General features: G+C 42.7%; 3 protein-coding genes across 4 annotated transcripts; all 3 read right to left on the minus strand.

Moving 5' to 3' along the window:
• Positions 1–20,741: 20,741 nt before the first annotated feature.
• On the minus strand, positions 20,742–24,425 carry LOC121967366. Of its 2 annotated transcripts, none has more exons than XM_042517532.1 (7): positions 24,238–24,425; positions 21,753–21,830; positions 21,572–21,634; positions 21,422–21,469; positions 21,265–21,321; positions 21,088–21,148; positions 20,742–20,997 (listed from the first exon to the last, which is right to left on the minus strand). In XM_042517532.1, exons 2-7 carry the CDS (start codon positions 21,822–21,824, stop codon positions 20,945–20,947), a joined length of 354 nt encoding a protein of 117 aa, XP_042373466.1. In that variant the 5' UTR covers positions 21,825–21,830; positions 24,238–24,425; the 3' UTR covers positions 20,742–20,944. The 2 variants fall into 2 exon arrangements, with proteins under 2 accessions (XP_042373466.1, XP_042373465.1); XM_042517531.1 differs by having other exon boundaries at positions 21,265–21,324; positions 24,238–24,393.
• Positions 24,426–24,734: 309 nt separating this feature from the next.
• LOC121967365 (cold-regulated 413 inner membrane protein 1, chloroplastic-like) lies at positions 24,735–39,173 on the minus strand. The gene is made up of 6 exons (XM_042517530.1): positions 38,928–39,173; positions 38,709–38,846; positions 25,972–26,067; positions 25,818–25,882; positions 25,559–25,628; positions 24,735–25,118 (listed from the first exon to the last, which is right to left on the minus strand). Exons 1-6 carry the CDS (start codon positions 39,059–39,061, stop codon positions 24,953–24,955), a joined length of 669 nt encoding a protein of 222 aa, XP_042373464.1. The 5' UTR covers positions 39,062–39,173; the 3' UTR covers positions 24,735–24,952.
• Positions 39,174–39,907: 734 nt separating this feature from the next.
• On the minus strand, positions 39,908–43,785 carry LOC121967367 (polygalacturonate 4-alpha-galacturonosyltransferase-like). The gene is made up of 7 exons (XM_042517533.1): positions 43,719–43,785; positions 43,446–43,626; positions 43,069–43,112; positions 42,605–42,936; positions 42,167–42,524; positions 41,338–41,916; positions 39,908–40,464 (listed from the first exon to the last, which is right to left on the minus strand). Exons 2-7 carry the CDS (start codon positions 43,603–43,605, stop codon positions 40,189–40,191), a joined length of 1,749 nt encoding a protein of 582 aa, XP_042373467.1. The 5' UTR covers positions 43,606–43,626; positions 43,719–43,785; the 3' UTR covers positions 39,908–40,188.
• Positions 43,786–71,669: the final 27,884 nt, after the last annotated feature.

Consider the following 71,669-nt stretch of genomic DNA (forward strand, 5'->3'; position numbering starts at 1 on the left):
ACAATGATTGTGTGCGCCAGAAAATAGGGTCGGAGTCTCTGAGTGGCGAGGACTAAAGCGAATGCAAGCTTTTCGAGACCAGTGTAGCGAGACTCAGCATCTTTTAGGATATGACTTAAGAAATACACAGGCTGCTCTTCGCCATTTTGCCTTACTAGCGTCGAGCCAACGGCCTGCTCGGTCGAGAATAGGTAGATACGGAGTGGTTCGCCGGCGGCTGGCTTAGTCAGTACAGGTAATGAATTCAGATACACCTTTAATTCTTCGAAAGCCCGATCACACTCTGTGTCCCATTGGAATTTGGCTGCTCGAGGCAAAATCTTGAAGAATGGCAAACTCCAGTCGGCTGTCTTAGAGATGAATCGTGACAAGGCTGTTATCCGTCCAGTGAGGCGTTGCACTTCCTTCATGCTTCAGGGCGACGGCATGTCCTGCAGCGCCCTTACTTTGCTAGGGTTCGCCTCGATGCCCCGTTCGGTAACAATGTAGCCCAGGAATCGCCCACCTTTCGCCCCGAACAGACACTTCTGGGGTTCAGCTTGACTCCGTACATTCTCAGAGTCCGGAAGGTTTCTTCTATATCTGCACACAGATCGACCGCTCGGAGTGATTTAATAAGTATGTCATCTACGTATACCTCCAAGTTTCGCCCGATCTGCTTTCGGAACACTCTGTTCATGAGCCGCTGATACGTGGCGCTCACGTTCTTCAGCCCAAACGACATTACCTTGTAGCAGTAGGTGCCGTCCGCCGTGATGAAACTCACTTTCTCCTGGTCTTCTCGGGCGAGCGGCACCTGGTGATAACCCTGATATGCATCCAGCATGCATATCAGCTCACATCCGGCGGTCGAGTCCACCATTTAGTCGATCCGGAGCAGAGGGTAGAAGTCCTTCAGGCACGCCCTATTGAGGTCCCGGAAATCGATGCAGACCCTCCACTTGTTACCCGACTTGGAAACTAGCACAACATTTGCCAACCAACTCGAGAATTGAACTTCCCGTATATGGTCGGCTTCTAGCAACTTTTCGACCTCCGCTCGGATGATGATGTTCTGCTCTGCGCTGAAGTCCCGCTTTCTCTGCTTCATTGGTCGAGCGTCCGGTCGGACATGGAGCTCATGTTGCGCTACGCTCGGCGAAATGCCCGGCAACTCGTGGGTTGACCATGCGAAGACGTCATGGTTGCATCGTAGGCACTCAACTAGCTCCTCCCTCTGGTCTCCCTCCAGGTCAGACGCTATGAATGTTGTGGCTTCTGGCCGGTCGGGCTGGATCTATACTTCCTCATTTTCCTAGTAAACTAAAGTTGGAGGCTTTTTAGTCACGGTATTTACCTCGAGGCGCGGTGTTTTCCGCGCCGACCTGGACTCGGCTCGGACCATTTCCACATAGCATCGTCGGGCGACCAGCTGGTCTCCTCGGACTTCGCCCACTTGGTCCTCCATGGGGAACTTGATCTTCTGGCAGAAAGTGGAGACAACCGCTTGGAATTTGTTGAGTGCGGGTCGCCCCAATATGACATTGTAAGCAGAGGGGGCATCGACCACTATGAAGTTAGTGGTTCTCGTTCTTCGCAGCGACTCCTCAACCAGTGATATAGCCAGCCTGGTCTGGCCGACCGACAAGACCTCGTTGCCAGTGAATCCATACAAGGGTGTTGTCATCGGGAGCAGCTCGACACGATCAATTTATAGTTGGTCGAATGCCTTTTTGAAGATAATGTTGACCGAGTTGCCTATATCAATAAAAATGTGGTGAATAGTATAATTTGCTATTACCGCTCAGATGATGAGTGCATCGTCGTGCGACACTTCAACTCCTTCCAGGTCCCTAGGCCCGAAGCTGATCTCGAGACCCCGTGCTCGCTCTTGGCTGCAGCCTACTGCATGAATCCTTAGCTGCCGAACGTGTGACTTTCTGGCCCTGTTGGAATCTCCTCCCGTAGGGCCCCCAGCGATGATGTTGATTTCACCCCGAGCGGTATTGCTTCAATTTTCCTCCTCCCGAGCGGAGGGCCTCGTTCGCTCCTGTGAGGCTCGGGGTTTGGTCCTCGGCGGATGATGATGCTGCCGATCGACCGACTCCCTGGCCCCACGTCGTTTGGTGTCCTGGTGTCGGGGGCGCCGATCAGGTGAAGGGGATCAGCGGCGATAGCTCCTAGGCGCAAGGTGAGCGATCGGCGGAAGGCTCCGACAGTCACGGGTGTTGTGGGTGGCTGACTGGTGAAGTGAACAGAACATGGGAGTCCATACCTTTCCCTTCTGCTTAGGCCGATCAGCCGCCACATGCTGGATAGCTTGCGGTCTTGATTCTTGGTGTGGACGTACTCCTTCGGCTCGAGGTCCTCTTGGCGGTTGATGGCTGGTTGGTTGCCTCCGCTCGGCGGGCGCCAGCGGCTCGGCCGGTGTTTCTTTCTTCTTGTCGCCTGGGCTCCCTCCACATTGATGTATTCATTGACTTTGTGCAGCATATGGTCGTAGCTGCGAGGCGACTTTCTGATGAGCGAGCGGAAGAAATCACCGACCACAAGCCCTTGTGTGAACACGTTCATCATGGTCTCCGAGGTGACTGTTGGGATATCCATGGCCACCTGGTTGAAGCGTTGGATGTAAGCTCGGAGCGTCTCCCTCGGGCCTTGTTTTATGGCGAACAAGCTGACGCTGGTCTTCTGGTAGCGCCTGCTGCTCGCGAAATGATGAAGGAAAACCGTGCGGAATTCTTTGAAGCTTGTGATCGATCCGTCCGGCAGCCTCCGGAACCACCGTTGCGCCGATCCCGAAAGGGTGGTGAGAAATACCCTACACTTTACACCATCTGTATATTGATGTAAAGTGGCCATGTTGTCGAACTTACCCAGATGGTCATCCGGGTCGGTGGTCCCGTTATATTCTTCGATTGTCGGGGGCGTGTAGTGCCTTGGCAGTGGATCCTGAAGAATGGCCTCAGAAAACTGTCGATTGATCCGCTCGGGGGATGACTCAGCCCGAGGCGCCTTCCCCTTCATAGCATCCCGTACGGGTGCTTCATCTGATGACCCTTGATTGGCCTGTGCCAGCTCGGATGGAGTCTGGAATAATGCCCGATGAAACGGAATAGGGGCTGGCCGCGCATTCCCTGGAGTGCTGGTCTAACCTTTATTCTGCGCCCATATGGAGTATTGCTCCGGCTGGTCCTCCCCCGTCGCTTGGCCACCTGACGCCGAAATTGTCTGTTGTGCTAACCGCTCGGCTAGCGCCTTCTGTTGTTGCTGCTCCACGATTTTTGCCGCTCTTGCCTCAATAAGGGCGTCGAGCTCCTCCTGAGAGAGCGTCACGGTGTGTGGTCGTCCAGCTCCTTCCATCTTCTCTGCACGGATTCAGGTGTGTTCCCACAGACGGCGCCAATTTGATCTGTCCGAGCTGTGAGTTGATGAAAGCTGGGGACGTGGCGCTCTCTGTTGGCTCCGCGTAGACGCCGGGATGAGGTGAACCTCCGGCTGCAACAAAGTCGGGCTGGGAAGGGGTTCCCGGCGACGACCCTTCGACGCTCAAGTTAGGTGAGAAGAAATCTGAAGCAAAATAAGGAGAACTGTAGCTACAGTATCGTTGATTGCATACCTCCGTCGAAGTCTGGGCCGGGGAGGCGTGTGTACGCTTATCGACACGTGCACGCTTCCCCAAACATACCTCCCAATAGATGTGTCAGAAAAGCATGTCTGACGCTATACCGCAACCGTCCGAGCATATCTCTGACATGACAATGGCAACTTCCACCGTACGATTATCTGTCTGGTCTGGTCGTCGACCATGTTGTCTATCGGCGGCACATATCCCGAGAAGGATATCTGTGGTCGTCGCCTTTGTACTCTTTCGCACCTTCTGTCTTTTATCGGGCCGAGCGGGAGAGACGCTCGGCCATACTGGTTGGACCGAGCGGGACCGTGCCTCGGCCATATTGGTCGGCCGGGGGGACGCAGGCGAGGCCGAGCGAGTGAGCCGCTCGGTCATATGCTCGGATGAATAACGCCTACATCGGCCTACAGCCTAGCTGAGCGGCCGCTTAGCCCAATCAGCTGTAGTATGTGAATTCCTGAGCATCAGAAACTCGACCCTTAGCCGAGTTATCTCCTTGCCGACCTGGCCTTCTTCTGCGGATGATCGGCAAGGTGGCCTCCCGCTCGGCTCACCTCCTTTTACGATGATCGTCTCGACCTTGACCTCCACGTGTCATTAACCTCTGTCCGTACGGGACCCCTCCTTTGCTACCGGATCAGTGTCGATATGGAAAATCTTATGATACTCAGACATATGCGATTTGATTTCTCCCACAACTAAAATTCAACCCTTTGCTATGTAATGTTAGCATTGGTTAGAGGTATGGGACGATCATTTCTTAATACATAGTCTAAGTCCATGTAGACTAAGACTACGATCACGTATTCTTTCCTTTCAGCAAAATTTAAACTAGTTAATGTTGGATGTTATTAATACTGACAATTATTTATTGCATTAAAATTAGAGAAATTATAATATAAAATTATGTAAATAAAATAAAATTTTAAATAAATAAATATATATGTATATATATATATATAGATACACACGCTTTTTATGAGATATCAAATACAATATTATATTTTACTTTGTAAACTAAAATATAATTTATTAGCGGTACTCTATGATATAATTTGATCCGGTGGAAAGGATCGGAGGCCCACATGGGAAGGGGTCAACGACACGGGAGAGTCAAAGTTCCGGCAGAGTGGGTCGGAAGTCACCTGGCCGACCGGCCGGAGTAGTTGCCGAGCCGACATGAAGACAGCTCGACCTCAGGTCGAGCTTCCGACGCTCACAAGCTCCCTTATAGAGGAGTCGCTTTGCCGAGTGGCCGAGCCGCTCGGCCGAACTGCAGAACAACTAGCTGGTGCCCTGTCCGAGTATGTGACCGAGCGGCCATCTCGCCCGGTCCGTGGTGAATATATACCCGAGCGCCTGGGAGTCCGAGCAACTAGCCTGTCCGGCCCAAGTAGCGACAAAAGGCTTGGAAGAGGACGAAAGGGGCAGCTTGTGATATCATTCTCGAGACACCTGCCGCCGACAAATAGAATGGTCGGCGATCGAGCCGTACTGAGGATCGTACGGGGGAAGTTTCCGCTACCATGGCAGAGATATGCTCGGGCAGTTGCGGTATGGTGTCAGTCACGCTTTTCTGACACAATCATTCTGAGGTATGCTTTGAGGAACGTGCATGTCTCGGGAAGCGTGCACGTGCCTCTCCGGGATTCTATATAAAGACCCCCATACTTCGACGGAGGTAGGATTTTTTCTCCCATCTACTCTAGCCACAATCGTTATTTTGTCTCTGCTTCATCTCGCTGTTGCCTGACTTGAGCGTCGGAGGGTCGTCATCTGTGGGAGCGCTACGCCCCCAGCTTTCATCGACTCAACGCACGGACATGATCAAATTGGCGTCATCCGTGGGAATGCACCTGAATCCGAGCCGAGAAGATGGAAGAAGCTGGACGCCAACTCATGGTAACACTCTCTCCCGAGGAGCTCGAAGCACTCATCTAAGCGCGAGCCGCAAAGATGGTCGAGCAACAGCAGAAGGCCCAAGCAGAGAGGATAGCTCAACAGGCCGCCTCGGTTTCTGGAGGCCGAGCGACCATGGAGGACCGACCGGAACAATATTCTACCTGGGCTCAAAACAAAGGGCAGACCGGCACACCAGGAGACTCGCCGGCCACCCCTATTCCATTCCATCGGGCACTGTTTCAGACTCCGTCGGAACTGGCCCTAGCCAACCAGGGATCGTCCGATGAAGCACCTGTGCGAGACTCCAAAAAGGGGAAAGCACCGCGTGCAGAGTCATCCCCCGAGCGGGTCAATCGCCAGTTCTCTGAGGCAATCTTACAAGACCCTCTTCCAATGCATTACGCTCCAATATCGATCGGGGAGTATAATGGCGCAACCGATCCGGACGACCTTCTCGGTAAGTTCGATAACACTGCTACTCTTCATCAATGCACCGACGGAGTCAAATGCAGAGTCTACCTCACTACATTCTCTGGTTCGGCTCAAGGCTGGTTCCGGAAGTTGCCGGACGGATCAATTAAGAGCTTCAGAGATTTCCGAACGGCATTCCTCCCTCACTTTGCCAGCAACCGATGCTATCAGAAGACTAGCGTGAGCCTCTTTTCCATGAAGCAAGGGCCGAAAGAAACTCTCCGAGCCTACATCCAGCGCTTCAACCAAGCAGCTATGGACATCCCCGCGGTCTCGTCTGAGATAATGATGCATGCTTTTACACAAGGCTTAGTCGATGGGGACTTCTTTCGCTCGCTCATCAGGAAGCCGCCTCGCGATTACGACCACATGCTGAAAAAAAACAAGTGAGTACATTAACGTGGAGGAAGCACAAGCGGCCCGAAAGAAGGAAGCGTCGGGCGAGCCCCCAGCCCAAACTGAACGGAGAACACATATCAACCAACAACCGCCGAAAGGACCACGTGCCGAGGGGATGAGGCCACCTCAAGATTTCAGGTCGTCCGCCGTTCAGCACATTGCGGCCGAGCGGCCTCGACAAAAAGGCAAGGTATGGACGCCCATATTTTGCAAAATCCATCAATCAGCCACCCATAACACTTGGGACTGCCGGAGTCTCCCCCCGGTCAGCCAACCTGAGCCGAGGATCTATCGGCGCCGATCACCTTCACCTAACAGGCGAGCTCATCATCAGCATGCCAAGCGCCTAATAATTAGGCGTTCACCCGAGCGACACCACCATCACCAGCAACATCACCAGCCAAGGCCAACCCTCGAGTCTCCCATGAGCAAGCCAGACTGTCCGGTCTGGAGGAAGAAAATAGAAGTAATACCGCTCGGGGGGAAATAAACATCATCGTTGGTGGGCCAACAAGTGGTGACTCCAATCGAGCCCGCAAGTCGTATGCCTGACGACTGGAAATACATGCTGTGGGATGCAACCAAGAGAAGGCGAGCGGGTCGGCGATCAGCTTTGGTCCTGGCGACCTCGAGGGAGTCGAAGTGCCTCACGATGACGCCCTCATCATCCGAGCGGTAATAGCAAACTACACTATTCATCACATCTTTATTGACACAGGGAGTTCGGTCAACATAATCTTCAAGAAGGCGTTCGACCAGCTCCAAATCGACAGGGCGGAGCTACTACCGATGACCACGCCTTGCTCGGATTCACGGGTAACAAGGTTCAACCAGATGAAGTTGGCCATTTCGCTCGGGGAAGAACCACTCAGGAGAACGCGGACTGCTAACTTCATCATTGTGGACGTTCCCTCGGCATACAACGTCATTCTGGGCCGACCGGCTCTCAACGAGTTCCGGTCGGTCGTCTCAACTTTCCATCAGAAGATCAAATTCCCCGTGGAAGACCAAGTGGGAGAAGTTAGAGGCGATCAGCTAGCAGCGCGGCGTTGCTATGTGGAGATGGTGCAGGCAGAGTCGAGGTCCGCTCGGAAGGCCCCCCGTATCGAGGTAAATGTTATAACCAAAAAGCCGCCTACTTTTGTTTATGAAGAAAAGGAGGAAGTACAAATTCACCTGGTTCGATCGGAGGCCACGACGTTCATAGCCTCCGACTTGGAGGCAAGCCAGAAGGAGGAGCTAACCAGATGTCTCCAACGAAACCACGATGTCTTCGCGTGGTCGATGCACTAGCTGTCAGGAATCTCGCCAAGCATCACGTAGCACGAGCTACACGTCCGGTCGGACGCTCGTCCCGTCAAGCAAAGGAAGCGGGATTATAGTGCCGAGCAGAACATCATCATACGGGCGGAAGTCAAGAAACTTCTAGAGGTCGGCCACATACACGAGGTACAGTTCCCAAGCTGGCTCACAAATGTGGTGCTAGTCTCTAAGCCCGGCAACAAATGGAGAGTCTGCATCGACTTCCGCGACCTGAACAAAGCGTGTCCGAAGGATTCTTACCCACTGCCCTGGATTGACCAAATGGTGGGCTCAACCGCCGGGTGCGAACTGATATGCATGCTGGATGCTTATCAGGGTTATCACTAAGTGCCGCTCGCCCGGGAAGATCAAGAGAAGGTCAGTTTCATCACAGCGGACGACACTTACTGCTACAACGTGATGCCGTTCGGACTGAAGAACGCAGGGGCTACGTACTAGCGACTCATGAACAAGGTGTTCCGGAAGCAGATCGGGAGAAACCTAGAGGTATATGTTAATGATATACTCATTAAATCATTCCGGGCGGCCAACCTTTGTGCAGATATAGAAGAAACTTTCTGGACATTACGGGCGTACGGGGTCAAGCTGAACCCAAAAAAGTGTCTGTTCGGAGTAAAAAGTGGTAGTTTCCTAGGCTATATAGTCACCGAGCGAGGCATTGAGGCCAACCCTAGCAAGGTCAAAGCGCTACAGGATATGCCGCCGCCCAGAAACTTGAAGGAAGTCCAACGCCTTACGGGCCGCATAACAGCGCTATCCCAGTTCATCTCCCGGACAACCGATCGGAGCATGCCCTTCTTCAGGATTCTACGTCGGGTGACCAAATTCCAATGGGATGAGGAATGTGACCGTGCATTCGAAGAATTGAAGGCCTACCTAAACTCATTACCTGTATTAGCTAAGCCACCTGTCGGCGAGCCCCTCCGCATTTATCTGTCTTCAACCGAGCACGCGGTCGGTTCGGCGTTAGTCCGGCAGAACGGCGAAGAACAGCCAGTGTATTTTCTTAGCCACATTTTAAAGGATGTTGAGTCTCGCTACACTGGTCTTGAGAAGCTTGCCTTCGCACTTGTTTTAACCGCTCGAAGGCTCCGGCCATATTTCCTAGGGCATACAATCATTGTCATGACAAATAGCCCCTTAAGCCGAGTTCTACTAAACCCCGAGGCGTCCGGGCGGTTGATCAAATGGACTACGGAGCTTAGCGAGTTTGACATACAGTATCAGCCCCGGACAACAATCAAGACACAGTCGTTGGCAGACTTCATAACTGAGGTACAAAATCCCGAGCCCGAAGACACCTAAAAGGTGTATGTAGATGGATCGTCCACTCGGCAGGGAAGTGGAGTAGGTGTGCTGCTGGTTTCCCCCCACGGAGAACGAATACACCTGTCCGTATGACTGGACTATAAAGCAACCAACAATGAAGTGGAGTATGAGGCGCTTATAGCAGGTTTGCAGGCTGCTCGGCATGTAGGAGCTAGCAATGTTTTAATTCATTCAGACTCACAGTTGGCTGCTCAGCAACTTTCAGAAGCATTTGAAATAAGCAACGTCAGGCTCAAGCTTTATGCGGAAGCCTTCACCAAACTAAGGGCCGGTTTTCGAGAGGTGGTGATACAAAAGATCCCCCGCGCGACCAATCAAGCTGCAGATGAACTGGCTAAGCTAGCCAGTTCGATATCACCAATCGTCATTGAGCAGCCAGTCGAGCAAGTGTCCGTGCTCGCCCACATCGATCGGATGGAGGGACTCACATTTCCAAATGACTAGCGAACGGCTATAACAGAGTTTCTGAGGTCAGGAGCAACGCCGTCCGATCGGTCGGAAGCACATCTGCTCAGAAGAAAACCTGGTCGGTTCGTCCTCATTGGTGACCAGCTCTACAAAAAAGAGTTATCCAAGCCTCTGCTTAAATGCATCGGCCCGGAGGATGTGGACTACATTTTGCAAAAAGTACACCAAGGCTCATGTGGCAGGCATCTGGGAGGTTGCTCGTTGGCAAGGAAGATTCTTTTGGCCGGCTATTTTTGGCAGACTTTACAGGAGGGCGCCGCCCGGACAGTCGTCACATGCTTATCTTGCCAACGGTACCACAGTTTCTCACATCGTCCCGCGGAAGAATTAAAAACTTCCACGGTGTCTTGCCCGTTCGATCAATGAGGCATGGACATTGTGGAACCATTTCCAATGGCGATCGGACAGCGAAAGTTTTTGCTAGTAGCAGTGGACTATTTTTCCAAGTGGATTGAAGCCGAGCCACTAGCTAAAATAATCGAGGAAATGGTCAAAAAATTTATATGGCAGCATATCATTTGTCGGTTCGGCATCCCGCGACGGCTCATCTCCGATAATGGGAGGCAGCTCTCGGGTCAGCAGCTCAAGGAATGGTGCGAGGGGTATGACATCCAGCAAGCCTTCACCTCCGTAGCATATCCCTAAAGTAACGGGCAAGCCGAAGTCACCAATCGGGAGATCTTACGAGTTCTCCGGGCTCGGCTCAACCATGAAGGTGGCAGTTGGGTGGACGAGCTGCCCGGGGTATTATGGACGCTCCGAATGACGCCCAAGGAGGGAACAGGAGCGACCCCCTTTCACCTGGTGTACGGGGGAGAATCCATCGTCCCGGTAGAAGTAGAGGTAGAATCTGACCGGATTAAAATCTACGACGAGAACAATGCCGAACAGAGGCATTTGGAGCTGGACTTGGTGGACGAGACGCGAGCTAAGGCCGCCGTTCGGTTGATGGCGTACCGGCAAAGGATGAAGCAAAACTACAACAGCGGGTAATTCCCAGATCTTTTCAGGTCGGCGGCCTCGTTTAGAAGAAAGTCAAGCCGGTCGACGACGTTACCAATCTGGGAGCTCCTTGGGCTGGGTCGTTCAAGATTGTAGAAAAGCTCCGTTCGGGCGCTTATTACCTCGAGGATGGAGATGGACGGAAGCTAGAGCGATCATGGAGCACAAATCTCCTCCAGCCGTACCGAGCTGGGTGAAAGGTGTGTCATTGTAACTCATAATGTTCAATCCTGCTGTATCTTTTGATCGCAGAAGTAAAATCAAAGGAAAACCAAGGAAACGAACAATTTATGCCTAACAAAGACCATCGAGCGGCGACGTTAAATCCCAGAGTCGGATCGACGACTATAAAAACCCCGGCTTGAAGACCGTCGAGCGACGACGTTAAATCCCAGAGTCGGATCGGCGACTATAAAAACCCCCGGCTTGAAGACCGTCGAGCGGAGACGTTAAATCCCAGAGTCGGACCGGCGACTATAAACCCCCCGGCCCGAAAACCATCGAGCGGCGACGTTAAATCCCAGAGTCGGACTGGCGACTATAAACCCCCCGGCCCGAAGACCGTCGAGCGGCGACGTTAAATCCCAGAGTCGGACTGGCGACTATAAACCCCCCGGCCAGAAGACCGTCGAGCTACGACGTTAAAGCCCAGAGTCGGACCGGCGACTATAAACCCCCCGGCCCGAAGACCGTCGAGCGGCGACGTTAAATCTCAGAGTCGAACCGGCGACTATAAAAACACCGGCTTGAAGACCGTCGAGCGGCGACGTTAAATTCCAGAGTTGGACCGGCGACTATAAACCCCCCGGCCTGAATACCGTCAAGCGGCGACGTTAAATCCCAGAGTCGGACCAGCGACTATAAACCCCCCGGCCCGAAGACCGTCGAGCGGCGACGTTAAATCCCAGAGTCGGACCGGCGACTATAAAGCCCCCGGCCCGAAGACTACCGAATGCCGCTCGGAAAGAATGCGTGCGAAAAAGTAACATTAGCAGAATCGGAATTTTATATTGACTCATATAAAAATAACACAGATAAGTGGGCTAAAAGCGGATAATATTAACTCGCGGAACGGCGATCATACAGATGAAACTTCGAAATAGAAAGACAAAGACAAGCTAAAGACGCTCCTCACTCCAGGACATCAAAGATGGGTTCGGGGATGATTTCTAGCAGTCCGGCCATGTCTTTGGGGGGGATAGATGTTGTCTCCGGGAGTTGGCCCTTAGCCTTCAAATAAACAGTTGTAGCTCGGATGGCTTCCTCAAAGGCCAAGACTAGCCGATCGCTAAACTTCTCGCCAAATTCGTCCGAGCGGAAGTAGTTCTGCTTCATCACAGCAAAGCGGCTTGATTCACCGTCTTGGTACTCCTTGAGTGCAGCTCGGGCAGCTTCAAGGGCGTCTTGGAGATCCTTTTTATCTCCTTGAAGTTTAGCTTCAGCAGCCGATCGACTTTCTAGCTCAGTGGATAGCAGGTCGGCCAATTCTTGGACGCGCTGCTCTAGCGCTCGGGCCTGCACATTCTTTGCTTCTAAATCAGAGATGGCCCTATTCTTTCTGTTGGTCGCAAGCTTAATCTCCTGGTCGTGAGATTTAACCTGGGCTTCAAGCCCAGCTACCCTGGTTTCTAGACCAGAAGACTTGTGACGTTCGGTCGCAAGCAGTTTTTCTGTCTTGTTCAGTTCAGACCGAAGCGTGGCGTACGAAGGCCCCTGAGCAAGTGCCCCTCCAGAAATCTGGAGTTTTTTCAACTCTTCCACCAGCGCAGCCAAACGGTTGCTGACCGCGATGTTCTCCACCCAGTTCTGCGCTCAAAATGAAATAATATCAAAGAACCAATTTAAATTGTCATGTAGTAGGTTGAGGAGCATACCCAGGTAGCTTGCTGCAAGTGGCTGTCGTCGAGCTGACCGGGAGTCATCAAGGCAACGCGGGCCCTCGCATCCTCTCATATTTTGGCGAGCGGTCCGCGAATAGTGATTTGATGCTCCGGGGCAACTGGCCGATCAGCCGCCAGAAGAAATTCTTCTGTGGGGAGATGGAGGATGGCCTTAACCACTCGATGGCCGCTCGGATCCGACTAGGTTGAGGTTGCGCGGTCGGACGACTCGCCGAGCAGAGCTGAAATTATACCGGACCGCCTAAGCCGAAGATGAGCCCGGGACTGGGAACTAACGGGCTACGCTTCAAGGGAAGCTACTGGCAGATCAAGCTGGGAGGGAGTTCGGTACGAAGAGATGGTCTCAACTGAGGCGAGGGCCGGGGTGATTGCTGCAGAGGGGGCACTGACCTGCTCTGTCACCGGTTCCATAGATGTAGCTGAGTGGGTGTGAGGTCTGTCCGGCGCCTTTTGCGTATCACCAGGGGGGAGTCCTCGGCCGAATGCCCCGCGTCTTCCAACGCCGGATGTCTGGCAGACGATATAGCATCACCGACCGTTTCGGTTGTAGGGAGCCGAACGACCGACTCTCCAACTGCGGGTGGAGCTTCTTCGCTTTCACCCTCGTGTGAGCCGACCGGTTCAATGCCTAGATTGGCCATCTCCTTAGCTGCTGCTGCCTCTACCTCGACAGCTTTCAACCTCATCCGATCAGTAGCTTTGGCACGCCACATGATGTCAGCTGCATAAAAGAAGAATAAATCAGTTAGACCAAAAGGAAGGGGGGGCGAGAAAAACGCTTACCTATGCTGCTCGGAAGCTTGGTTCGGATCAGGCTCAATCCGAATATGTACAACACGCCCTCGCAAAGCAGCTTGTGGATGTTGAATCTCTGCCCGGTCAGCAGATTGGCTGCGTGGAGATAATCTGGTTGACTCTTGTATTTACCAAGGTCAGGCGGGCTCGGCACGGTGGTCTGCCATTTAGTTTGGAAAGATGGCCGCTCGGGAAAACGAAGGTAGAAGTAGTTCTCTTTCCAATGTTTGTTCAAGGTCGGCATCTTGTCGAAGAAAACAAGACCGATCCGCAACTCGAAGAGAAAGGTGCCCCACTCGGATTGTTTGGGATAGTAGAAATAGTGGAAAGTCTTGGGGACTAAGGGGATGCCGTGCAGCCTAAAGAGGACAACTACCCCGCACAGCAACCTAAAAGAGTTTGGGATGAGTTGGCCGAGCGGGAGGCGAAAGTAGTTGCACACCTCAATGATGAACGTGTTGGAACCCCAAGGTTGTTTTGGTGTGATCAACAAGTTAAGTTAGGTCCTGTGTATTTAACATTGTGTCTAAGTGTGCAGGAGCTTAGGAACGCAGGTACTCGAGTGGAAGACGCAGCTAGCGAGAAGGACGGCACGCTGTGCGTCCGAGGGACGAGGCGCTGCGGAAGAGTACACCGGCGGACTAGAAGGAAGCGCGCGGTGGTTCCGAGGGACGAAAGCTGGAGTGGAAGATTGCTCGGGGAGCAAGAGACGCAGCTAGGGAGAAGGTCGACGACCGAGGGACGAAGACTGCGGATGAGTACGCTGGCGGACGAGAAGGAAACACGCGGCAATTCCGAGGGACGAGAAGTAGGAGGGAAGCACGCTCGAGAAGACCGGAAGTTGGGTTCGGGTGAGCCCTTTTCCGGATGGCAGAGATCACCCAAGCGAGCGGATCCGGAGGAGAAGAACCGGACCGAGGAGGGACTGAACCAGAGAAGAGGTCCCGGACAAAAAAGTCAACGCTGTTGACTTTGGGCTCCAGGGCGCCCGGAACCCTTCCGGGCGCCCGGACCCTGATTTTGACCAGATCGAGTCAAAACTCGATTTGAACGTTGGGGGATAAAATTTATCCCCCCAGGGTGCCCGGAACCCTTCCAGGCGCCCCGACCAAGGCTATAAATATAGCCTTGGTCCAGAAGCTTTGAATCAACTCAGAAATTCACATTCCAAACACTTGTGCGCTTCTGTTCTAGTTTAGCTTCTATCTTTTGTGCTTTCACTGCTGTAAGAGGCTTCTCCACCTGAAGGAGATATTTTAGTGCACGTTCATTCCTTGGATTAACAACCTCCTTGGTTGTAACCAAGTCAAATTGTGAGCCTCTTCTTTCTGCTTTTTATTTACTGCTAATTTACTTTATGCAAGTGTTCTATTGAAAGTTCGAGAAGGGTCTTTTCTGTTTATTTTTTTTAGGCTATTCAACCCCCCTTCTAGCCGGCCCAACGGTCCTACAAGTGGTATCAGAGCCGAGACGCTTCAGGAGGACTAACCGCCGAACGAAGCAACGAGATGGCCGGATCTAACATCCACCTGCCAAAATTCGAGAGGGACTTTGTAAGCTGGAAGAAGCACATGGAGGTATTTTTCGGTACCGATTTTGATTTATTATTAATAATGGAACTCGGTTTTGAAGCTCCCAAGGGCAAAACAAAAAGTCAATGGACAAAGAAAGAGCAGGCCGAGTACGTGGCAAACAAGAAAGCAGAATTCCATCTGCTAACCGTACTTCCTCCACAAGAAGTCAACCGTGTCGACACCTACAATTCGGCAAAGGAGCTTTGGGAGAAGTTCCTTGAATTACACGAAGGAACATCCGAAGCCAAGCTTGCGAGACGGGACTTACTTCGCAACCAGCTCACCAACCTCCGTCTTGAAGAAGGTGAAACAATTGCACATCTACACTCGAGGATACAGGAGCTCATCACCGTACTTTCGAATCTCGGAGAAGAGGTAAGTAACCGAGATTCGCTCAGGTACACTTTAAATTCCTTCCCTAGAAATTCAAAATGGACATCATTAGTAGATGCTTTTTACATTTCGAAGGACTTAGAAAAAATTTCATTAAAAGAATTTTTTTCAACATTTGAAGTGCATGAGTCAAGATGTGCAGGAATGAGAGAGCCAAAGAACAACGTCGCCCTCAAATCTTCGAGAGACGAACCTGAATCGGAATCTTCTCTCGATGACGAGGAAATGGTAATGATGGTAAGACGATTTAAGAAGTTATATAATTCTAGAAAATCTAACCATCCACAGGGTAGAAAGAAAAGAACGATCCCCTGCTACCATTGCGACGAAGAAGGGCATGTCAAGGACAACTGCCCCAAGCTGAAGAACAAAGACAAGGAAAAGGGTAAGAAGCCTATCCAAAAACGTAAGGCCCTGAAGGCGACGTGGGACGATACGTCGTCCGAATCGGAAGTCGAAGCATTCTCCGGACTCGCACTGATGGCGAGTCATCAAGACGACGACTGCGATTCAAGCTCTTCCGAAATGAGCATCGAGAGCATCGATGAAGGGGGAGACACGTCGGAAGAAAGCAGCAGCTCAGAAGCGGACAACGAGATCGACAAGGTAAGTCAGGTACGATCTCTTCCTCCCGATAAAATGTTTAAGTTTGTTAAACTTTTAACAAAAGATTGCTGCAAATTAGAAAGTGAAAATAAAAATTTAAAAGTAATTCTAGCTAAGTCTTGTCCCTTAGAAGAATTAGATAAATTAAAACTAGCAAATGAAAAATTGAAACTTGAAAATGATGATTTGAAAATTCAAGTAGACAACTTGAAAAACCATGCATGTTCATCTAAAACCGATGTTAGAAAATTTAATAATTTAAATTGGTACTTTAAATATCACCCGGGACAAATTAGGAACATTTCAAGAAAATATGTCCCTAAAAACTTTTTAGTTAATCCAGTAGGTTGGAACCTATATTGGGTTCCTAAATCATGCTTAAATTAATTTTAAAAGTAAAATTAGCGCTTTAAGTGAGAAAATTAAACAAAGAATTTCTTTATGAGACTTTGTCTAAGGAAGTGGTTGTTGCTCCAATAACCAAGAAGGCCTAGTGCCTCGCCACGACCTGGAAGCCAAAATATTGAAATAAATGTTTAATTAACTTACTAATGAAGCATTAATACAAGAATTAATTAGTGCTTGAAAAAGGTTATTCAAAACATTTTATTTCAAATTAGAAATTTACCTACTTAGAATTTTTTTTCCTAAGTCGTTAAAAAAAATACTTAAAAATATAAGTTAGGATTTTTTTTTGATTTTATTTATATACTTAGAAATATTCTCAAAAATTATTTTTTCCTAAGTTAAGAATTTTTTTCTTGAAACTAGAAATCTCAGCTTTAATTACTTAGAAAAATTTTCTAAATTTCTTAAAAACTTAGATTTTTTTTAGAAATACTTTTTCTAAGTCTTTAACCCTTAGATTATTTTTCTTGGAACCCCATTTTTTTTGTGATCAAAGGGGGAGAAGGGAAAGTATAAGTCTAGGGGGAGGTAGATAGATTTAATTTTTTCTATCTTTTTGCACTTAAATTGCAATTTAAGTTAATTTATTTAATTCAATTTTATGTCTATTTTAACCCTAGCTTAACTTGGGTTGATCACACCAAAAAGGGGAGATTGTTGGAACCCCAAGGTTATTTTGGTGTGATCAACAAGTTAAGTTAGGTCCTGTGTATTTAACATTGTGTCTAAGTGTGCAGGAGCTTAGGAACACAGGTACTCGAGTGGAAGACGCAGCTAGCGAGAAGGACGGCACGCTGTGCGTCCGAGGGACGAGGCGCTGCGGAAGAGTACACCGGCGGACGAGAAGGAAGCGCGCGGTGGTTCCGAGGGACGAAAGCTGGAGCGGAAGATTGCTCGGGGAGCAAGAGACGCAGCTAGCGAGAAGGTCGACGACCGAGGGACGAAGACTGCGGATGAGTACGCTGGCGGACGAGAAGGAAACACGCGGCAATTCCGAGGGACGAGAAGTCGGAGGGAAGCACGCTCGAGAAGACCGGAAGTTGGGTTCGGGTGAGCCCTTTTCCGGATGGCAGAGATCACCCAAGCGAGCGGATCCGGAGGAGAAGAACCGGACCGAGGAGGGACTGAACCAGAGAAGAGGTCCCGGCCAAAAAAGTCAACGCTGTTGACTTTGGGCTCCGGGGCGCCCGGAACAGTCCGGGGCGCCCGGAGCCATCCGGGGTGCCCGGAACCCTTCCGGGCGCCCGGACCCTGATTTTGACCAGATCGAGTCAAAACTCGATTTGAACGTTGGGAGATAAAATTTATCCCCCCAGGGCGCCCGGAACCCTTCCAGGCGCCTCGACCAAGGCTATAAATATAGTCTTGGTCCAGAAGCTTTGAATCAACTCAGAAATTCACATTCCAAACACTTGTGCGCTTCTGTTCTAGTTTAGCTTCTATCTTTTGTGCTTTCACTGCTGTAAGAGGCTTCTCCGCCTGAAGGAGATATTTTAGTGCACGTTCATTCCTTGGATTAACAACCTCCTTGGTTGTAACCAAGTCAAATTGTGAGCCTCTTCTTTCTGCTTTTTATTTACTGCTAATTTACTTTATGCAAGTGTTCTGTTGAAAGTTCGAGAAGGGTCTTTTCTGTTTATTTTTTTTAGGCTATTCAACCCCCCCTTCTAGCCGGTCCAACGGTCCTACAGAACGGGTGAACAGGAAAGCGTAGACTGGCTGTAAACTGATCTCGGAAAAAGTAAATAGTGTCGATCGAAGGGTCGTGTGGCCGATCGGAGGGGGTAGCTAGTATTAGTTCATGGTCGGAAGGAAGTTCAAAGGTTCGGACGAGGCTTAGCGCGTCTCTCTCGTCGAACCGGCTCTCCGTGGTTGTATACCAGAGGCTAGGAGCGAGGTCGGACTGGCGAGAAGAACTGGCCATTACCAGGACAAGGATCGAAACAAAAGAAGGCAAAGGTTGACAAGAAGAATGACTGGAACAGTGTCAAAAGGGGCACGAATACGGCGATAGTGCAAAGAAAAACACAAAAGAACTGAAAGGAGGAGGACGAAGGGGCCTTACAGAAAATATGACCGAAGGAGAAGGCGAAGGATCGCCGGAATGCAGAGAAACCAGTTCGCTGGAACACTGAACGAGACGGAGCGGAAGTCTTCAGATACGCACACTCGATAACGCGAAGCGGCTGGGAAAGAATAGACGTCCTTATAAACGTTGGACTCGATCAACCGGAGCCGTCCGATCCAGGTCGCGAGATTCGAGGAGCAGATCTGACCATCGAATTCGAAAGGCCAAAGGTCACATCAGCCCTGACAGCTCGAGCGAGCAGTGATAGTTGCGCGACCACGTGGCGCTCGCTCATGGGTCGCATTTAATGAGCACCATTATGCAGACGTGGTCTCGTGTTCAGCCTTAATAGCGGTGATTTGCACGAATTCCGAGGAGATCCCAGGGATAGCAGCGTTGACCAATGCCGGAGCAGCGGGACCACTGCTGGCAAACAAAATTTTCCAAGTGCTAGCCCGTGTCGCGCCGATCGAAATCACCCGCTTCGCAATCCCCGATCGGATAGACACTACCATCGGTAGCCGAACGGCAGGTGTGTCACCAAGCCAACGGTCCAGTCAGTCGAACAGTCCACGGCATGTGATCCGGTGGAAAGGATCGGAGGCCCACATGGGAAGGGGTCAACGACACGAGAGTGTCAAAGTTCCGGTTGAGTGGGGCGGAAGTCACCTGGCCGACCGGCCGGAGTAGTTGCCGAGCCGACATGAAGACAGCTTGACCTCGGGTCGAGCTTCCGACGCTCACAAGCTCCCTTATAGAGGAGTCGATTTGCCGAGTGGCCGAGCCGCTCGGCCGAACTGCAGAACAACTAGCTGGTGCCATGTCCGAGTATGTGACCGAGCGGCCGTCTCACCCGGTTCGAGGTGAATATATACCCGAGCGCCTGGGATTCCGAGCAACTAGCCCGTCCGACCCAAGTAGCGACAAAAGGCTTAGAAGAGGACGAAAGGGGCAGCTTGTGATATCATTCTCGAGACACCTACCGCCGACAAACAGCATGGTCGGCGGTCGAGCCGTACCGAGGATCGTACGGGGGAAGTTTCCGCTGCAGTGGCAGAGATATGCTCGGGCAATTGCGGTATGATGTCAGGCACGCTTTTCTGACACAACCATTCTGAGGTATGCTTTGAGGAACGTGCATGTCTCGGGAAGCGTGCACGCGCCTCTCCGGGGTCCTATATAAAGACCCCAGACTTCGACGGAGGTAGGGTTTTTTCTCCCATTACTGTAGCCACAATCGTTATTTTGTCTCTACTTCATCTCGCCGTTGCCTGACTTGAGCGTCGAAGGGTCGTCGCCGGGAACCCCTTCCCGACCCGGCTTTGTTGCAGGTTCACCGGAGGTCCACATCATCGCGGAGATCACCCGAAGGCAGTAGGGAGCGCCACGTCCCCAGCTTTCATCCACTCAGCGCACGGACAGGATCATAATTTAAAATTTAATTGATCACACAATGTGTCTTTATTTGAACCAACATATTTTGTGTATGATCTGAATAAAATAAAATTTTGTTCTGTAAGCTACCTTAAGCATATATTTGGTGTAAAAGTAATCTTTTTTTGGATTGATTATACTAAACCTATCTAAGATATCTTCGTTTGAGCCAATACATTAGTTTAACTTAGTAGCACGTTGGGTAGATAAGTTCAAGAAAATCCTAGGAACTTTATTCAAATAAAAATTACTTATCAACTTTAATAACATAAAATTAGACTTATTAATTGATTTTATACTAATTAATTAATATAATATAATTAATTATCTTAATTAATTAAAAAATTTATTATATGTGACTAGATAATTATACAGTAGAACACAGCTAAATCTATAAGTTTATAATTAAATAAAATTATTTAATACTCTTTAATTATTCCTGGATTAATAAAAAACTTAATATTTTTTCTTTGCGCTAGTTCACATTGAAACACGGTTAATCGCGGTGTTTTTTTAATTGCATGAAACACGGTTTCACACCGAAAAAGTGTTTAATCGGTTAGAAATATAATGAATCGATTACATTGAAATACTGTTAATCGTGGCGTTTTTTTTATTTCATGAAACACCGCTGCACACCGAAACCGTGTTTAATCGACTAGAAATATAATAAATCGATTATGAAATATTCTAATCATTAGGGGTAGGGGAAGACGGCGCTAAAAGTTCAAATGTTCTAATTCAACGAGAAACTAAAAGCTTTATCAAGATTTCCTTAGGACCTCCTCTGTATATATAAAAATTCAATTCCTTATCCACCTATAAATAATAACAGATTAAATTAATAGATTTTACCCATTAAATCCATATTTAATAATTCAAAATCTAATAATCTTAAATTAGATCATTCAACGGATTTTAATATTTCTTAAATCACATGTGAGCCCGTCTTAAGGGAGGTTAAAACCAACACTATTAACTTAGTGCACTAGATTTATGGAAGTGCCTTCATGAACTAAGGTTCAAAGTTCACTTTCAATCCAAAAATAACAAGATTAGACGGCAAACATAACAATCTTAGCTAGATTTTTATAGTCAAAACAAGCTAAATCTTACTGTCGTCAAAAGCAAATGACCTCATCTGATAGCATATGAAAAAGCATTACTACTCATGGGAACTAATAAATGGTTCAGACAGGTTAATAAAAGAAGAATTGAAATCACTGAGCCAGGCGATTTATGAGGATATATGTAATTACTAATCGCTGTTGTTATCGCCGTTCATTTCTTCAGAAGCACCATTTCCACCATCTACATGTTGAACAGGGTTGAGATTAGCAAAGCTTGAACATGAACTGTGAAAACAACTATAGAAGGTCCAATGCAGACATCCATATGTACCTTCATTATCAGCAGATGCATACGCTGACCGACGGGAACGAACTTGCTGCTGTGGTGTGGGCTGATGAAAACGAAAAGATGGAGAGACAATTAGTACCCCAGTGAAATGACCAATTACAAAGGAAAATAGTCTAATGTTATGTCATGGATAGCAGAATGAGTTCTATTGACAGGCACCTGTAGCTTTGGGCGAAGAGCCTCTAGAGGTCCTTTAGGTTTCTGAGCATGCCCTCCCTGCTATAGTAATAAACCATGCATATAAGACAGATAAGGCTATACATCAGCTCTCAGTTGAAAACAGTAACGTGCTTGATATTTGATACAATGCCGATACCTTCCCTAAAGCCCAATCCGCAGAATCAAAGTATGCACGTTCATGATCCTACATGAGTTTCATAATGTTGGTTGTCAAAAAATTCTTCAAGGAAATCCATCTAGCTATTAAACTGAGGTGAAGCTTCCATTTCAAGATAGAATCACTTGCCTTGGATATCAATGGTGGTTTTTTGGGTATCATTCCTCCATATTTCTTCTTTATTGCTTGTTCCTACAATGTAGAAGCCATAGATACCTCAAAAAGATGATACTTCTTTGTCAATATATTCTCAAAAAGCTGTGCATGTCTATCTCAATTAACTATTTCCATTATGGCGTTCTAATCTAACCTCTTGTTGGGATGACGGCATGCCATTTTCCTCATTTTGATCCAACTGTTTGTCAGCACCCATCTTCGACATAATGACCTTGAAGCAAATGCAACATAAAAAAAGGTATGATAAACTAACCGAAACACTGCAGGATGATACTGTATAAGGACATCATGTTTGGAAATTGGTTAGAGCACGATTGCGGATAGAGCCATATGCTAAGAAAAAAATGGCAGTGAATAAGGTCTCAACAGCTAACTAAAAGCATATGCAAACACTGGAAAAATGGGAGACATAAACAGTACTGTCGTGCTAAGATAGTTTCTAGAATCTTCCAGTAAGTATTCTCAACTTTTGTGTTACAATAGACATCTCTATAGGCAAGCCATCTTCCCCACCAATGCTTCCCAATGCCCAAGAAAGTTAGACATCCTTACTGTCTAAAAAATTAATGAAGCCACAAATATTTTTCCCCTTTAATTTAAGATCTCAAAGAACATACACAAATATCATTTTATCAATTAAGCAAGTTGAGGATATCTGCTCCTACTTTTGAAAGAAAAATGCTTTAAATTATAATCGAAAAAAATAAGAGGAAGAAGAAATCAAACCTTTTAGTTACTAAAAACAATTCTACCAGCATATCTTTTGTCACTTTTTAAGAACTGAAAAGGGAAAAGAAGAGAAAAAGGGTTGTTTGATAGGTTTGCGAGAAGAATTAAAGTGGCAGGGATTATATTGGGTCAATTTATACTAAATAATAGATTACTTATTTTTTTCAAAATTATGGACCCCCCAAAGAAAATGGGCCTGAGTCTTTGCCTCCAAATAGGCATGACCCTGGTGTTATAAGGGCATCCACTTGCTAATGTGGCAATGGGGAGGGAGCTCCCTCCCACTATGGGAGCGAGCTCCTTCGATTTCCACAAATCAGGTAGCCGCTCCTTCAATTTTTTTTAATTAAAATGATTTTTATTTTTAGTTTTTGTTTAAAAGAAACAGGAAATCACTCTAGTTTAAGGAGAACTTTTGCTTCTCTTAGTTTTTTAGTTTTTTTAGTTTTTTATTAAAACATTTTTTTAATTATTAATGTTATAGCAATTTATGAATTTAAATTTTATAAAAATATAATTATATATATATTGTAAAATATAAATGAGAGATGGGAAATATATATAATGAAAAAGTGTGGACTCATAAAGGAGTTGTTGAGAGATTTTTTTTTTATAGTGGAGAGATGTGTGAGGTTGCTTACTTTTGACGTGGGATCGAAGGAGCTCTTGGAGAGCTCCCACGACTGTGGATTCTCTAAGTATTCTAGTATATATTAATGAGAACATGAAGTGAACTCCACACTCTTGTCCCATACTCCTACATGAGGCTTTTGGAACCTAGAAGACACCCATTATTGTGTGTTTATGAAATGTGAGAGACTATTGTTTGTAGAGCAAAGAATTTATTTTTTCTCGAGAAAAGCTTGTTATGCCTAGGAAGCGCTAGAGATGAATTGTCATTGTTTTCCCCATTGATGGCTGAGAGGCAAGTCTAGATAGTATCGAGAGAGATTTGAATATTGATCTGGACAATGGATTTCTGCTGGTTTATTGTACTTTTTGCTCTAATATTATATAGATTTTGCTTCTCATAGTGGACTAGATTTACACCAAACCACATTAATTTCTCTTCTTTTTGTGCCTGTGCTATTCAATCAATCCTTGTGGTGGAGGTGACAAGTTAGTAGTTTGAGACATCTTATTGTAGCAAGTGGCGCAAGAAGGCTTCAACTATATCTAGTGGTATCAAAGACTACAAACGATTCTGACACTTCGAATGACAATTAGGTATAGGTTCAGAATGTATTAGATGGTACTTGGATCTGGTTTCACACACACAATTTTCAGTCGTCAAAGCCAAAAAAAAAGTGTGAATGATCTCTAGGACTCGAAAATCTAGCAGTTTACCATATTAAATAAACACTTGTGAAATGGGTATTCAGTGTGCAATTGCTCCACCAGTAGCATCGATCAAAACCCGATCTACCATCTAGTTTTCGGACAGAGAGTGAATCAAAGTGAGGCTCATAAATGCTGATTACTTTTTCTTAAGAAATGATCCACCAGGAAGATTTCAGATTAAACGAAATAAACTAAAAATCAGATCAAGATCTGACCCTATAGATCAACATAGGGTTCAAAATCCAACATTAGCTACTCTCTAAACATCAACCGGATCGCACTGATTCGAATTCAAATCCAAATCCATTTAAAAGAACACTCTTTTTTCCACTTGAACGAACAAAAAACCGAACAATCCATCACGATCGACTTCTACCGGAAAATTTCGCGGAATAAAGCATTGCGATTTATCAAACGTAGAGGAATTAGGATTCCTGTCGCGCAATCGAAAAGTAGAACCAAGCAAGAATCCACGCGAGCTCTACTTGGGATCCAAAAGGCCGAAACGAACAAGAAATAAGAAATGCCGAGAAGAGAAGCGATCGTACCTGCGCCTAGGGATCGAGATCGGCGATGGAGGGAGGGGTGACCACAGATTTCCCCTCCACTGGCTGGCAATTAATAAAATGAATGAAAACTCGAAAAATAAAATGAGGAGATAAGACAACGAGTCGAGTGCGGACGACGCGTGCTGAGTCGATAACGCGTTCGAGATTATCTGTCCAATTTGAGATACGAAGCATTGATTAGAGCGCTCCGACTGCACCACTATCGTCCACCACGTCATCCTTTTCCCGGATCCCTGTTCCATCCAAGACAGCCTAATCTTAATGCAGAACTGCTAGATTTTATTTCTTCTATTTATAAAATAGACGAAGATTTTAATTTGGAATCAGCTGGATCTTATTCAAACAGATGTCTCTACCCAAGCAACACAGCGCGAGATTGGTAGCATGGAGCCTGAAAGGGCACCATCAAAGCCAAAACTGTCAAGGATTTGTGTCCATATTTGCGACAACTTGCTGGAAATCACGAGGTTGGACAATTTATTTGGAATTCATCCATCCAAACTAAGGAATTAGTGATGAAGGGCCATATCGAATTTGACGATTTACATAAGAAATTCATTATAGAATATATGGAAGCTTCAGTAGAAACTTTTCTAGATAACATGCCAACAGGAGGTAAAACTATGGAAGATGAGTACGTGGTGGACTCGGGCTCACAGATTATTATGTTTGACGGCTTCTTGTCGGAGGAGGATCAGAGCAGGAACAAGCAAGGGATGATGGTGATGAAGATGATGGCTGACGTTGCTACGATGGAGCTTTTGTCTAAAGCACTTCTCACGCTTCCAACCTTGGAGAAGTGCTGAAAGGCTAGATAGGCTGCTATTGCCAAGGACACGATTGAACCAGATTGAGTATCTCTGCAAGGAAAAGTAGGCACCAACATGATAAGTAGGGTGGAATTCACACATATTAATCAGCGTAGTGGCTACATGTGAGAGGATTCAACAAAGATCTACTGTTTAGTTGGCAAGTTTAAAAATGGAGAACTCAATTGAGAAGAGTTTGAAACTAAAGTAAAAGATTGGTTAAGCCAATTTATACTCTTTTTTTTTTTTTGAATTATTTTATATCATTTGTGGTTTTCCAATCTAATTGATCAATTGAATTGAGTGGAGCACAGACCCAATGTCCAGAATGGTTGAGCGGTTAGTCTGAACTTACAAACTGAAATGTAAAGTTCTCGACTTTCTCAAGTCAGAATGAGCACATTTGTAAGTGAAAAGGCAACAACTTGGAGATATAGATAATGAAAGACTAGTAAACTTTCTTCCTGAAAGGTGAATGTTTATGACTTTACCTTAAGTTCATGGCCTGATGAGGAGCCACGATGACAAGCAACATTGTAAAGAAAGGCAACTCAAGTTGGCCTGCACAGAAAGAAAGAAAATTTTAAGTTGAATTTTGACATTTTTCAAGTAAATAGTTCCCCAAAAAAGTGCTATTACAGAGAAGCAGTTAAATTTAGGAAAGGTACTGCATGTAGAACTATTAGAATGAAATTGACAATTTATCAATTAATTTAGGAGAATAAGTATTAGATACAAGAAACGCTTAACCTGGAATGTAGTAGAAAAGACGGACTAGAAATGCCAAAAATGCAACCCATGTGCCATAGTCACCCCTGCCACATTTTAAACAAGTAAAAATAAAACAAAAGAAGAAAAAAATGCCAATTATTAATAAGAAGTAGATGAATCAAGACCAGCTTACTTGATCCATGAAATGACACTTGAAGGTGCTTGCAAAGCGAAAAGCGGGAGAAGAAAGGATTTATGGATTGCTGTGCCTTTGGCGAACATTAGTACCCTGAGAACATAAAGTGCTTGTTAGAAGAATGTTGGTATAGTGAAGACATTATGGCAGTATAAATAATAAAAAAAAATTGACAACAATAATGGATATGATCAATGCTGAATCGATGGACGCTGGGCACGTGGCGCTCTCCGAATCGATGATGTGGATCTCTGACCGACCGTATGGAGCTCCGGCGAACCTGCAAAGAAGTCGAGCCGGGAAGGGGTTCCCGGCGACGACCCTCCGACGCTCAAGTCAGGTAAGAGGAAACTAGGAAGTGATTTCGAATATCGGAGAATGCATACCTCCGGCGAAGTGTGAGGACCCTTATATAGAGCTGTGAAGAGGCTCATGTACACATACCGAGGCGAATACGTGTCCTCTAACCATACCTCAGTATGGGCTTGTCAGAGGAGCTTGCCTTACACCATACTGCTACAGTCCGAGCACCTCTCTGATGGGACGACATGATCTTCTGTCGTAAGGTTCAAGTCAGCGTATGATTTAGTCGTTGGACACGCCTGTTGTCAGAAGATGTTTCTCGATGTCTCCCTTGTCCTTTTGTCTCTTCTGTTCCCGCGCCGAGCGTCTGGCCGCTCGGCAGTCCCATCACGTCCGACCGGGCGTAGGTAATGATCCGCTTGGGAGATTCCAGGTCGTATGCTCGAATGGAACTGTTCACAACATTATTGCTTTATACCTCGGCCGAGCGGGCTACCCGCTCGGCCGGGCGACCTTGTTCATCATGAGCGTCGGAGACCCGACTCCTTGTCGGGTTGTCTTTGCTTCCGCTTAGTCCTCGTTCGGCCGGTCGACCTCCCCTTTTCCGGCCGGTCATTTGACCTTTAACCTCCACGTGGCGTTGACTTCCGTCAAAGGGAGTCCCCCGTCCTTACTGCTGGATCACTTGCCTCCCCTTCAAGTCTAGTCGAAGGAGGCGATTAATCCGACTGACTGGACCATCAATTGCGCCGAGCGGCGTCCATATGCAACTACCCTCCGCTCGGCCCCCACGGAGGCAGCTAAAAACGTCCGTCAACGCCAACATTCCTCGGATCTCCTCGACGTTTGCGTCAATCTCCATCATTAAGGCCGAGCACGCGCTCATTAAATGTGACTTATGTTGCGACGCCACGTGGCACCCCTGATGCCGTCAGCGTACGGCGGCGGCGTTACCTTCGATGGGACCGCCTTAGTTCGAAATGGACGGTAAGATGCGGGTTTCGGTTCCCGTGACCTGTAATCGACGGCTGAGGCTGCTCGGGCTCCACCCTATAAAGCCTTCGCTTTCTTCCTTCGCCGCATTTCTGCTTTCGCGTGCCCAGAAGCTTCCTTCGGCGTTCCAGCGCTCCGGTGGCTTCGATTCTCCTTTTTCCGGCGATTCAGTGTTCTTCTCCGATCCTCATTCTTCTCTGTAAGGTTCTTCTTCTTTCTTTCTTTGTTAGCCTTGTGTTTCTTGTCGTGTTTTCGTCCTCTGCACACTGTTTCATCTATCATCTTCTTCCTTTTACCCTCTACCTTTCGTCTTTTTTGGTTTCGTCCGCTCAGACAATGGCTAGCTCCTCTCAGCCCCAAGACCAAGCCCTCGACCCATGGTATACTACCATGGAGTCGCGCTTCGATCGGCGCGACGCCGATATTCTAATGGATACTTTTGACATCCCGTCTGACTTCGAAGTTATCTTACCTTCTCCCTCCGCTCGGCCACACAAACCGCCGCGCGGAGCTTTTTGTGTTTTCCGCGACCAGTTCACAGATGGTCTGCGATTTCCAATTCATCCCTTCATCGCTGAAGTTTGCACTTTTTTCGGCATTCCGCTCGGAAGCCTAGTCCCCAACACTTTCCGCCTTTTATGCGGCGTCGTCGTCTTGTTCAAAATCCACAACATCTCCCTCCGACCGGAGGTTTTCTATTATTTTTATTACCCTAAACAGTCCGAGCTGGGCACATATATGTTCCAGGCTCGGCTCGGTTTAGTTTTCTTCAATAAACTGCCCTCTTCCAATAAGCATTGGAAAGAATTCTACTTCTACCTTCGTATGCCCGAGCGGGCCCCTTTCCGAACCCAGTGGCAGGTCGGACCACCCATCTCACCAGAACTCAAAAGGTTCAAAACCCGACCGGACTATCTACATGCCGCCAACATGCTAGCCGGTCTGAAGTTTGACATCACTAAGTTCCTGCCTGAAGGGGTGATGTACATATTCGGCCTGAGTCTGATTAGAACCCCCCTCCCGAGCGGCTTCGGTAAGAATTTTACTTGTATATTTGCCTTGATTGCTAACTGATTTTCTCCTTTTTCCATTGCAGCGAACGTCATCATGGAGTCTGTAATGGCCGGCATTTTGAAAAGAAAGGCGGCGGCGGCGCTCGAGGCCGCGGCTGCCAAAGAAATGGAGGCGCTTGGCATTGAGTCGGTCGGCTCACATGAAGGAGAGAGCGATACGAACGCGGGGGAGTCGGCCGCTCAGGCTTCTATCCCGGAGCCAGCGGCTGGCGCAACTGCTAGTCAAGAGCCTTCTGTTCGGGAGGAGGGCTCCGCTCAGGAGGAAGAGCGCCCTCTCCGACAAAAGAGGCGCCGCATCGAGACACCCCTCCGCTCGGCTACTTCCGCGGTCCAGCCGGCCGAACGGACCACCGCAGCTTTTCGCTGCAAAGCTCCAGAGGTCGAGGCCATTTCGTCCGATCGAACCCCATCCCAGCTGGATGCGTCTGCGGACCCTCTCGAAGCCATTTCAGTCAGCGTCCTTCCCCCCGCTCCCCGCCAAGTCCAGCGTTCGACAATTTTGTCCCAATTCTTTGCTCCGGCCTCCGATCCTTCCCCGGCCTCCGCTCAGACGACTCCCGGTCGGCATCGTACCATCCGGGTCTCGCTTCACCTCCCCACTGAAGAATTGTTGCCCGAGTCCGATCGGCCGACCGCGCCCGAGCACACGATCACCCTGAAGGGGCATTTAGCCGAAATGTGGGCCAACGCTCGGGCACGCGTCGCTATGATTCCACTCCGCAGTCTGGCCAACAGCCACATGCAGCAGGCTACTGGGGTAAGCCAATTTTCTCAAGGCCTTTACGTATTCTTTCCGATCGGCTACTAACACTCTTGCTTATGTCAGAGATGGGTGGAGGAGATCGCGGTCTCCAATCATCTGGCTATGGTGGACGAAGAATTAAAGAGGCTGAAGGCTCCGGACGACCCTTCCGGCTCACAAGGTCCATCATATGCCGAGCTGCAGAAAGAGCTCAGAAATACTCAAGCTCTATTGGAGGCCGAACGGAAGAAGACGGCCGACCAGGCTCACACTCTAGCCGAACTTGATCGCCAGAACAAATCACTGGATCGTAAAATAAGCCTGGTGACCGAGCGGAAGAAGACGGCTATCTCCGATCTGGAGAAGAAGAATGTCGAAGCTCGGGGTCTGGAGCAAAAAGTTAAAGAGCTGATGGACCAGCTGGCCGGCGAGAAGGCGGCCCGCTCGGCGGAGGCAAATAAGCATAAGGAGGAGCTGAAAACTCTGCAAGAGTCCCTCGCAGCCTCACAAGCGGCCTTCAAGGAGTATCAAGAAGCTGAGCCTGGCCGAGTCGCAGCCCTGAGGCCGAATTACATCCGTTCAGAAGTGTTCTCGGAGAAAGTCTGCGAACGGATGTACACTGCCTTCGAGCTCGCTATGACTGCCACCACAACTTATTTGAAGTCCAAGGGTCATCTTGCCGACTCCGTCCTCATCCCGGCCCAAGACCAAGCGGCGCTTCTCAGCACCATCCCCCAGGACATTTATGATTTCCTTGAATAGAAAGTTTTTATGTAACTCGGCCGCTCGGCCAAACACTTATCTATTTTTGTAATTCTGCCGCTCGGCCTTAATTTCTTGAATGCTATCCTTTTATTTGCTTTTTCTTTTTCTTTTGCTAATCAATATGAGTGTTGTTCGCTCGGCTCGCCAACTACCGTTGTTCATGTTCCTTCGCTTCTCCTCGTTATTCGCCTTTCATCCCACCTTTCTTGTGCTCGAAAGGGATTTTTACGAAGTATTTTGCGTAGCTAGTCTGCTCGGCGGAATATATCCTGTTTCGCAAACGGGATTTTCTCCAGATGTTCACGAAGTACTTTTGGTTAATTGGACGATCGGGCAAACGACTTAAGAGTCGACCTCTTAATTGTCTTCTTCCGACCAGAGGGTTTATAGTCGCCGGCGCGACTCTCGATTTTTAATGTCGGAGCTCGACGGTCTTCCGGCCGGAGGGTTTATAGTTGCCGGCGCGACTCTCGATTTTTAACGTCGGTGCTCGACGGTCTTCCGGCCGGAGGGTTTATAGTCGCTGGCGCGACTCTCGATATTTAACGTCGGAGCTCAACGGTCTTCCGGCCGGAGGGTTTATAGTCGCCGGCGCGACTCTCGATTTTTAACGTCAGAGCTCGACGGTCTTCCGGCCGGAGGGTTTGTAGTCGCCGGCGCGACTCACGATATTTAACGTCGGAACTCGACGGTCTTCCGGCCGGAGGGTTTATAGTCGCCGGCGCGACTCTCGATATTTAACGTCGGAGCTCGACGGTCTTCCGGCCGGAGGGTTTATAGTCGCCGGCGCGACTCTCGATATTTAACGTCGGAGCTCGACGGTCTTCCGGCCGGAGGGTTTATAGTCGCCGGTGCGACTCTCGATTTTTAACGTCGGAGCTCGACGGTCTTCTGGCCGGAGGGTTTATAGTCACCGGCGCGACTCTCGATTTTTAACGTCGGAGCTCGACGGTCTTCCGGCCGGAGGGCTTATAGTCGCCGGCGCGACTCTCGATATTTAACGTCGGAGCTCGACGGCCTTTTTAAGACTAATTTCAACACTGCCGTTCGACGAAGATTGCCAAGTGCGTTTTTTATCATTTTGCTTCCTGCATTAAAAGAACACAGGCGACCAAGAGATATACAAAATGAATTACCTCAGCGCACCTCTCACCCAGCTCGGTACGGCTGGAGATGATTTGCGCTCCATGGTCGATCCAGCCGCCGTCCGTCTTCATCCTCCAAATAATAAGCACCCGAGCGGAGCTTTTCGATGACCTTGAAGGGACCCGCCCAAGGAGCCTCCAGCTTGCCAACGTCCCCGACCGGCTTTACTTTCTTCCACACTAGGTCGCCGACCTGGAAGGCTCTGGGGATCACGCGCCGGTTGTAATTCTGCTTCATCCTCTGCCGGTACGCCATCAGCCGGACAGACGCCTTGGCTCGTTCTTCGTCGATTAAGTCCAGCTCCATGTTCCTCCGCTCGGCATTGTCGTCATCATAGTTCTGGATCCGGTCGGACTCTACGCCAACTTCAACCGGGATAACCGCTTCGCCGTCGTACACTAAATGGAACGGCGTGACGCCCGTTCCTTCCTTTGGAGTCGTGCGGATAGCCTATAAGACGCCTGGCAGCTCGTCCACCCAACTTCCTCCTATGTGGTCAAGTCGAGCCCGAAGAATTCTGAGTATTTCTCTATTGGTTACTTCCGCTTGGCCGTTGCTTTGGGGATACGCCACGAAAGTAAAGTGCTGCTCAATGTCATAACTTTTGCACCATTCTTCGAGCTGCTTCCCGACGAACTGTCGTCCGTTATCAGATATGAGCCGACGAGGAATGCCGAACCGACAGATTATATGCTACCAGATAAACTTTTTGACCATTTGCTCGGTGATCTTCGCCAGCGGCTCGGCCTCCACCCATTTAGAAAAGTAGTCGACCGCCACCAGTAGAAACTTCTGCTGACCGGTCGCCATAGGGAACGGACCCACGATATCCATTCCCCACTGATCGAACGGACAGGATACCGCAGACGCTTTCATCTCCTCTGCCGGTCGGTGGGAGAAGTTGTGGTACTTCTGGCAGGAGAGGCACGTCGCGACGGTCCGAGCGGCGTCTGCTTGCAGTGTTGGCCAGAAGTACCCGGCCAGCAGGATCTTCCTAGCCAACGATCGGCCGCTCGGATGTCCCCCGCACGATCCTTGGTGCACTTCCTGGAGGATGTACTCCGCGTCCTCCGCGCTCACACACATCAAAAGCGGACGAGAGAAAGCTTTCTTGTAAAGTTGATCTCCAACGAGTGTGAACCGACCGGCTCTCCTCCTCAATAGCTGGGCTTCCTCTCGATCGGACGGTGTCGCACCCGAGCGGAGAAACTCCATGATGACTGTCCTCCAATCGCTCGAAAATGTGAGGTCTTCCATCCGGTCGATGTGCACCACCAAGGATACTTGTTCGATCGGCTGCTGGATGACGACCGGTGATATTGAACTTACAAGTTTGGCTAACTCATCTGCCACCTGGTTCTCCGCTCGGGGTATCTTCTGGATGATGACTTCTCTAAAATGGGCCTTGAGTTTTTCGAAGGCCTCAGCGTATAGCTTGAGCCGAGCATTGTTAATCTCAAAGGTGCCCGAGAGCTGCTGAGCGGCCAGCTGAGAGTCTGAATGGATTTTTACCCGACCGGCTCCCACATGCCGGGCTGCCTGCAAGCCGGCGATGACGGCCTCATACTCCGCCTCATTATTGGTGGCTTTGTAGTCTTGCCGAACGGATAAGTGCATCCGTTCTTCTTGGGGAGGAAGTAATAGCACACCAATCCCGCTCCCGAGCCGAGTAGACGATCCGTCCACAAATATTTTCCACATAGCTTCGGGCTCGGGATTTAGCACCTCGGTAACAAAATCTGCTAAGGACTGCACCTTTATCGCCGATCGGGGTTGATACTGAATGTCGAATTCGCTTAATTCCGTTGTCCATTTGATTAGCCGTCCGGACGCTTCCGGATTCAGCAGTACTCTTCCCAATGGGCTATTCGTCCGGACGATGATTGTATGTGCCAGGAAATAAGGATGCAGTCTCCGAGCGGCGAGGACCAAAGCAAAAGCCAGCTTCTCGAGTCCAGTGTAGCGAGATTCAGCGTCTTTTAGAATATGGCTCAAGAAGTACACGGGTTGTTCTTCACCGCTCGTCCTCACTAATGCCGAGCCGACTGCCCGCTCGGTTGAAGATAAATAAATACAGAGCGGCTCACCCACAGTTGGCTTGGCTAATACGGGCAAGGAGTTCAGGTATGTCTTCAGCTCTTCGAACGCCCGGTCGCATTCCTCGTCCCAATGAAACTTAGAAGCTTTGCGCAGGATCTTGAAAAAAGGGAGGCTCCGGTCGGCAGTCTTAGAAATGAATCTTGACAATGCTGTTATCCGACCGATCAGGCGCTGTACTTCCCTCAGATTTCTTGGAGGCGGCATCTCTTGCAACGTTTTTACTTTGCTGGGATTTGCCTCTATGCCCCGCTCGATCACTATATAGCCCAAAAAACGCCCACCTTTTGCTCCGAACAAACATTTCTGAGGGTTGAGCTTGACTCCATACTTCCTCAGCGTTCGGAAGGTCTCCTCCATGTCCGTAAAAAAGATCAGCCGCTCGGACGGACTTGATGAGAATATTATCCACGTACACTTCTAGATTGCGTCTGATCTGCTCTTTGAATACTTTATTCATCAAGCGCCGGTAAGTTGCTCCTGCGTTCTTCAATCCGAACGGCATTACATTGTAGCAGTAAGTGCCGTCGGCTGTGACGAAACTAACCTTTTCTTGATCCTCTCGGGCGAGCGACACCTGATGGTAGCCCTGATAAACGTCCAGCATGCATATTAACTCGCACCCGGCTGTGGAGTCCACCAGTTGATCAATCCGAGGCAGAGGGTAGAAATCTTTTGGGCATGCTTTGTTGAGATCCCGGAAATCAATGCAAACCCTCCACTTGTTGCCCGGCTTGGAGACTAGCACCACGTTCGCCAACCAGCTTGGAAACTGCACTTCATGTATGTGGCCGGCCTCCAGGAGCTTCTCGACCTCCGCTCGGATGATGGCGTTCTGTTCGGCGCTGAAGTCCCTCTTCCTTTGCTTCACCGGCCGAGCGTCCGGTCGGACGTGGAGTTCATGCTGTGCTATACTTAGCGAAATCCCCGGTAGCTCATGCGTCGACCAAACGAAGACATCGCAGTTTCTCTGGAGACATTTGATCACCTCCTTTTTATGGCTTGCCTCCAGATCGGCCGCGATGAATGTGGTGGTCTCCGATCGGGTCGGGTGGATCTGCACCTCCTCTTTTTCTTCATAAACCAAAGAGGGTGATTTTTCGGTTATAGCGTTCACCTCGATCTGTGGCGTCTTCCGCGCGGAATTAGCTTCCGCTCGGACCATCTCGACGTAGCATCGCCGAGCCGCCAGCTGGTCTCCTCGTACTTCTCCAACTTTGTCTTCCACCGGGAACTTAATTTTCTGGTAGAAGGTGGAGACGGCCGCTCGGAACTCACTGAGCGCCGGTCGCCCCAGGATAACATTGTATGTTGAAGGAGAGTCGACCACGACAAAGTTGGCAGTCCGCGTCCTTCTGAGCGGCTCTTCTCCCAATGAAATAGCCAGTCGGACCTGTCCGACCGGCATAACTTCATTGCCCGTGAACCCGTAGAGGGGGGTTGTCATGGACAGCAGCTCGGCTCGATCGATTTGCAGTTGGTCGAAGGCCTTTTTGAAGATGATGTTGACCGAACTGCCTGTATCAATAAAAATGCAGTGAATAGTATAATTTGCTATTACCGCTTTGATAATGAGGGCGTCGTCATGTGACACTTCGACTCCCTCTAGGTCCCTGGGCCCGAAGATGATTTCGGGTCCGCTCGCCCGTTCCTGACTGCAGCCGACCGCATGGATCTGGAGCTGCCTGACACTTGCCTTCCTTGCTCTGTTGGAGTCTCCTCCGGTCGGCCCTCCAGCTATTATGCTGATTTCGCCGCGGAACGTGTTGCTTCTATTTTCTTCCTCCCGTGCGGACGGCCTAGGCCGCTCCTTAGACATCCGGGGATTGTCCTCGTGCCTTTGAGGATGATGCCGCTCGGGAGACTGTCGTTGTCGCCTGTCGCCGATACGCCGATCTGCTTCAAAGTGTCGCTGTCGCCTGTCGGATGATGGCGATCGACGATGGCCACTCCGAGGAACGGGGTGGGCGATCAGGGGAAGGCTTCTGCAATATCTTGTGTTATGCGTGTCCGTCCGGTGGAACGAGCAAAACATCGGGGTCCATATCTTCTTTTTTGGTTTGGGTCGCTCGGCAGCTACCTCTTGAACGGCGTGGGACCTTGCGTGGTAAGGGCGGACTGCTTCAACTCGAGGTCCTCTGGGCGGCTGGTGGCCAGCGAGCAACTTCCGCTCGGCGGGGGATGGCCGCTCGGTTGGAGCTTCTTTTCTTCGGGCCGCTTGGGCTTCCTCCACATTAATGTACTCATTAGCCCGGTGCAACATATGATCATAGTCTCGGGGCGGCTTTCGAATAAGTGAGCGAAAAAATCACCATCCACGAGGCCCTGCGTGAATGCATTCATCATTGTTTCTGAGGTGGCTGTTGGAATATCCATGATCACCTGGTTGAATCGCTGGATGTATGCTCGGAGCGACTCCCTGGGCTCTTGTTTGATGGCGAATAGACTGACACTAGTTTTCTGGTAACGCCGACTGCTTGCGAAATGGTGGAGAAAGGCCGTGCGGAACTCCTTGAAGCTGGTAATGGATCCGTCCGGCAGCCTCCGAAACCACTGTTGCGCCGATCCCGAGAGGGTGGTAAGAAACACCCGGCATTTCACTCCATCTGTGTATTGATGTAGTGTAGCCGTGTTGTCAAACTTACCTAGATGATCGTCCGGATCGGTGGTCCCGTTGTATTCCCCGATCGCCGGGGGCACATAATGTTTTGGCAGAGGGTCCCGCAGGATGACCTCTGAAAATTGTCGGTTGATCCGTTCGGGGGAGGTGTCCGTTCGGAGGGCCTTGCCTTTTCTGTTGTCTCGCATAGGCGCCTCGTCGGATGAAGATCCTCGGTCACGATTAACTGTTGCGGTTTCAGGAGGCGTACGAAATAGGGCCCGATGAAATGGAATCGTGGCCGGTGGTGCTTCCGCTCGGCCTCCCGACGCTGACGTCGCTTGTTGATCCATCCGCTCGGCTTGCGCCTTCTGTTTCTGTTCCACCAGCTTAGCTGCTCTTACCTCGATCAGAGCGTCGAGCTCCTCCGTGGAGAGCATCACCGTATGCGATCGTTCAGCTTCGTCCATTGCTTTCGCTCGGATGCAGATGCGTTCCCACAGACGGCGCCAATTTGATCCTGTCCGAACGCTGAATCGATGGACGCTGGGCACGTGGCGCTCTCCGAATCGATGACGTAGATCTCTGACCGCCCGTATGGAGCTCCGGCGAACCTGCAAAGAAGTCGGGCCGGGAAGGGGTTCCCGGCGACGACCCTCCGACGCTCAAGTCAGGCAAGAGGAAACTAGGAAGTGGCTTCGAATATCGGAGAATGCATACCTCCGGCGAAGTGTGAGGACCCTTATATAGAGCTGTGAAGAGGCTCATGTACACATACTGAGGCGAATACGTGTCCTCTAACCATACCTCAGTATGGGTTTGTCAGAGGAGCTTGTCTGACACCATACTGCTACAGTCCGAGCACCTCTCTGATGGGACGGCATGATCTTCTGTCGTAAGGTTCAAGTCAGCGTATGACTTAGTCGTTGGACACGCCTGTTGTCAGAAGATGTTTCTCGATGTCTCCCTTGTCCTTTTGTCTCTTCTGTTCCCGTGCCGAGCGTCTAGCCGCTCGGCAGTCCCATCACGTCCGACCGGACGTAGGTAATGATCCGCTTGGAAGATTCCAGGTCGTATGCTCGGATGGAACTGTTCACAGCATTATTGCTTTATGCCTCGGCCGAGCGGGCTACCCGCTCGGCCGGGCGACCTTGTTCATCATGAGCGTCGGAGACCCGACTCCTTGTCGGGTTGTCTTTGCTTCCGCTTAGTCCCCGTTCGGCCGGTCGGCCTCCCCTTTTCCGGCCGGCCATTTGACCTTTGACCTCCACGTGGCGTTGACTTCCCTCAAAGGGAGTCCCCCGTCCTTACTACTGGATCAGGATACCTTAAAAATAAGGAACTAAGGATGTTGGCACCAAGGGAATAAGAAGTGGAAGTTGAAAACATAGAAAAAAAAAATTAATAACACAGCACGAATATGATTCCATTAGTTGTAGTAGCAAGAACATTCACTAAATGCACAGATGCGTAAACAAGTCATGTAGGGATACTGTGAACATTTTTTATATGTAGGAAGATTGCATGTTTCATAATAAAGTTGATTGGTGATAACTAGGATTAACATAAATGTTTAGTTTATGTTAAAAACCCCATTAGATATTTTTATGATCTATGAAAACAAAGTCTTTAGAAGAGCCATTGGAATATTTGTTACAATTCTTCCTTTCCGCTCTCCTGGTCATCCAACAAACAAAACAACGTCTCCAAGTTTCTGAGGAATCTTGCTCAGAAGAAGCAGATACAGTAAAAGTAAAATGCTGACATACTAAAAGGAAATTGGCCTAAATATAATAGCCAAAAAAGTTAATAATTGCACAAAGTTGTGGAAGCCTGAAAACTTTTTGTGAGAAATAGGAAAAGTGCAACAGAGCTTCAAAAAATTAGATTTATTCTGTAATGTAGCAATGATATGACCTTGAATATCCATATCATAAGAGTATAAAGATTGATCAATTATTTGGTCTAGGGTTATTTGGAGCATCTCTCCTATGAATAGGTCCTGCATGAAGTACCACAAAAAGCTCCAAAGTGATGCCAAATCAACCTCAACCCAAAACAAGTTTCAAGGTGTTAGTTATTGTGCGAGTTAGAGCTACCTCAACAACTATGCATATGGACTGACAAATTTTATTAGCTTCTCATATGATATTGTCTAATCAAAGCTCTTTTTTTCTAGGTGCTGTCTACTTTGAGACTGAAGTCCCTTATATATATGTTTTTTCCATTTTTGAAGAATGTATCCTTTTCATTCTTTATCTATTTTTTTAATCATGTTTCTTGTAATTTTATTTTGTCTTATATAATTCTAACAAAGTATGTCCAATAATTAAAGAAGTCAAAATAGCACAACTTTCCTTCAAACCAGCCTTGACTTATAAAATAATCCATAAAAATATTTTCAATGGGAACTCCAAATGCAAAAGCAACTATTTCTTAACTGATACAATTACTTGAAACTAATATATTCCAAAATAATTAGTGTTCGTATTACATCCATCCAAATCTCAATCTTGCAATAAATGTTTATGATTTTTTTTTAATATAACCCGACCTAACCCAAGAGGCATGATTAGGGCAGGCTTGATTAGAACTCAATATATGTTAACTTGAATCAGGTAAAAATACAAAATACTTTGTTCAATATAATTGCTATCCAACAATGACTACGAATGAGTAGACTACCAATTTATCATCTTGTAAATTTAACTAATTGGTAAGATCACTCAATTCTTATAATGCTAGCGAAGCAAAAAAGAAAGGATGCGGCGAGATTTAGTTTACGATCACGAGTTTCTGTTGTAATAATTCTTTCCCTACTAGCCATTAGGTCATGAATCCGTCCATGTGTGGGACCAGCCCTCGCACCAACTACTATGAATCTATGACAGTGACTTGGACGCTCCAGAACTTCAAGAAAAAGGTTTCACTTTCAAGATCAAAGCACAGGAAATTAATAAATTTTAATGAGGCAATTGAAGAGAAACACATCTACCAATTGAGTCAGCTTGCTTACGCGATGGAGACAGCAGAAACCCATTGAACCGTATGCGGACTAAGCGGCGCAGCATAGCATGTCACTCCACCAAGCCTTTTGTTTGCCTTCTTAACCATCGACGGCATGCCCGTGATGGGTAGAGCAGGGCCAAGCAGCCTACAACATCCCGAAACAAAGCCCAAAATCAAAGACAAAGAGCCGAGATTCGCCAGGATCAGCGAAAATGGAAAACCGTACCTAAGGGCAGGGGTGGTGACTGGACCGCCGCGGGCGACGGGGGCGAGAGGGGGAGGGCGGCATTGGAGACTCGAGCGGGCGGCCGGAGAGGCGAGGAACGGCGAGGGGAGGGATAAGAGGACACCGGTGGGCATCGTCGGATCCGGTGATCGGGGATCGCGGTGAAGATCGAGGGGAAGGGAGAAGAAGCGAAGCGAGAGTGACGAGGAGCTCGCACTTTAAATACCTCCAGACTTGATTTGTTCGTTGTGAGGAAGGAGATGGGGAAGTGACGGAACTCCATCCACCTGGCCAGTCAAATGATCGATCTTCTTACGGACACACCAAACTTACCTTCCACGTGGCACGACAAAATGGCTCTTTATTCAGTGGGCTCCGCTTTTGTGAAGACCTAATGCACGGGTATATAATGAGGTTCAAAATAACGTACAATAGAAAAATGATCCCGCACGAGAAGTTTGTGAAAGAAAAAAAAAACAAAAAAACGAAAAAACGAAAGCTATGGGTAACCTAGTTGAGTCAGTTTCCTCCGTCCACGTGGAAAGAGTAAGTGGGGGAAGCAGTTTTGGTTCGACTCGACTCGGGGCCACAAGCTGGGCAATTTTACGTCACGCCCAGAGTTTTAACATATATTTACAACATAATCCTGTTTTTTAAATTCATGCTCCTATAATTTTTAAGCCATGGAGGATTAGATAATAAGTTGTAAACTATGCAGGTCCTTTTTGACAAATCTAAAATCATCAGGAACATTTTTCTTTGAGATTTTTGAAAGAAAAGGTAAAAAAATATATTTTTCCCATAATTATTTGGAGGACTAAACCAAATCAAATTGATGTTCAAAAATAAATTGTTTTATAATAAATAAACGATCTTCCCTCTTGATTTACCTAGAGAATAAATTCAAAATACCATAGTCAAATTTGGACTTAGAATTAGTGAATTATATCAAATGACTGGATTATAACTTAAAGGGGCACTAAAGAAACAATAAGCGTTATATAATAATAATTAATAAAAAAGAAAATTTAGTCTGTCAATTACAAAAGAGTCACTACTGAACAGGGATGCAAGCATAAATTGCTACAAGCATCTCTCCACAGGAAAGGACTTGAGAAAAAATTAACAAAAGAAGAGAGAGAGTCAAGAATGAATTTGAGAGCAAGATGGTCCTTTGACAAGAACATTGTTTCATTGAAACAATCTCACTGATCATTAAAGAAGCAGGTTGTGTCTTTGATAGCCCCTCGCGACGCAGTTCTCATTCACTTAGTTTGCATGTCTTGATGTAAGGATGTTCATAGTTGATGTATTTGGTCCAGTAGGTCCTGTACCTAGTCATTGCCAACTCCAACCAAGGCTTCATGTTCCCATTGTAGTGGACTACTGCTGCATTTTCTATCTCCGCGCGATCAATCGTGGGGTTATACCCTAAGCCAAGAACATGCCAGGATTTGTCCAAGGGATAAGTCAGTTTGTAAAATGTAAGCAATCCTGGAGGAAGTGTTCCAAGCTTCCACAGCACCCGATCTTCATTCTAAGAAGAAAAGCAGATACAGTCATGAAATCTTACAAGTGCTTATGCAGTTGGATTTATATCCAGCATGAAATTTAAGTTCAATATAGTAGTAAAACTTCAGGTTTCATCCTGGTCAGGTTCGAGGGCAAATTTTCCAAGTTGGAATCATCTAAGCCAAGTCAAGTTTTCACCTTCAAGAAGCCACACTTATACAAGTACATCTAGAATATAGCAACTGGATTAGCTAAATGCCCAATTCTACAGATGCACGTAGCTATATAAAATCCTGAATGTCTTTGTATATACTTCCTGAGGCATGAAATATTTGGCACTGCCCTGATGCAGAAAGAAAGTGACTCAAATGATAAGCAAGAAACTTTTTTTTTGGAGAGGAAATCAATTGAGTGCATAACAGAATGCTTCATATCTTGCTTTAGTCAAAAATAAGAACTGTGATATCCATGCAAATAAAATAAACAATCAATAGCTAATGAGCGTTAAAGTAATTAGAGGAGGTCAAAATTTAATGAGGATGAATTTCATTTTGCAAAAGGTATTTATTCAACCAAATTTGTCAATAACATAGAAAACATGTAGGCCTAAAGAAAGCATCTATTGTAGAACAACATAAACTACTTTTAACTCATGAAATTATAAATCATGCTAAAGAAACATTCCTAAACATATAAACTAAAAGCACTCAATGTATGTGCATATAAGATGAGATAATTCTACGACAGAAGTACACTTAAGCTTGCTAGAAAATTAAATGATATGGTAAACAATTTAGTTGTTTAAGGATCATGTTACAGTTCAAAGTAGATTTTATGTCTAGAAGAAGCATACACAACTTTCTGGAGCATGAAAATTAATGAATATTATCTGACGTACCATGCTCTGCCATTTGTGATAAATCCCTGTAATGTCTTTCTTCTTCCACTCCTTGAGATCAAACATATTCATCCCATAGGCCCAGCCACATGCATTAGAATCAAAGTTGCTGGAAATGTGAGGGTTGGAAAAATTGAGATACTTGTTAAAGCGGTGGAAACTTTCACCACAGGTCTCCACTGCACCATTAACATTTCCATTTAAATCAACAGACCATAATGCTGTCAAATCCTTCTGAACAACAATGTCATCATCAAGAAACAGGATCTTATCCAACTTGGGATAGACCTCTGGAAGATAAAACCTCAGATGGTTTAGCATTGACAAATACTTTGGATTTCGGTACTTTAGATTGGAAGATCCTGCTGAAGGATGATCAGCCTTAAAATAGTACTCTTTCATAGCAGCAGATTCAAGCTGCCGTAGAACTGGGCAGTAGGAAGAATTCAGCCATTTGAAGTCGTCCACATTTTCAACATGAATGGTTGCCTTTCCAGGAGGGTTTAACAAAAACCACATGTTCATGGCTCCAAAATTCAATTTGTCAGTCACTAGATGAAATACATGTTTTTCTGGCTCCTGCAACAAGTAATAGCATAAGAGCAATGATATGCACAAGGAAAAAAACTCAATGAAAACCTCAAGGATAGACACATAAAGTCATGACCCACTATTTCACTTTTTGTGGGCCCCATCACTTTATGTGTCTATCCTTGAGGTTTTCATTGAGTTTTTTTCCTTGTGCATATCATTTTTCATAGCATAATAATCTAAGCAACAAAATTGAATCCAAGCAAAATTTACTAAAAAATCGTAGCAGTAAGCCCACCTTTGCATTCATGATGGTAGAATTGACAACTACTGAAGCAGCCAAGACATTATCAGAGAAAAGTGCATAATGGTAGAAGTCTGGATTTTCCAAATTTTCACTCTTTGGAAATTTTCTTTTCTCCACAGGAAGCAAATAGTATTCGATAGTTAAACGCATTGACAAGCAATTTATTCCATTAGGAATTGTTTTGGCTGCCAATTGACTAAGAAATGTACTTTGTTTCTTCAAGCTCCTAACTTGTTCATCTGCGGATTGAAGCATAGCTCTAAGTCTCTGGGTCACTGTCTTGCAGTCATACAATGCTTCTCTTGCTTTTGACAGAACTTGACCCATTGTCTTGATTTTCTCAGGAGCACTGTGATTTTTCAAATTGGAAAAAGTTGAATGGAATATTAGCACATAAGCAAAACCAAATTTATGAATATAGCAACTCACCTGTGATGGAGATCAGCATCAGCATTGGCCTCTCCCACTACACGTTGGCTGTCTTTGATCCGACTCAACAGTTCTTGGTAAAGATCCATCTTGTTCTTTGATTTCGCAAGTACAGTGTAGATCCTACCCATGATTATCTGGTCACGCATAAATCTAACTTTTGCATCAGGATATTCATGCTCACTTTCTTTCCTCCATATGCTATATTTCCCCAATACAGCAGAATCAACAGCTTTTGAACGTTCAATAGCGACATTTTCTAGCCTAACTATTGCCTCCTCATCTTGTTGGCCAAACACTGATCTCCTCTCTTGCATTCCCTCGTTCAATTTCTAGAAGAAATAAGAGTATCGGAAAAGATCACCGAGACAGATTCTTCAACAATCATCATGATATATTAATCAAAAACCTAGTTATGAAGTACATAAGACAATTGAACGATAAATGATGGATCTAGTGAGTACCCTTCTAGTTAAGTTCGTTTGCCAGTCAATTAGTCCATGATCAACTGCATCAGAAAGAAAAACCATAATCATAAATTTTCCCAGGACGGAACAATGCGTGTTTCAGAACAAATAAAAAAAAAGAGAGGAATATTTGGAAGAAGCATCATCAGGTAGAAAACAAAGATCTAGGCATTCCCGCAAAATATATGGTGATTTACTCAGGCAGTTAACTAGGATCGCATCTAAAAAACACTCTTTTTCAGGTTTCCAATCACGCCATGAATCGGAGATCTCTGAGAAGAAATCGAAAGTGCTCGAACTTCCCCAAAGAGATCGAACCCCAAATAACCCAAACCTTCAAGATCTTAGAAATGTAGTAAAAAAGCTTATCATACCCGACGAGATCAGCATGCGGTCGCTGCCTCGGACCGCCAAGAAAGACGAAGAGGCCAGAACGGCGACGAAAAGGGGAAGCAACACAGAGGGGCGAAAGCCGCCGCCTTTGGCACTCCTTCCGCCACCTCCGGCCACCAAGGGCCGCTGGGAAGTCGCCATAGCCGCCGATCGATCCAATCCCTAAGGAAACCAAGTAAGTGAAATAAGGAAAACAAATTGCCCGAATAATTTAGCGAAAAAGTCTGTAGATGCGAGATCGAGTTCGGCATTACCACTTCGGATTGGAGGAGGAAGCAGATCTAGCGAAAGAGACGAAGCGAATGAGAATTTATCCTGAGAAAGAAAAACGAAAAAAAAAAAAAAAAAAGGAGAAAGGACAGAAAAGAAAGGGTAAAAAAAGCCACTCGAAAATTTATATAAATCTGACTTGATAACCCATGCTCTTACCTTCTCCCTATGTGTTTGGCATTTGGGGCCAATGAAAGGAGTTAATAGGGGTAATCGATGAGTATGCTATCTAGGTTTGCTTATTGATTTAAGGTGGATTATTATGGAAGCAACGTATAAAAACTATTAAGTCGGACTTTTAACTGTAAACAGCATTAGTTTTCACGGCAATTTATTAAAATTTCATATCAAAATCATAATTATATTATCCATATTAGTTTCTAAACAGTGTTCATATTCTTTAATCATGATTTTAACAAAACAAGCTTTCTCTGTTTTATTAAAGAGTGTTGGCCCTGAGACAGATTCACGGGAATGTTAAGGGCGAATATATTCGTCTTTTGACATCATTGATTAGTTTCCTTTAGGGTCGACGATGCATCTTTCGTTCTTTTGCTTGCACCCGAATTTATCTTTCTTCGTATATGTAGAACCGACTCCGTGAGCCGCTGAAATGCTGGATCTACTCCAAATTACTTTCAAGATAATTTATTTGTATATTCTCATGAACTAGTGCGATGATAAAAAAAAAATAGAATGTTCTCATGATAATCTTAATTAATTTAATTGATTATTTCAGAATAATCGATCCGGTTCTATGGAAATTTTTCATTGATCATGAGGATAAATCGAAAAACGCACCCGATGATCAGTTCAGAAGCTCAGCATCCTTTTGATTACGTCTCCCATTTGAAGAAAAAATTCTTATAAATAATATCGTAGTTGGGATTTAAACCGTGGATATTTGGATGATAATTTAAATGTCCTACTATGATACCATGACCTTAAGGACAAAATAGAATATTCTCATAGATATAGATGAGATGGTAAATAAAAAGAGATATATCACTTAAAGGCGAAGGATCGAGTTTCAGAATTGACATGGTATAAATCCTTATACTTGTGTAATTCACTACACATTGACTTACCTCTTCAATTATTATGATTTATCTTCTTCCTTATAAACCTGGACATGGCATTGGAACATGATAAAAGACAGTATATTTCTCAAATTATTAAGGGTCAATTTTCACATCAAACACATCACTAGTAAACCCTTATTAACTTCAAATGAGGGCGTAAGCAAAAGATATTAAATTTTTAGGTTGGTCGTCATGTACTTCTTGATTTACTTTGATGATCAATAAATTTTTTTTATAAAATCAAATCGATCATTTTAAAAATAATTAATAAAATTAATTGAAATTATTAACTCTAATTTTGAACACTTTGATAGAGTAGCTTTAAGACATGTACGGTAGATATTATTTTATGTTAATTAATCATGATGTTGAGCCTTCTTTAACTATTAGTTTTTAGTCTACTTATTCAGATTTTTTTTTTTACAAAAATGGATGAGCAAAATCTAGATTAAATTAAAATAATCGAATGAATTTTTTTAATTCAAAATTTTAATTTTTGTTTTTAAAAATAATTATTTTGATTTATTTAATTTAAAAATTAGAATTCAATTAAACTGAACCAGTTTAATATATTTGTCGACTGTTGGTCCAAGTCTGTGATAAAAAAAATCCCTAAAAATCTTAGACCTGTGTAATTGTGAAGTCACGACTCATTAGTATCAATTGACTGATATATTAGGAATAATCGACAATTGAATTGATAAACAAAATAGTAAATTTAGCAGTGGAATCACGCATTCAAATGAAGTTTACAAATTGGGTATAATAAACTCAGCAATCAATTGGTGCCGCTAAATATTCACATATCAGTGGTACAGTTGATTATTCATTAAAACAAAATAATAATATTTAACCTTATTGATTATCCTAAAATGATCGGTCCGGTCTCATGGAAGTTTTTCATCTATCACCAGGATAAATCGGGAAGTGCGCACAACAGTCAACCCAGACACCCAACATCCTTTGATTGCGCTCCCCATTTGAAGAAAAATTTATACAAATACATCGTAATTGAGGATCAAATCGTAGGTACATGGATGATAACTTGGATGTTCTACCGCGACACCATGCCCCGAGGACTATAGTTGATTATTCACGTATCAATCAATGATTCACTTAATTCAGTTCGTTACTAAATTAATGGATTTTATATTGATTCGATTGGTTCGATTTTAATGACATATTTTGATGAGTTCCATTTATCTTAAAAAAATAATTAATTCAATTTCAAAAGTTCAATTTGATTTTAATTGAATGTTTAATCATACTTCATCATACAAAGGGGCTTAAAATCATATAATGTGTGCATCGTTAGGTCTTACTAATCTTATGCTAGTGCTTGATTTTTTTTTTCGATCAACGTGTTTGGCCTAATCACATTAATGCCCCAACCTTAAAATCAAGTATATAGGTACAATTGCTTTTATTCGGTGTTTAAATAATGTTTTGATCAAGAAGGATTCGTAAATTTTATTATTAATTTTGATAATTTTCATCTTTTATATTTTTGATCATTTTTATTTTTTTATATTTTCTTATTTTAAGATTACGAGTCTATTAATAATTTTTCCTTATTTTTAATTTGTTCCTTTCATAAAATTGGTAGTTTATATATTAGAATTTTTTTTCTTTAATTAGATCTTAGGGCCTGAGTCGATATAAATATGTATTTAACTACAATTAATGCTCGGTTATTAAATAAAAAATTCCTTTTTTAAAAAAAATATATAAAGGACAATGATTATCTCTTTTTGTCTTCTCGTCTTGATTGTGATCATGCTAGGTCAAGCATTGAAGATTGAGGATTTATAGAGATAAGTCACATATTTAACCCATTGTATGGTGGTGCAAAATCTTGAAAATCATAAGGTACGTGGTTGAGAGGATTGACATAGAGATCATAGATGTCGAGTTGATCTACTCGAATTTTTTGGTACATCATAGATAGAGAATTTTGTTGATTAGATAACAAAATGGAGTGAATCTTCAACTATAAGTAGGTTTTGGATCAAATAAAGGTGAAGTTGATTACCATCATAGGGTCAAGCATTGATATGGTGGGAGCAATTGCGGCGCTTACAAGACAAATAGGGCAAAACAAAAATCAAAGATTGGGAGAAGATGAAATATCACTTTTCTTTCTTTTGGTATACTCAAATTTTGTTTCAAGGACGATTAGGTTTACCATGGAGGACAATAGCTTCGACGCTCAAAATGACCTTAACCGATTTGAAGATGATTTGGAAGAAAAAGCTGATGAGAATATTAATATTCCTATGAAAGGCTCCATCGAATATGACCAGTTTTACTCAATCGATTGTTAAAAGAGGTTGAATTGACAAAAATTAACCTTCAGAGAGCAAAAGATAGTGAAGATGCAATTGAGGATTCAAAAGAGTTGGAATCTCGCTTCTTCAACCTCAAACGATGGTGGATACGGAGGTGTCAGGTATTTCCTCCCCATGGATTCAAAGGATGTTGACATCATTTCCGGTCTCAATGTGATGAGGATTATCAACGAGCCTGCTGCGCTGCCAAATTGAGTGATCCGCATATTGGATACCTGGTTCAAGAGGAGTTATTCTATCTTGCATGGTATGGTGTTGGGCTTGATTTTAGGCTGTTCTTTCCCCAAGCCATTGGAGAAGTGCTTGAGAGATGTAAAGATTGACAAGAACAACATTCACAATGTCGTGCTTGTTAGCAGATCGACGAGAATTCCTAAAGTCTAATAGTTGCTATTAGATTTTATTGATTTAGTACCAAATGATCTTCCTCTTGTTCTATCACTTGAAATTATTTTAAATTCGAAGATAAGTTTTTCAACCCAGGGTGATTGATACAGGGGGATCCGTATATTATTATTATTATTTTTGATAGTTAAGATATTTTTGATAATTTTTATTTTTTTAATGTTTTTATATTTTGAGTTTGTTTAGGATTGTTAGAATAGTGAATATGTTAATAATTTTTTCTTATATGAATGATAGTCTATATATTAAGATTTTTTTTCCCTTTATTTAGATTTTAGTGTCTGGAATCTATATAAACATATATTTAGTTGTTAGAGGATTAATCCTCCATTATTAAATAAATTTTTTATTTTTTTTAAAAAAAATTAGAGGACATCGATTATCTCTTCTTGCCTTCTATTCAATCCCCCTTCTCTATAGTCGGCAGGATAATCATTTTCTTGTTTGCCATCATGTTTATATTCTTTAACCATGATTTTAAACTCTTCTTAACCATGATCTTAAGCCTCGTTTAGCCATCAAGGTGTATATGTTCATTAAGTATGCTTGTAAGCCCTTATAACCATGAATTTAAACATCTTGATAGCTCTAAAGATCTTTAAGACATGTTTTATGAGTTTTCTGATATGTTTATGTTTATTAATCATGATGTTGAGTCTTCTTTCACTATAATTTTTTAGTTTTTATATTCTTAGCCAAAATATTTTGAAGGTATAAAAGGACTTAATTAGAAATAATAATAATAATAAATCTAGTTAGTCTCATTGATTAATCTTGTGATGATCAGTTCGGCCTCAAAGAATTTTTCTATCAGCTACTAGGATAAATCGGGAAGCGCGGAAGATAGTCCAAAAGTCCAATATTTTTTAGTTGCCCACCTAAAGAAAAATTTCTATAGATATTTAGATGACAATTTGAATATCTTAACGTGGCACGTAGCTCGGACTGGTATAAAAGGGCTTAAAATCATATAACGTGAGGATCATTTGGTCTTATTAATTTTCTGATAGTGCTCATATTATTAACTTGATTTAAAATTCGTTTTTTTCCGTCATGAAGGTGTTGGGCCTAATCACCTTAACGACCCAAAATCATTGCTTCTCTACTAGTGTTTTAATGGTGTTTACATTCTTTAATCATGATTTTAAATCTTTCTCAACCATGATCTTATGCATCATTTGCCATCAAGGTATTTCTACCAAAACACTTGAATGATCTAAAAAGACAAATTTATGTCATATGAGTACCCATGCATCCCTACAAAGACATCTTCAATTGTTAGGGTTTTATATGAGTTTTTTTAGTCTCCAATATATCACTTCAATGTCATATTAAAAATATATAAAAATTTCATTTTCTTCACAATAAAAATCTCCCGGTAACTTTTCTACGAACCCTGTATTATCAATTTTTTCTACATAATTAATTACCGATCTCACCCATATTATAAATTTTGAGATGAAACAATATATTTAAAATTTTATCACCACTCTTAAACTTCAAATCTTAAATATAGATCCGTTATATTAATGACCCCCTAGTATCGGTCCTACGGATATAGAGGGAGATAGATGAAGGTACACAGGCGCATGGTGAGGTAAACCCAGGTCGTCAGTTCCTGAGAATCGACCCCTGGCCATTACGTCAGAGATGTCATACACCCACCGTCTGTGTTACACCTTGGGACAACTACAAATCTTAAAGGTAAATCTACTACCTTAGCGCCCCCTAGAACTGGTCTCATGGATATGGAGGGAGGTTCATACAGGTACACACGCGTTGAGCGCATGGTGGAATCTACCATGTCGGTCATAACCCCGAGGGATCAACTCCTGATTATTACGCTATAATTATCATGTGCCCACCATCTGTGATACGTCATGATGACAACTACAAATCTTAAAACTTGCGACCTCAAGAAAAGTGATTTTGAGATCTTTTATCCATTAAAATATTTTATTCAAAATACATTGACACCCTAAAAGGAACTTAAGTATTGCTTCCCTATTAATTTTTTGATAGTTGAATATTTTTTTTTAATTATGATTGAGTCATATTATCCACTTTTAACTTAAGCTTTTATGATTTTATTTTTGAACTTTACCTAAAAGGTCTCATATCAATAGAGATATCTTTCTCTTATAAACTCATGATTTTTTTTATATGTTTTAGGACTATATTTGCATGAGAGACATTTTGATATATTTTTTTTAATATCATTGAAGCGCTTGGATTAAAACCACGTGTCTCAACTCTTTATTTCTTTATTTTTTTGGATATATTATATACATTTAAGGTTTAAGATTTTTGGATTTAAGAGTTTGGTTATAATAGATTTGAGTCAATAAGATTTTCCTTCTAGGATTCAGGCTTCCCTCTTCATTTATAGTGTTCAAGTTTAATAATTTTAAATATTCACAGAGTATATTATATGAATTTAGGATTTAAGATTTAGGGGTTGGATTATAATGAATTCAAACTAATGAGATTTTTCTTCTAGGGTTAAGGCTTCCCTTTTGGATTATAGTATTTAAGATTAAAAATTTTAGATATTCATAAGGTATAGTGATCCTCTTAAAAGAAATGTTGATTAAAAAAAAGAATTGCATTTAGATTTGATCCAAAACTTCTCAACTCTGTTTATTATATATAATGTATTGGAGGCGCCTCGAGTCGAGGCGCGCACGGATCTGCAGCCGGTGGTGTATATATATATATATATTGGATATTTTGTGCACACGCTGCCCGATTGGATTCAGCAGAGCCCGTAGGGGTAGGATTGAATCAACCAACATGCATAGAGTTTATGACTAAATATAGTTAAGTTAATTCAAGAAGACTTGTCAAATTCAATTTCTTCTTCGAAAGATACTGCTAACAAGAAATTTCTTGCTCTCGAGCAATCCATGGCGGCAAGTTAGTAGTATCCCAAGCGAGTGCCTCGGCCTCTTTGCTTGAATCGGAGTAAGGGTGTAAATAAATCACACCGTTCATGAACTATTCGAAGATCGATTCGATAAAAGCTCGTTTGAGCTCGTTTAATGAGACTCGTTAAGATAAACAAACCAAGATTAAGCTTCACAATATTCGACTCGTTAGCTCGTGAACATGTTCATTAGTAAGCTCATAAATTAACTTTTAAATGAAAAAAAATATAATTTTGATATTGAATTTATAGATTTTAGACTCTACTTATGAAAAATATAGACAAATATATTAAATTTATTTATTAGAATAAAATTATAAATTATAATAAGAATATCATAATTTATATATTTTAATTTTTAATAAATATTTAAATTTATAATTTATATTTATTAAGTTCGTTTAGACTCGATAAAAGTTTGAATAAGCTCGTGAGCCATGAATATATTTGTTCAATAAAGCTTGAACTCGGCTAGATTATAAACGTGCAAAACTCAAACATTCAAGAGTTTAGCTCGACTCGAATCGATTACTCCCCTAAATTGGAACAGGGGAGACAGAGCTTCGGCACTATGATTCCATGAACATGTCCTCACGCTCCATCGCTCCTGGGGACCTGCCTCCTTGTTCACCTACCATAGCTGGTAGGGCCTGGAGCGATGGTGAAGGTAGAGGCGGCGACAGGGAGATATGTGGATGGAACTACAGTTCTTCTCCGCCTTCACTCCTAGCTCGTCGTCAACCTGATCCAAACAACTCGATCCTTCGTCCCAGTGGGATCGTCGTTGACAAACAGGCCCTCGACACACTAATAACCGTGATTTTGCTATATTATTTTAATTCATAATGCATGTTTTTGATGGTTTATTCATACCTTAATCTTACATTTACATTACATTTCATAAATTTCATGTGATCTTGGACTTAATTACAATTTAGTCAATTATCATGGTATTTGATGCTAATATTTGATTTTTATTTTGTAGGCATCAAAAGGGTCATGGACCTGATCATATCAGACCGCACTTGGGATCAAACCTAGGGCTAAACGAGGCGATCAAGCTTTGGATCGATTTGGACCGTCCATTGAAGATTGGAGAGATCTGAGCCATCCGTTGAGAATCTGGTCCATCCGACCTAATGAGGAGCATATCTGAGCTATTGATGAAGATCTGGAAGTTTTAATCCAGATCTGAGTTCATCCAGCTGTTGATCAAGCCCTGAGGGTTCTGGACCGTTCAATCAGATTTGGGAGGATTTAAATAGCCGCGAGAAGCTATAGTGAAAGCTGGGCTCGACGTTTTCGCGACATCACACTGTTCTTCTTCCTACTTCCGCGACGCCGAGGCTCCGTTCCTCAATTCCAGATCTGAGGCCAAGTTTCTTCAACGACGACGATTCTAAGCTTTCGGCGTCCATCTTCCGGTGATCAGAGAGCGGCAGAGGGAGGTTTCTCGGCGTGAATTTGAATCTGTTTCACTGCCGCGATCCTGTGAGAGGGAGGTTTCTCGATCAACGATCTCCGCGTCCACCAGAGCTTCGAGGGAGGTTTCTTGGAGTTGCTTATCTTCTTTCCAATAGTCATTCCATAGCAAGGCTAGCTCGATCTGATCAATCGAGTTGGTTTGCGAATCACAAATTCATCCTCTGTTCTTCGACTGAATGGGATTACCAGTCGGATTTGAGCTTGAGGGGAGGTTTCCAAGAGAGATGAACATCACCTGGTAATAGTTGGGAGCTAGAGATTAGTAATTGGATGCTTGATGGGAGGTTTCAGATGGCATCTCTGCTTCACGGCAGATTGTTGAGGTTTGAACTTGGATTTGGAATGAGGAATGTTAGGGTTTGTGTTTTCATTTGAATGTTACTGAATTTGTCATGTTGTTGCTCAGATCTGAAGATCTAATCTCTTGTCTTTACTGTTCCATTCTTGCTAAAATTTCTGAAATTCCGTTTGTGATTTCTTGCTTACAACCCCAATCTTAGATCTAGTTTCTGTTAAGTTTTGTAATACTGATACTAATAGTTGTAGGTTTTTTTTGTGATTTAGTTAGTAAAGCTTGCTCTGATTTTGATCTTTGTACTTGTAATCTTGCTTGAATGAAGACCGGTTAACTTTAGTTTGGATTGTTACCTCTGTTTTATATAATTTTGTTTGAGCTTATGAGTTTACTTGTTAAGTTTGATTGTGGTTGTGAATTGAAGAGTTGATGAATAATTTTCTTGATTTAATGGTGCATTAGAATCCAAATTTAGTTGATGCTAATTTGTTGAAATAAAGATGATCATGTTTTGAAGAGATCGACCTTTCTTGGATCTGCACTTGATTGTATCAGATGAATTCAATTTGAATTGCAAGTTAAAGAGAAGTGCTAGGTTGACCTTGTTGATGTAATAACTCAATTTGAATCAATTCTAGAGTACTCACACAACTCACTAGTTTACCCTTGGAAAAATACGACTTGGGACTCCTTACTACACGTGTTTGCTTTAATTACAATGAGTTTCAATCTTTATTAATTTGATGTGTCAAGTGACATGCAAAAAGGCCAACACCACACACCACCCCGGGCCCATCTCGATTAGGCACTCCGAGATGCTGACGCTGGCGGCGCTGCTTGTTGTGGCGCACTTCGAGATGAGGGAGGAAGGGTTTGCAATCAATGCCCTATTTTGTTCTCGGAGACAGCAACGCAAGAGACGGAGGCGAAGATTGGCTTGGCGGAGAGGCGGACTTGTTGGCATTAAGAAGGTGAAAGCTCACATTTTCCGCTTCATCTTCCAACCCTTTCACATCTCCCTCCATCTCCATTAATGAAATGAAGAGTCGTCTTCCTCTTAGAAGATGACATCCAAGATAATTGGTGAAAGGGGTGCGAACAAGAGAGAACATCAAGAGCAAACAGAGGATTTTGATTTATGGAATGTTGAAGAGTTTTTCAATTTGTTCATGATCTTTTTTTAATAGCAAGTTCTTCTTCCAATCTTCTTCTTCGAGCACTGTAAGCCTTTCGTTTCGGTTGTCTTTTTGTTTGGTATGAATTTATCTTACAGTCAACAATGATATCAGAGCGTATTGTTTGGGAGAGGAAAAATTCCTCCGATGATCACAAGTCACGTAGTTGCGCTTGGAAAAAGCGACTGTGTCATGTTTTTCTCAGTCGCTTGGATTGATGTGGTCGCCGACGACCACGTTAGATGGCTGGCGACCGATCCCCATGGTCGGCGAGCACCGATGACCGCATGGGAAATTCAACGATCGATCGACCATCATGTTTATCGTAGTCGATAAAGTTCGACAGTAGAAAAATGATGAAGTATAGTGAATTAGAAAAAGTTTAGTTTAATTAGATCAAAGACAAATCTACGCGAGATTTAATCGATTAATTTTTTTTAATCAATTAAACATTTTAATTTAATCGATTAAACTTAGTTCAATCGATTACACATAGATCTGTTTTTTTTTTGTTAATGAACCAATCTGATTCAAGTGGTTTGAACCCGTCTGATCCAATTGCATTGAACTAGTCTAGTCCATTTAGACCTAGGTTTGATCAAACTATTGGTTAGTTTGGTTAATTTAACTAGATCAATTTTTGTCCAATCTTACTCATGGTATGGTTCAAATTATTAGTTGGTTTTATCAGACCAGACTGATCATTTTAAACCTCAATATAATTCAAACTATTGGTTGATTTAACCAGGTCAGTTTAATTGAATAAAATCGAATTAAATCAAATTGAGATGGTCTAATCAAAATTGGCCCTAAAAAATTATAGAATTGCACCAGTTTGATGTATCAGGTTGGATCTTTCCATATATGATCAAATAGGTCAAATTTATTCTAATGGGTCAGATTTGATCAAAATTGAACCAGAATTGATCAAATGACTTAGTTTGATCAATATGTATGAGTTTGAATTAAATGAGCTTAGGTTACACAATGAAAACCGTATATCCCAATTAGATCAGTTCTAATAAGGACAAGGGACTAAGCTAATGCTTAATATCTAGTTTCCTGATCGATCGGTCTACTGTGTAAATCAACTGGAGCTCCTTAAATAAAGAAAAATTATTTTTCTTATTTGCTTATAGATTTTATGTATTTGTTCTATGCTTATATGTGAATTGAATTGAATCAATTTTGTTACTAGTTTGTCAATTTTGTATTGACATTATTATTTTTAACTCCAGATGTCACAGATGATATACACGATGGCTCGTCGCGACGTACGATGAAATGAGCTAGAGGAGGAGATTCAGGGGATTAAGTATGACCTAGTTTACAGAGTAGGAGGATATATTGGACGACTTTACCGATTATTCTGGAAACTCAAGTAGGAAGAGTTTCCAATCTTGGATAACTACATGCTCTGAGTTTTTTATTCGATCATTGTTGAGGCATCCTAAGGTGCTAGGACACCATGTATGGGGTTGGTATGAAGGGCGCATATCATATGCAAAGTTGTGTGTGGAGTTACTTTACCATGAGGATCCAAAAGAGGATTCTAAAGAGTTTGTAGAGGACTTAAAAGAGGATCCTGAAGATTCTGAGGAATATCTAGAAGAAGATTCTAAAGATTCTGAGGAGGATCCAGAAGAGGATTCAAATGTGGATCAAATGGAGAATCTTGAAGTTGATCTAATTGATCTTGCCCTAATTGAGTTTGAGATGAACGGGATGGTACTGCCTATTGCACTAGTGTTTTCTTAGTGTGATTGATGTTATCTTATCTATTTTATTAGAGTTATGTTGTTATTACTATCATTATATATGAACAATATTAATCCATTTAGTTTTTGAAATGTTACGTGTTAACAAATTAGAAAAGAAATGTTATGTGTTAACCGTCTTAAAAGAAGTATTAGTTAATTTAAATGATGAGTTCATTTCATGATTTATTTACTTAATGATTAGTTCATTTGATGGGATGCATGTAATATAATTGATCAATATTGGTTAGATTAGATTGTACGAATGATGAGTGGAATGCAATTATTACTTGATTTTATAAACCAACTCAAATTAACATTGAGTCAATCATATATTATATAGATATGAAATACACTGAATTACTGAACAATATATTTATTTATGTTAGATCATGACTACTAAGAATATCATAGCTAAACTCAATAAGAGAGAGAAATTATACGGGAATAACTATAAAATATGACACCTCAAGATACAATATGTTCTTGAGGGCAAGAAGTTCTAGAGATCGTAAATCAGTTTATAGAAGAACCTACTTATGATTCTATAACACAACATAGATGTGATCTTGATCCCTATAAGGTATGGAAGAAAAAGGATGTTAATTAGTTCAATGGAAGACTCTGTATTTGAATATGAGCCACTACCATTAGCTTATGTCGTCTACTTATGATTCTACAACACAACATAGATGTGATCTTGATCCCTATAAGGTAAGGAAGAAAAAGGATGTTAATTAGTTCAATGGAAGACTTTGTATTTGAATATGAGCCACTACCATTAGCTTATGTCGTCTGGGATCCCCTGAAAGAAAAGTATAGTGGAGTTATTTTAAGTAAGTTTCGTAAGCTGACAATCAAGTTTGATAGCTACAAAAAGTGCCCAAAAATTACCATGACCAAGCATCGGAGGGAAATGAGAAATATGATTCAGGATTTAAAGGATGTCGATCATGAGATGACTAATGAACAACAAGTTTGAGTAGTTATCCGTTCTCTTCTTGATTCTTGGGAAAGGTTGAACCAGAATTTGACTTACAGTGAAAGTATGCAGACTTTTACTGATGTCTCACACCATGTTGAACTGAAGGTAGAAAGAATAGAATCTACAAGAAATTTTAGACAAGCTTTTATAGTTAAAGGTTCTGTTAGAGAATATGGTTCCAAGAATAAGAAAAGATGGTTTAAGAAAGGGAAAGAGAAAAGAAGCTAGTGTTGTTGCTGTAAGTACCCCGTGGTAGTTTTGATGTGATCAACCAAATCAAGTTAGGTCCTGTTAGTATTTAACCTCTGTGTCTAAGTGTGCTAGAACTTAGGAGCACAGGAAGTCGGGTGAAAGATGCAGCTAGTGAGAAGGACGGCACGGGAGAGAGTCAACGGGCTCGGTGCGTTCAAGGGACGAGATGCTGGGAAAGAGTACACTGGCGGATGAGTAGGAGGCGCACGACGTTTTCGAGGGATGGGAAGCAGGAGCGGAAGACTGCTCGAAGGTGGGAAGTTGGGTTCGGGTGAGCTATATTCCGGATGGTAGAGATCACCCAAGCGATCGGAGCCGGAGCGGAAGACCCGGACCAATGCGAGCGGAACCGGGGTGGAAGTTCGGGATAGAAATGTTGGTGCTGTGAGCACCAGATGATCGAACCTGAGTTTTGATTATGGCAAAGTGCTCAAAGTTAAGCTGTGGTGTTATCTAACAAGGTTCATGGAGATTGCAAAAAAGTCCTAAGTGATACTTAGGCAAAAGTCCTAGCTGCGGCTAGGCAGGTGAAAACCCTAGGGGGTGGTAACCCTAGGTCCTAGGGGGAGGTAACCCTAGGTGGAGGAAAACCCTAAGGGGAGGCAACCTTAGGTCCTAGGGGGAGATAACCCTAGGTGGAGGAAAACCCTAGGGGCGGTAACCCTTGGTCCTAGGGGGTGGTAACCCTAGGCGGAAAGTCCAGTCGGTCTGGAGGACCGGACTGGCATCAGTTAAATCTCCTGAGTGGAGTAGGTGAGGACGCGTTCCCCATAGAGGGAACAGTAGGCGTCAGATCAACCTAGGGTTTCCGGTCGAAAACCCGAAATCAGACTCGGACAGCTTGAAGGCTGTCAATTCATTTTTTTTTACATATTATCCATTTTGCTCTAACTCTGTTTTGCAGGAGACTAACCTTTTTGTGCAGGGTTAGAAGTGACCGGGATCGGTCGATCGAACCCACAAGCCAGCATATCAGATCTCCAGAGGTTGGACGGGGGTCGACCAGGGGATCGGTCGACCAGACCTCGTGATCGGTCGACCGAACATGAGTTTGGTGTCGACTGGATCAAGCTGACTGGGCTGAGTCAGAACAGCTGATTGGTCGATCGAAAATGGTGATCGGTCGACCGAACCTCAGATAGAGTTTGACCAGCGGAGCGAGAGGATCGGGCGGATCGGATGGGAGAAGATCGCCTGATCGGTCGACCGAACATTGGGATCGGTCGACCAATCCGCGTCAGGTCAAACTTGATCCCGAAGCTTGGGGATTTGGATCAGACTTTGCAGAGCTATAAAAGGAGGTCTCGAGGTGCAGCTCAGATCATCGATTTCGAACAGAAAACTGCGCTCTTCCGTGTGCTGCTGCTAACGCCTCAACAACACTCTGCTACTCCAACGAATCACTCCAAAGTTCTCTGTTCTCTTTTTCGTTGGTATAGTTCCTTTATTGCACTTAATTGTACTCCAACTTGTAATCATCTTTCTGACATATAGTTGTTGCCCACTGAAAGCAGTCAAAGACCGCGGGCCTTCGAGTAGGAGTCGAGATAGGCTCCGAACGAAGTAAACCACTTGCGTCTCTGTGTGTTTGCATTTACTTTCCGCTGCGTTTCTGCTCTTAGTTTTAAATCGCTAAAATAGCCACGAGCGCTATTCACCCCCCCCCCCTCTAGCGTTTTCGATTCTTCAATTGGTATCAGAGCGGGGTCGTTTTGAATCGGTGCAACTACCATTCAAAACAATTTTTTCGTGGTATTTTCAGATTTTTTTCGGAGTCAATTAGAATTTAGCTTTATAGCTATATTCTAATTCTTTTCTCGAATCGGTTTTTTTTTCTCGAGGTTGGTGCAACACCACCCGAGTTCATGTTCTATTTTTTTTCTTCCCGCACTACTAATCTAGGACCAAGTCCTGGGATTTTCTTGTTGTTTATTTTTTTCTTCATAGTTGATCTAAAATGGCCCTTCAAGAAGGCTACAGTACAACCCGCCCCCCGCTATTCACCGGAGACGACTTTGAGTACTGGAAGGGTCGGATGGAGGCATATCTCCAGACTCATTTTGAAGTCTGGATGATCGTCAAAATCGGACTACAACTACCAACTGATAGCGTCGGCAAGCCACTACCATACGAGGACTGGGACACATCTCTGATTAAGAAGGTGAAAGCTAATGCCAAGGCGACCTGCACCCTCCAGTGTGGCCTATCAAAAGAAGAACTTAACCGCGTCGGCCCCTTCTGTTGGTTGCTACTCGGAAAGCCTAGAGGTTCCACTGTACAAAAATTTTGTACAAAGGTCTGAACCTTTTCCTAGCTACCATGTGTTCTTTTAAATTAAATTTTGGATCGCCTGCGGAACTTAACACGTTTGATCCAAAACTTAATCTATTTGTTCTTTTAGGTTTTGACTTGGATCTCCTGCGGAACTTAACACGTTCGACCCAAATCACCTTAAGTTATTAATTCCATTAAATATTAATTTCCATAATTGGTTCCCAGTACTGACGTGGCGAGGCACATGGCCTTCTTGGATATGGGAGCAACCACCACCGACTAGACAAAACCTTTTATAGAAATCTAATATTTAATTTCCTAAAATAACTTTAGGTTAACAAAAAAAAAACAATCAAATCACAAGGAAAAATAAAACAAAAGAACACTACTTCGAAAAACATATTCGAAATACTAGAATCGTAAGCCTCTTGTATTTGGTATTATTTCCAAAAATAACTAGTATGATGCGGAAAGAAAAAATACTAGTTATACCTTTTAGAAAGACCTCTTGATCTTCTACCGTATTCCTCTTCTAACCTCGGACGTTGTGTGGGCAAGGATCTTCCGAGATGAGAATCCACCAAAGCACCTTCTTCTCCTTTCTTCAAGTTTCGGCCAAGCACAAAGCTTCCAAAAGATGAAGATCTTTTTCCACCAACCAAGCTCCAAGGGATACAAGCTTTCTCTTCTTCTTCTTCTTCTTCTCCAAGTAGTATCCGGCCACCACAAGAGCTCCAAGCAAATAGAGAAGGTTCGGCCACCACCAAGAGGAAGAAAGGAAGAGAGGTTGGCCGGCCACAACACCAAGGAAAAGAGGGAGAGAAATAATAGAGGTTGTTCACCATGAAGCCTTCTCTACCCCCTCTTTTATAATCCTTGGTCTTGGCAAATAAGGAAATTTAATTAAAACTTCCTTAATTCTTTTGCCATGAAAAGGAAAATTTATTTAATTAAAAACAATTTTCCTTTTCTCAATTTACATGGCGCCACCATCAAGTTATAAACAAGGAGAGTTTTAATTAATTAAAACTTCCTAATTTGTCTCCGAAATTTATAAAATTTCTCCAATAATTTAATCCCTTCATGATTGGTTTATAAAAGGAAATTTAATAAATTAAAATCTTTCTTTTAAACATGTGGATAAAAGAAAGTTATCTCTAAAAATTAAAATCTCTTTTAATTTACAAATAAGGAAAGATATCAAATCTTTTCTCAATCTTTTATAGAAACTAATAAAAGAGAATTATTAATTTTAAACTTTCTTTTAAATCATGAACATGGTTAAAAGGAAAGTTTTCTTAAAATTTAAAATCCTCCTTTAATCAACAAATAAGGAAAGATTTCAAATTTTAAACTCTCTTTAAACATGTAGATGATTTACAAATAAGGAAAGTTTTACCAAAATTAAAATCATCCTTTTAATCTACAAATAAGGAAAGAGATTAATCTCTTCTCTTAATCTTTTGTAGAAAGTTATAAAAGGAAATTTTTAATTTTAAACTCTCTTTAAAATCATGATATCCACATAAGAAATAATTTTAATAAAAATCCTTTTAATATTCTAGTGGTCGCCACCTAAGCTTGGGACCCAAGCTTTGGCGGCCACCTACATGACTCATCCACTTGGTCCCTAGCTTGGGTTCCAAGCTAGCTTGGCCGGCCCCATTGGATGGGTAAGAAGGTGGGTATGCAGTGGGTATAAATCTCTATATACTAGAGGCTACGATAGGGACCGAGAGGAGGAATTGGTTTTGGTCTCCCGATGAAATTAAGCATCCCGTGTTCGCCCCGAACACACAACTTAATTTCATCAATAATAATTCATTCCACTAAAGAACTATTATTGAACTACCGCACCAATCCCAAATTACATTTTGGGCTCCTTCTTATTATGAGCGTGTTAGTCTCCCTGTGTTTAAGATATCGAATGTCCACTAATTAAGTGAGTCTAATTAAGTGAGTTACTGACAACTCATTTAATTAATATCTAAGTCCAAGAGTAGTACCACTCAACCTTATTATCATGTCGGACTAAGTCCACCTGCAGGGTTTAACATGACAATCCTTATGAGCTCCTCTTGAGGACATTATCAACCTAGTATCTCTAGGACACAGTTTCCTTTTATAATCAACAACACACACTATAAGTGATACCATTTCCCAACTTATCGGGTTTATTGATTTATCGAACTAAATCTCACCCATTGATAAATTAAAGAAATAAATATCAAATATATGTGCTTGTTATTATATTAGGATTAAGAGCACACACTTCCATAATAACTGAGGTCTTTATTCTTTTATAAAGTCAGTATAAAAGGAACGACCTCAAATGGTCCTACTCAATACACTCTAAGTGTACTAGTGTAATCATATAGTTAAGATAAACTAATACCTAATTACACTACGACCTTCCAATGGTTTGTTCCTTTCCATCTTGGTCGTGAGCTACTGTTTATAATTTATAAGGAATCGATAACATGATATTCTGTATGTGACACCACACACCATGTTATCTACAATATAAATTAATTAAGCAACTACATTTATCATAAATGTAGACATTTGACCAATGCGATTCTTATTTCTAGATTAATGTTTATACCAAAAGCTAGGCTTTTAGTATACACTCTAACAATCTCCCACTTATACTAAAAGACTAAGCTGCCATATCTGCTGCCATACATCTGATTCCCAACCCTTCAACATGTCCATCAAAAGCTCTTGCCTTAAGGACCTTAGTGAAAAGATCTATAGGTCATCACCTGATGCAATCTAGGCAGCAACAACTTCTCCTCGTTTATACGATTTCTCGTATTGGGTGGTACTTGCGCTCTATTGTGTTTACTTGCCTTATAGACTTATGGTTTCTTCGAGTTTGATACTGCACCAACATTATTACATTAAATTGTAACAATCTTTGGACAAACCAGAAATCATATCTAAGTCTATCTTGAGGTTATTGAGTCATTCAGCTTTTATGGCTACCTCAGAGGCTTGCCATATACTAAGCTTCTATGGTGGAGTCCAGAAAAACACCTATGCTTATCACTCTTCCATAGTTATGACTATACCTCCTAAAGTAATCACAAAATCCCGAGGTTGACTTATTATTATCCCTATCCGATTGGAAGTCAAAATCCATGCAACCCACTAGGACCAAATTAACTGCCTTGTAAGTTAGCATATAATCTCTAGCACCTCTAAGGTACTTTAATATATGCTTTACTGCAGTCCAATGTCCTTGTCAAGGGTTACTTTGATATCTGCCAACTATGCCCTTGGCAAAACAGATTTCTTATCTCGTGCATAGCATTCATTAGGCTTCCGACAGCCAAAGCATAAAGAACTGCCTTTATTTCCTTTATCTCCTTTAATGTCTACAGAGACATATCTTTAGATAAAGTTACTCCATCCTGAAAAGGTAAGAAACCTTTCTTGGAGTTTTGCATGCTTTAAAACGAGCAAGGATTTTTCCGATGTATGAAGCTTGGGATAAGTAAAATATTCTTTTCTTGCGATCCCTTATTACTTTGATCTCAAGAATATATACATTCTCCCAAGTCCTTTATATCTAATTGTTTGGACAACCATACCCTTACTTCTGACAACATTTTGATATTGCTTCCAACTACCAAAAATGTTATCTACGTATAGTACAAGAAATACCACCACGCTTCCATCACACCTTTTGTATACACAAGACTTATCCGGTTACTAAATAAATCCATAGGTCTGAATTACTTTGATAAACCGGATGTTCCAAGACCTTGAAGCTTTGCCTCAGTCCATAGACTGATTGAGCTTTACACAAGATGCTCTTAGCCCTTTGCAATGAACCCTTCTGGTTGCTTTATATGGATGCTTTCTTCAAGACTTCCATTAAGGAATGCTGTCTTGACATCCACTTGCCAAATAGATAAAAGAATCCGGATAGACTTAAGCATGGCTACCAGTGAAAAAAGTTTCCTTTTTCATCAAGCCTTGCTTTGAAGGTTTCAACCTTCCTGTCTATCCCTCTTTTCCTATTATAGACCTTTTACACCCAAAGGCTTTTATACCACTTGGTGGTTCTATAAGCTTCCAGATTTTATTAGAATACATATATTCTAATTCTATTATTCATTACTCTTTGCCAAGATGCTGCATATTTATCTTGGAGTGCTTCGTCATATGTTCGGAGATCAGGTTTGTGTCCTTCAGGGATCGAGTCCAAAAACTCTCCCAAAACATGAACCTATTTAGGTTGCCTAACAACCCTCCCACTATGACAAGACACTTTATGCAATTGTGTATCATTTGTGATACGTGTTGCAGTTTTCTTGTGGTATCTCATCTTGTACAGTTGGTACTAGGTTAGACATGTCCTTTATTATTTCCTTAAGAACAAATTTACTTATGAGCACTTGGTTCATTATATAGTCCTTTTCTAAAAATCAGTCATTGATGCTAACAATGACCTTGATTTTAAGACTATAAACCTACTTTTGTTTATCTAGGATAACTTACAAACAAGTGAACTCCTATCCAACTTATCATTGTCTCTCTTTAACATATGTCTGGATTACGAATCCGAATATGCTTCAAAATAGGTTTTCACCTATTCAGCAATTCTATATGAGTAGAGAGTTCTAACTTGGAAGGTACTATGTTCACTTTCGTTTTCAGAGTTTATCCTTAAAACAAATTTGGTAATTTTCTGAATAACTCATCATCTATCTAATTATTCCATAAGAGTCCTTTACCTTCTTTCTACTACACCATTCTATTGGGGTGTACCAGATGCAGTTAGTTGGGATTGAAATCCAACTTCTGATAAGTGACTCCTAAAATCTCTCAAGAGGTACTTGCCACTACGATCTTCCATAGTGACTTTTTACTTTAACATTTCTCCGCATCAACCTTGTACTCTTTGAACTAATCAAAGTACTTAGTCTTGCGGTACATTAAGTAAATTTATTTGTATCTTGAATAGTTGTCTATTAAATAGACAAAATATTCAATACTACCTCTTGTCTGGATAGTCAGAGGATCACACAAATCAGAATGAACCGTTTTCAACATATCTTTGACTCCATACCCCTTGGACTTAAAAGCTTCTTGGTTATTTTCCTTCCAAGTAAGACTCGTAGGTTGGAAAGATTTCCACTACCAATGAACCCAAAAGTTCATCAGCTACCAATGAATCCTACTCAAGTATAACCTAGCTTTAGATGCCAAAGATATAATTGGTTCATTTCCGAAGGTTGCTTTCTCTTAAAATTAGAAGATGTGTTACTAATTTCCATTTGTTGCATCGTGGGAGTTTATTGGATTATAAATTGTCAACCATCATACCAAAATAGATAACTTTCCTATTTTTCTTGATAACAACTTTGTTATCAAAATAGACATAATATCTATAATAGTTTAGAAACTGAAATCAGGTTCTTTCTAAACTTGGTACGTAAAGACAATTACTTAAAATCCATATTTTATTCTTATCAAAGGATAAACATCTCCCACTGCAACAGTTACCACTTTTACAGTAGTGCCCATGTGGACGGTGATTTACCTTTCATTTAGTTATCGGGTTTCCTGGAACCCTGCAATGAATTGCAGACATGATTAATGGCATCTTGTATCTACACTTCTAGGTTCTGGTAGATAACACCACTAGACATGTTTCAACTAATGAATTAAATACACCTAAATTGTTCTTAGTTCTAAGAAGACAGTCTACCTTAATGTCCAAGTCCTATTTCCAATCATTACAATTGGGACTACTAAGTCTTTTTCTATAGTATGACTACTAGGGATTGACAAACATCCTAAGAATCACAAAAACATTTGGTCAAGATCAACTCCTTAAAATCTCCATGAATTTTGTGTATACAAAATCGAAGAGGAGATTTTATTCATTAATTTTATTATCTCGTCAACTTTACTTTATGACGAATAAAATTAATAGTTGATCTGTCTTTGATCAAATATTTGGTCAAAACTCTTTGAATTTAAAATAACATTGATTCCTCAAACAATATTATTTAAATTTACCAACACCTCAAACACCGTGAATTTTGCATGCCACGTTAGTGTGGACGTATGCAAATTCAACATTTGTAAAAGGAGGGTTTTACCCATTAACTATCTTGTCAACGTATCTTTATGACAAATAAAATTATCTCAAACACCGTTAATTTTGTATGCCACGTTAGTGTGGACGTATACAAAATCAATCATTTGTAAGAGGGGTTTTAACCCTTTAATTTTATTATCTTGTCAACCTAGTTTTATGACAAATTAATAGTTGGTTTCATTTGGTCACACAAATAATAGCAGTGACTCCGATGGGGAGGATACTATTAGATGTGTCTAAGTGTATACCATTACTTGACACTAAGTTCATTAATAAGATTATGCCCCTTCCGTTGGGGAAGATCACACGCTCTTAATTAACTTCCTATAGTAATCCAAAAATGGAAGTATGTTCTAGTGATCCACAAACAAGCTCATCCGTTATGGAGGAAGGCACTCAGAGCCAACGCGCAAGCTTGTTTGCATCACTTACAAACCAGTAATGGAGACCATGGGATTTACTTAAAAATCCCTCTCCCACTTAGTTATTTATAAATGAGGAATTTTAACTATGCTAGCCTACTAAATATGTAAACCAACATGCACACACAGCACAATATAAAAGCAATAAATAGAAAATCTAATTTTCAACTATTATGGATTTTATCTCTAGTTGTCCTCCGTGTGTTGTCATCCCAAGCTGCTGTCATATTTGGCCACCGCTACCGGGTCTAGCTGTCGCTCCTTGTTCCGCTGCGCCTCTGGTCCTTAGAAGGTTCCACGCTTTGCAAGATTCGATCCGCGACATAAATAGAATTTTACATTTTTGATCCTATATTCCATAAAAGGAATGTACATGTATCTAGATCAAAAATAAAATCCTAATAAAACTAAATACAGCTCCTGCTGTATTTTATAATATAATCATGCACACACAGATAAATGCCCTTGACATGTCCAAGGGTCCAATCACACACATAATAACTAAAAGCCATAATAGTTGGATCCTGCATCCACAAAGTTAGCACATCCTACTATTAACCTGCCTAAATTATGTATGACATGTGCATAAGTAAACTAATACCAAATACACGAGGCAAAACCCTAGCTCTGATACCAATTGTTGGTTGCTACTCGGAAAGCCTAGAGGTTCCACTGTACAAAAATTTTGTACAAAGGTCTGAACCTTTTCCTAGCTACCATGTGTTCTTTTAAATTAAATTTTGGATCGCCTGCGGAACTTAACACGTTTGATCCAAAACTTAATCTATTTGTTCTTTTAGGTTTTGACTTGGATCTCCTGCGGAACTTAACACGTTCGACCCAAATCACCTTAAGTTATTAATTCCATTAAATATTAATTTCCATAATTGGTTCCCAATCTTGACGTGGCGAGGCACATGGCCTTCTTGGATATGGGAGCAACCACCACCGACTAGACAAAACCTTTATAGAAATCTAATATTTAATTTCCTAAAATAACTTTAGGTTAACCAAAAAGAACAATCAAATCACAAGGAAAAATAAAACAAAAGAACACTACTTCGAAAAACATATTCGAAATACTAGAATCGTAAGCCTCTTGTATTTGGTATTATTTCCAAAAATAACTAGTATGATGCGGAAAGAAAAAATACTAGTTATACCTTTTAGAAAGACCTCTTGATCTTCTACCGTATTCCTCTTCTAACCTCGGACGTTGTGTGGGCAACGATCTTCCGAGATGAGAATCCACCAAAGCACCTTCTTCTCCTTTCTTCAAGTTTTGGCCAAGCACAAAGCTTCCAAAAGATGAAGATCTTTTTCCACCAACCAAGCTCCAAGGGATACAAGCTTTCTCTTCTTCTTCTTCTTCTTCTCCAAGTAGTATCCGGCCACCACAAGAGCTCCAAGCAAATAGAGAAGGTTCGGCCACCACCAAGAGGAAGAAAGGAAGAGAGGTTGGCCGGCCACAACACCAAGGAAAAGAGGGAGAGAAATAATAGAGGTTGTTCACCATGAAGCCTTCTCTACCCCCTCTTTTATAATCCTTGGTCTTGGCAAATAAGGAAATTTAATTAAAAACTTCCTTAATTCTTTTGCCATGAAAAGGGAAATTTTATTTAATTAAAAACAATTTTCCTTTTCTCAATTTACATGGCCGGCCACCATCAAGCTATAAACAAAGAGAGTTTTAATTAATTAAAACTTTCTAATTTGTCTCCAGAAATTTATAAAATTTCTCCAATAATTTAATCCCTTCATGATTGGTTTATAAAAAGGAAATTTAATAAATTAAAATCTTTCTTTTAAACATGTGGATAAAAAGAAAGTTATCTCTAAAAATTAAAATCTCTTTTAATCTACAAATAAGGAAAGATATCAAATCTTTTCTCAATCTTTTGTAGAAACTAATAAAAGAGAATTATTAATTTTTAAACTTTCTTTTAAATCATGAACATGGTTAAAAAGGAAAGTTTTCTTAAAATTTAAAATCCTCCTTTAATCAACAAATAAGGAAAGATTTCAAATTTTAAACTCTCTTTTAAACATGTAGATGATTTACAAATAAGGAAAGTTTTTACCAAAAATTAAAATCATCCTTTTAATCTACAAATAAGGAAAGAGATTAATCTCTTCTCTTAATCTTTTGTAGAAAGTTATAAAAGGAAAGATTTAAATTTTTAAACTCTCTTTTAAATTATGTTATCCACATAAGAAATAATTTTTTTTAATATTCTAGTGGCGGCCACCTACATGATCATCACTTGGTCTTGGCCGGCCCTAGCTTGGGTTCCAAGCTAGCTTGGCCGGCCCCATTGGATGGGTAAGAAGGTGGGTATGCGGTGGGTATAAATCTCTATATACTAGAGGCTACGATAGGGACCGAGAGGAGGAATTGGTTTTGGTCTCCCGATGAAATTAAGCATCCCGTGTTCGCCCCGAACACACAATTTCATCAATAATAATTCATTCCACTAAAGAACTATTATTGAACTACCGCACCAATCCCAAATTACATTTTGGGCTCCTTCTTATTATGAGTGTGTTAGTCTCCCTGTGTTTAAGATATCGAATGTCCACTAATTAAGTGAGTTACTGACAACTCATTTAATTAATATCTAAGTCCAAGAGTAGTACCACTCAACCTTATTATCATGTCGGACTAAGTCCACCTGCAGGGTTTAACATGACAATCCTTATGAGCTCCTCTTGAGGACATTATCAACCTAGTATCTCTAGGACACAGTTTCCTTCTATAATTAACAACACACACTATAAGTGATACCATTTCCCAACTTATCGGGTTTATTGATTTATCGAACTAAATCTCACCCATTGATAAATTAAAGAAATAAATATCAAATATATGTGCTTGTTATTATATTAGGATTAAGAGCACACACTTCCATAATAACTGAGGTCTTTATTCTTTTTATAAAGTCAGTATAAAAGGAACGACCTCAAATGGTCATACTCAATACACTCTAAGTGTACTAGTGTAATCATATAGTTAAGATAAACTAATACCTAATTACACTACGACCTTCCAATGGTTTGTTCCTTTCCATCTTGGTCGTGAGCTACTGTTTATAATTTATAAGGAACCGATAACATGATCTTCTGTATGTGACACCACACACCATGTTATCTACAATATAAATTAATTGAGCAACTACATTTATCATAAATGTAGATATTTGACCAATACGATTCTTATTTCTAGATTAATGTTTATACCAAAAGCTAGGCTTTTAGTATACACTCTAACACCTTCAACAGTGCCAAGGAGCTGTGGGAGAAGCTCATTGAACTTCACGAAGGAACGTCCGACACCAAAGTAAGTAAAAGAGACTTAATCTTCAATAAATTATTTAATATCAAACTGCAGGAAGGTGAGACAGCTGCCCAACTCCACGCCCGGATTCAAGATCTGCTCAACGGTCCTCATGCAATTGGACAGAAGGTAGATAACCGGGACATCATAAGGTACTCTTTAAACGCCTTTCTGAGGAACCCTTGTGGGCATCCATGGTAGATGCCTACAAGGTTTCTAAGGACCTATCTACCATTAAGTTAGATGAACTTTTTGCAGAATTCGAACTTTATGAACAGACTAATGCACGCCCAACCGAGAAAGGGTTGGCTTTGGTTGCAGGAACAGGGAGAATGCGCGAATCAAAGATTAAGCATAGAACCGAACCAGAGTCAGAAGATGAACCAGATTCGGAAGATGACGACGAGCTTACAACCGAAATAGTCAACCTGGTAAAGAAACTCTGCAAAAAGAGGGCTTTAACAAAAAGGATGTCAGAAAGACCATCCAGTCCAAAGAAGCCCAACCAAGCTCAAAGGTCAAATTCGAAGTGACCTGCTACGGGTGCAACCAGAAGGGGCACATCAAGGCAAACTGCCCGAACCAAAAGGATCCAAAGAAACCAAAAAGGAAGAAGGCCTTGAAAGCAACATGGGACGAGTCTTCTTCCGAGGAATCCGACAACGAAGAACTCGAGCAGACGAATTTTCTCGCGTTGATAGCCCGGGACTACACCAACGAATCCGGAAGCGAGAACGAATCAGAAGCCGAGTCCGAGAGAAGCCACGAATCCGCATCCGTTTCCGAAGGGTCAAACCCCTCTGTAAGTAAAAATCGTTTATATAGCTTAATTAATTATTTAATGCATAAAGTAGCTAAGTCCAAAATTCGAATCAAGTCGCTTCTGAAGGAGGTAACACTCCTTAAAGAAACGACTAATAACGAATCTTTGACCGATCCAACTCAGGCTGGAACCTCAACTCAAGTTCAAAAACTTGAGGAAGAGAATTCCAACCTGAAATGTCAAGTCAAGAATCTTGACTTGATTCTTGGAACACAAAGGACAATCTACAATCGAACTGGACTAGGATACAAATTGACAAAGAAGTATAAATCATATTTATCTCTCATACAAAAAACAAATAGAAAAATGGTCCAAGCATGAGTTGCCAAGTCCAACATGATCAATCAAGTTGGACTCGGACAATATTGGGTTCCTAAGGATCAAATACATTACCTCGATAGATCATATCGAGGCTATGATCTAGGGGGAGCTAGAAAAAAAACGATTAAAATAAAACCAAATTTAAATTAAATTAAAATTAAATTCAAAATTCAATTAAAAATTTGAAATTAAAATTCAAAATTCAATTGAAAATTTGAAATTAAATTCAAAAATCAATTAAAAATTAAAATTAAATTCAAAATTCAATTAAAATTTGAAATTAAAATTCAAAATTCAATTGAAAATTCGAAATTAAATTCAAAATTCAATTAAAAATTAAAATTAAATTCAAAATTTGAAATTAAAATTCAAAATTCAATTAAAAATTCGAAATTAAATTCAAAATTAAAATTAAATTCAAAATTCAATTAAAAATTTGAAATTAAAATTTAACATTCTAAATTCAATTAAAAATAGAAGGAGGATCCAGAATAGCTGGCACCTGTAACTAAACTACCCGACTGAGTAACCAAACTTAATCTACCCGAAATGGATAAACAAGAGTAGACTACCCGGCAGGGTAATTAAGGTTAGATAAAATAGGCTAGGTTTAACTTGACCCACGGTACTGGTGAAGTTTTTGGATGATAGTACGTTAGGGAAGCTTGGGCATCGCATGTCTAGGAAGATATGACTTCGACCTAGTGTATTTGGCCAAGTGGAACTGACCGAAGCTACCCTTAAATGGATCCTAACTAGTTAGATCAAGGTTTAGTATTAAGTTCAATGGGTAAGACTATTTGGAAAACCTCGAAGGCATGGTTACTTTAATGAGTTCCTTGTGACTCACCATAACCCAGAAGTTTATCCAAAGAATGTTTACTTGTTGAACCCAAAGCTAAACCTGAATCTAACACAAAGTTAAACATAATCCTAAAATTGAACCTCAATTCATCTCACAAAAATTATAGGAGCCCCTGATTGAAAATTTAGATCGGGTGAGATGACTAAGGAATTGAAATTCAAAATTAAATTCAATTCAAAATTAAATTCATAATTATAATTAATTGAAATTCAAAATTAAATTCATAATTAATTCAAATTCAAATTCGTAATTAATATTATATTTTCAAATATAACTTAATTTCAATTAACTCAAAATATTTTTTTTAATTAACTTAAAAGATTTTTCAAATTAAATTAACTTAAATTTTTTTTAAAAAACTAATTAACTTAAAATATTTTTCAAAATTCAATTAACTTAAAATTTTTTCTTAATTAACTCAAAACCCTTAAGATTAATGTTTTAATTATTCAAACCATCTAACAATCCCCCATAGGATTAACTGATAATTAACCCAGATTGGGTAAAATTGAAAATTAGGGAGTTTACCTCAATTAAGCTGTCTTTTGATCAAAGAGGAAAAATCCAATTCAACTACTTTATGTGTAGGAATTAGATCAATGGATACTGGACAGTGGATGCTCCAGACATATGGCTGAAGATAAATTGAAATTTACTAAGCTCAAACTAAAGAACCTAGGATCGGTTGCGTTCGACAACGACAGTAAACTTAAGGTAATCGGAAAAGGTAATATCGAACTTAACTCCGATTTTATTATTTAAAAAGTTTTATTAGTTGAAAATCTCAATTTTAATTTATTAAGTATAAGCCAATTATGCGATATTGGTTACTCAGTTAATTTTACCAAGTCTGAATGTATAGTTAAACATATTGAAAATCCAAAAATCATACTTAAGGGCACTAAGAAAGATAATGTCTACACCATTTATCTACCAACATCCTCAATAAAGTGTTTTCTAACACAATAAGAGGAAACTGAGTTGTGGCACAGAAGATTAGGTCACACTCACACTAGACTCATTTCAAAAATGAGTCAAAATGGACTAGTTAGAGGGTTGTCTAAATTA

The sequence above is a fragment of the Zingiber officinale genome, chromosome 3B (assembly GCF_018446385.1).
Source record: "Zingiber officinale cultivar Zhangliang chromosome 3B, Zo_v1.1, whole genome shotgun sequence".
NCBI classification, from domain to species: Eukaryota; Viridiplantae; Streptophyta; class Magnoliopsida; order Zingiberales; family Zingiberaceae; genus Zingiber; species Zingiber officinale.

What these genes read in the sequence shown, in the direction of transcription:
- LOC121967367 (XM_042517533.1), bottom strand. Translation starts at nt 43,605, where the DNA reads ATGGCGACTTCCCAGCGGCCCTTGGTGGCCGGAGGTGGCGGAAGGAGT. An exon ending in CCGCATGCTGATCTCGTCGG is followed by an intron (nt 43,113 to 43,445) that starts GTATGATAAGCT and finishes TTTCTGATGCAG; the next exon opens with TTGATCATGGACTAATTGAC. An exon ending in ATCACAAATGGCAGAGCATG is followed by an intron (nt 40,465 to 41,337) that starts GTACGTCAGATA and finishes TTTTCTTCTTAG; the next exon opens with AATGAAGATCGGGTGCTGTG.
- LOC121967366 (XM_042517531.1), bottom strand. Translation starts at nt 21,824, where the DNA reads ATGTCGAAGATGGGTGCTGACAAACAGTTGGATCAAAATGAGGAAAAT. An exon ending in AACCACCATTGATATCCAAG is followed by an intron (nt 21,470 to 21,571) that starts GCAAGTGATTCT and finishes AAACTCATGTAG; the next exon opens with GATCATGAACGTGCATACTT. An exon ending in CTCTTCGCCCAAAGCTACAG is followed by an intron (nt 21,149 to 21,264) that starts GTGCCTGTCAAT and finishes CGTTTTCATCAG; the next exon opens with CCCACACCACAGCAGCAAGT.
- LOC121967365 (XM_042517530.1), bottom strand. Translation starts at nt 39,061, where the DNA reads ATGCCCACCGGTGTCCTCTTATCCCTCCCCTCGCCGTTCCTCGCCTCT. An exon ending in GTTTCTGCTGTCTCCATCGC is followed by an intron (nt 26,068 to 38,708) that starts GTAAGCAAGCTG and finishes TTATGTTCTCAG; the next exon opens with GGTACTAATGTTCGCCAAAG. An exon ending in CATCAGGCCATGAACTTAAG is followed by an intron (nt 25,119 to 25,558) that starts GTAAAGTCATAA and finishes TTTTCCTTGCAG; the next exon opens with AGATACTCAATCTGGTTCAA.